General features: G+C 45.0%; 2 protein-coding genes across 10 annotated transcripts in view; both read left to right on the top strand.

Moving 5' to 3' along the window:
- Positions 1 to 3,781, top strand: part of LOC144892323 (uncharacterized) — a 104,856-nt gene extending 101,075 nt beyond the window's left edge. For all 8 annotated transcript variants that reach the window (XM_078778276.1, XM_078778284.1, XM_078778285.1 and 5 more), the window contains one exon: positions 1,253 to 3,781. In XM_078778276.1, coding sequence (XP_078634402.1) covers positions 1,253 to 3,393 — 2,141 coding nt within the window. In that variant the 3' untranslated portion in view covers positions 3,394 to 3,781. The remainder of the gene's footprint in view (positions 1 to 1,252) is intronic.
- Positions 3,782 to 26,419: 22,638 nt separating this feature from the next.
- Positions 26,420 to 59,630, top strand: LOC137427389 (uncharacterized). Of its 2 annotated transcripts, XM_078778307.1 has the most exons (5): positions 26,420 to 26,513; positions 32,747 to 32,938; positions 51,825 to 51,935; positions 57,105 to 57,171; positions 57,545 to 59,630. In XM_078778307.1, the coding sequence occupies exons 3-5, from the start codon at positions 51,867 to 51,869 to the stop codon at positions 58,996 to 58,998; spliced, it is 1,590 nt and encodes a 529-aa protein (XP_078634433.1). In that variant the 5' UTR covers positions 26,420 to 26,513; positions 32,747 to 32,938; positions 51,825 to 51,866; the 3' UTR covers positions 58,999 to 59,630. The 2 variants fall into 2 exon arrangements, with proteins under 2 accessions (XP_078634433.1, XP_067972951.2); XM_068116850.2 differs by lacking the exon at positions 57,105 to 57,171 and having other exon boundaries at positions 26,439 to 26,513.
- Positions 59,631 to 72,089: the final 12,459 nt, after the last annotated feature.

The raw sequence follows: 72,089 nt of genomic DNA, 5'->3' as shown, positions 1-72,089 counted from the left end.
TAAAATAAAACATTTAACATGCCATTATCAAACTTACAAAACCCACCCTTTACACACCATCTTTGCGCAATGGTTTACAAATCATCTTTCATTTGACAAAAGGAAAATTCCATATGTAGCCTTGCCATGACAAGAGCCTTAAAAACAATGCCTCCATCACATAAAATATCAGCATTTGCAAGGAGCTTTGCTTTTCTTGTCTTATCGGATTCCAATTTTCCAATGGAAATAAAGAAATTAACATGAGCAGTCTCAGAGCCACAAAGAGGCTTTTTGCCACAAAGTGGTATCCCAAAAATAATAAAAGCGTTACGCCGAGGTCCCCCGTCGGTGAAGTGATCTGAGTTGACAAAGTGGAAGACGCAAGGTGGCCATCTTGGATTTTGACGTGGCGACACAATTTTCAATAGCGTTATTCCTTATGCGTAGATACACCCACACACCAGATTACAAATAAGTAGTTCGTTTATTTTTCAAGATATTCCGCTCACAAGGTTGACATATATATGGTGGCGGCCATCTTGGATGTTGACGTGGCGACAATTTTCAATAGGGTTCTTCCTTATGCCGAGATGCACCCACACACCAAATTAGAAGTTGGTACTTCGCTTATTTTTCAAGATATTCTGCTCACAAAGTTCAGAAATACATGGCGTCAGACATACATGGCGGCGGCCATCTTGGATTTTGACGTGGGTTGCACCCACACACCAAATTAGAATTCGTTCCTTCGCTTACGCACGCACGCCCGCACGGACGGACGGACGGACACACACACGGACGGAGGGGAAAACCATAGTCCCCCTTTCGCTCCGCGGTGCGACCGGGGACAATAAACGTGTGCAAAAAGAAAAGTTCATACGATGAAATAACGGTGATTTTAAAAAAAAGAAAAAAAAAAAAAAGAAGGGATTGTTTTCCACAATCAACATAAGCGTGGAAAAGCTCTTCAGAAAGCGTACAAGAAGGACATTCCACTGAATTACCCTCATTAAAACAATGTAATAAAACATTGGAGGGCAACGCAAAGGGAGAAAGTGACGGAGAGAGCGATGGAGAGAGTGACGGATGGAGAGAGACGGATGGAGAGAGACAGATGTGTTTTTTTGCCTTTTATAGGTGTAGATTTACATCAATAATTTCTTTTTTCCTGCTGTGGAACAAATTCGTGTTCATGCACATGTTTGGGTGCATTTGTCAGGGCATGTGAATCTGATTTCTTTCTACAGGTCATGTGATGTTGTATTTACAGGTGAATCCACTGAATCTACAAGGGAGACTGCACCTACTTTTACGAACAGCGCAGACACACACCCGCAGGACTCACCAACTGAAACAAAGAAGAGGACGTTTTACAAACAAGACAAACCGAATGAGGAAATGTTTTCACAGAATAATTTTCACACAAAGAAAGATGAAAAACGCCCAAACAAATGCCCAGTTTGTGGAAAATCCTTCAGTCGTTCAGCCACCTTTACAACACATGTGCGAAAACACAATTGTGAGCGTTCATACGAATGTACAAGTTGTGGGAAATCTTTTAATCGGTCATCCAACCTTAAAACACACATGATAATGCACAGTGGAGAGCGCCCATACAAATGCATCAGTTGTGGGAAATCTTTTCATTGGTCATCCAACCTTAAAGCACACATGATAATTCACAATGATGAACGCCCATACAAATGCACAAGTTGTGGAAAAACATTTAATCGGCCATCCACCCTTAAAACACACATGAGAATTCACAATGATGAACGCCCATACAAATGCACAAGTTGTGGAAAATCTTTTAATCGGTCATCTCACCTTACAAGACACAGGGTAATTCACAGTGGAGAACGCCCATATGAATGCACAAGTTGTGGAAAATCCTTCAGTCAGTCATCCACCCTTAAAACACACATGATAATTCACAATAATGGTGAACGCCCATACAAATGCACAAGTTGTGGAAAATCATTTAATCAGTCATGCAACCTTAAATCGCACATGATAATTCACAACAATGGCGAACGCCCATACAAATGCACAAGTTGTGGAAAAACATTTAATCGGCCATCCACCCTTAAAACACACATGATAATTCACAATAATGGTGAACGCCCATACAAATGCACAAGTTGTGGAAAAACATTTAATCGGCCATCCCACCTTAAAATACACATGCTAATTCACAATGATGAACGCTCGTACAAATGCATAAGTTGTGGAAAATCTTTTACTCAGTCATCCCACCTTAAAACACACATGATAATTCACAATAATGGTGAACGCTCAAGCAAATGCACAATTTGTGGAAAAACGTTCAATCGGCCATCCACCCTTAAAAAACACATGAGAATTCACAACAATGAACGCCCATACAAATGCACAAGTTGTGGAAAATCTTTTAATCAGTCATCCACCCTTAAAACACATTTGAGAATTCATAATGATGAACGCCCATGCAAATGCACAATTTGTGGAAAAACATTTAATTGGCCATCCACCCTTAAAACACACATGATAATTCACAATGATGGTGAACGCCTATACAAATGCACAATTTGCGGAAAAACGTTTAATTGGCCATCCACCCTTAAAACACACATCAGAATACATAATGATGAACACTCATACAAATGCACATGTTGTAGTAAAGCTTTTAATCGGTCATCCACCCTTAAATCACACATGATAATTCACAGTGGAGAACGCCCATACAAGTGCACAATTTGTGGAAAAACATTTAATCGGCCATCCACTCTTAAAACACACTTGGTAATTCACAGTGGAGAGCGCCCATACAAATGCACAATTTGTGGAAAAACATTTAATCGGCCATCCACCCTTAAAATACACATGGGAATTCACAGTGGAGAGCGCCTGTACAAATGCGCAAGTTGTGGAAAATCGTTTATTCAGTCATCCACCCTTAAATCACACATGAGAATTCACAATGGTGAACGTCCATACAAATGCACAAGTTGTGGAAAATCTTTTAATGACTCATCCTCCCTTAAAAAACACATGGTAATTCACAGTGGAGAACGCCCGCACAAATGCACAAGTTGTGGAAAAAATTTTAATCGGTCGTCTTACCTAAAATTACACATGATAATTCACAGTGGTGAACGCCCATACAAATGCACAAGTTGTGGAAAATCTTTTAATCAGTCATCCATCCTTAAAAGACATGTGAGAATTCACAGTGGTGAACGCCCATACAAATGCACAAGTTGTGGAAAATCTTTTAATCAGTCATCCTCCGTTAAATCACACATGAGAATTCACAATGGTGAACGCCCGTACAAATGCACAAGTTGTGGAAAATCTTTTAAACAATCATCCAACCTGAAAACACACATGACAATTCACAATGGAAAACGCCTGGAGAAATGCACAATTTGAGGAAAGTCTTTCATTAATCCATTCGCCCTCAAAATATACATGGGAATACGCAATGGAGAACATTCATACAAACGCACAGTTTGAGGAAATCATTCAATCATTCATGCAACCTCAAAATCCATTTAACAAGACCGAGAGCCCAACAGCGTGTAGCCAGGCTTGGATCTGCCAAGTGGAAGACCAGACGTGATCAGATCCTTAGCTTTGATTGGTGAACGTTTGTGAATGACATACACTGGACGGCCAGCCAAACGCTGTTCCAGATGGCATTGCCCTGTGGGCTATGCTGTAAAATGGCCGTCGAACAACTTCACCAATGATGATGATGATGATTTTTGTCGACCAATTTATCCCGAGATCATGCTCAATAAATTTCATACTGATCGGATCCAGCATTCTACTTGTCGATTTATGATGTCATAATGAAGGAACATATGTCACTCCCCATGGGGAGTACTTTACAATGAGCCACCTTTCAATTTTTTTCCATGGAGTGGTTTCAGAGATATATAAGTGCAAAGTTTATCGTTTTTTTTAGACTGCACCCGTACCACATGACCTATGATGTCATAATTATCATTTTAAAAAATCTACAGGAGGTACTCCTATGGTCAAAGTTTTGTGTCAATCGGACCAACGTTTGCAGAGAAAAGGAATTTTGAGGGGGGGAGGGGGTAGAGGGGAAATCACAATGGAAAACACCCACACAAATGTACATTGTGTGAAACTAAATTTGGTTCCACTCTCTTAGGACAGACAGAAAACAACCACTGTCCAACCTCAAGAATGAACTGTCAAACTTGTCTTCTTTCTTTAAAACCTGATGGCGCTTTGTCCGTCTGTCTCAGGATTATGGTCCCCCTCCATCCCTCTCTTCAAATGACCCCACAGCCGATTCCGCTCATGAGAAGACTGAATGCCTCAATTTTGTGTTTGTTTTCAAATGTTGTATCCGCAACCCATCACTCCCGGTTGGAGGGCGACCAAACCCATCCTTCCCTGTCATATCAAACTGCTCCTGGGCTTTTTGTCTTTTGTACCTGTGAAGGTGGAGAAGGTTCTTGCAACCCTCGGCTCTGAATCTGCTGTTGGACCGGACGGCATCAGCTCATGTGTCCTAAAAACATGCTCTGCTGCTCTTGCGCATCTTCTCTCTGCCCTTTTCACCTTGTCATTTACAGTCGGTCAGGGTCATTTCCCCAAAATAATCATTTATTCATTTCATTTGATGAAATCCTCAGTTTCATCTCTGTACATGCATATATGCATACATTCTGTCAAGTCCGTTTCCGATGAACACCAGCCTGGGACTGAGAGCCGGTCGGTCGTACTCTGAGGCAATCAAAGCGAAAATTGGCGGTCAGTTTGTCGTGCACGAGTGAAGGAACCAGGGTGCTTACCTGCACGGAGGTCATGGGATTTATATACGAACCCACAAACACAGAAATGATACAAGGTTCTTGTCGTTCTTCGTTATTTGTTCTTTCTTTCTTCGACCACGTTGTTCGAGATCACGTGATCAAGTTGTTAATACATGTTTCATCTGTCCCCTGAAGAACTTTATTATTATGTCATATTCTATAACACTTTTTTCTCCTTCTTCTATAAAAGGATGCTTTCGACTTGCTCACCAATTCTATTCATTCAAAAAAAAAATTCCATCTCTTACAGTGCATCTTTCATTCATTCCCTAAACTCTCCAGAACTCCACCCATCCTTCAGCGTCCTCAAACGTATTTTTGACTCGAATGTCTCAAGAAACTCATTTTGCAATAAATGTTCGTTTCCCATAAATCGTACACGTTTCAAAATCCAATCTCACCCCTCCCCTCCAAATCTTCCCCATCACCCATCTCTGTCAAATCTTCCCCCTTGCCCCTCCCCCCCAAATCTTCCCAAACACCCATCCCTTTCAAATCTCCCCCCCTGCCCCTTCCCTCCTAAACTCCCCCCACACCCCTCCCCTCCGAGACTCTCCCCTCACTCCTCCCCTCCTAGACTCCCCTCTCACCCCTCCTCCTCAAAGGCGTCCTCCCCGCTTCTTCCCCCTTCCAACTTTCACCTTCATCTTCCTCAACCTTCTGCCTCACTCTTCCCCCTCCTCAAATAACACCTCACTGCGCCTCACCCAAACACCATCAAACCTTTTGTCCGCCCCATTCTTCCCTTTCTCCAAGCTATTCTGTAATCTCTGACACACCTGCAACAGCTCTCCCTACCTCTTCCTCCTCTTCCACATCCTGCCCTACCGCCCCCCCCCCCCCCCCCCTGTTCTGTATCCGATGCTCCCCCTTCCTCTTCCTTAACAGTATGGACCTCAAACATCCGGGGCCTTCGCTCAAACTTAACTGATCTCTCCATACAGGTTGCTTCTGACAAACCAGACGTGATCTGCTTAACAGAAACCTTCCTCCTTCATGATGTCTCTGATTCCTTGGTATCTCTCCCAGGTTACTCCCTCCTCCGGTATGATAGACCTGAGCCTCGTTCTGGAGGTGGGGTTGCTATCTTTATAAAAAAACTCTCTTCCTCACTCGCCCTGCACTGCCTTCTCTCCACCTCACCCCCAGGAATACCTTTGGCTACGGCTTCCCCTTCGCTCCCACCTTTTGTTCATATGCGTGTTGTACCGTCCACCAAACAGTGATGACTCCATCTACATCTCGCTGTCTGATAATATGGACCAACTTCTATCTACCCATCCCAACTCTCTCTTTCTCATATGTGGTGATTTCAACTGTCACCATGCCAGTTGGCTGGGGGTGGGTACCTCTCTCACCAGCCATGGCTCTTCAGCAAAGGACTTCTGTGACTCACTGGGACTGACACAATCTGTCAATTTCCCAACCCGGATCTCAGTCAACGGAGAATCTTCTCTTCTGGACTTGGTTATGACTAACTTCCCTGAAAATGTCTGCTGCTCTTCTTCTGCTCCAATCGGCTCTTCTGATCATGTGCTTGTTAAAGTGGACATCTCTCTGACCATTTTCAGAGAGCCTCCTCAGCGTCGACGAGTCTGGCATTTCACTCAGGCCAACTGGCACGGTCTTCAAGCAGCCATCAATCATCTGGACTGGTCTCCCATCTCTACTGCCTCTGACATCAACTCATCCTGGGAATTCTTCCAAAGTAAATTGCTCTCTCTCATGCACAGTTTTATCCCTTCTCGTCTTCAGTTGTCATACCCTTCCTCCCATCCATGGTACACGGAATCTTGTGGTGAGGCTATTGCCCAGAAACAACTTGCTTTCGTCTCCTGGAAAGCAAATCCAACGGAAGGAAATCTCATTTCCTTTCACAAAGCCCGAAACAAGTATGTGTCCACCCTCAGGAGAGCCAGGAAACAATATCTCTCCGTCCTCAGGACCGAACTCTCTTATCTGTCTCCCTCTTCCAAATCCTGGTGGCGTCTGGTAAAATCTGTTTCTGGTGTTTGTTCCCCCTCCATCCCCTCCCTCACCTTAAATGGCCACACGGCTGACTCCGCACATGAAAAAGCCGAATGCCTCAACTCTGTGTTTGCCTCTAAATCTTGTGTCCCAAACCCATCCCTCTCTGTACCCACCGTACCCAGTCGTACCCAGCTGCTCCTGGACTCTGTGTCCTTTCCTCCTGACAAGGTGGAAAAGTGTCTGTCAACCCTCGACTCTGATTCTGCAACTGGACCTGACGGCATCAGCCCACGGGTCCTAAAATCATGTTCTTCCGCTCTTTCACTCCCTCTCTCTGTTCTCTTCACCCTCTCTTTTGCTCAAGGTCATCTTCCATCTGCTTGGAAATCTGCCAACATCACCGCTTTGCACAAAAAAGGTGCAAAAACAGATCCCAGCAACTACAGACCAATCAGCCTTCTCCCAATTATCAGCAAGGTCATGGAATCCATCATTGCTTCAGATATGAAATCTTTCGTCTTCTCCAATGGCTTGATCTCTGATCATCAATTTGGTTTCAGACCTGGACACTCCACTCTGGACATGCTGCTTCTGCTTTCTCAACAATGGATGGAGGTCCTCAATGCCAAACAGGAAATTAGAGCAGTCTCCCTTGACATATCACGTGCCTTCGATACAGACTGGCACGTCTGCTCACCAAACTCTCCTCTTTTGGTATCCATGGAAATCTCCACGCATGGTTGGCGGACTTCCTCTCTAGTCGTAGTCAACGTGTGGCCCTGAATGGGTTTCTCTCATCTCCTCTTCCTGTTCAGGCTGGAGTTCCCCAAGGCAGTGTTCTGGGCCCTGTGCTTTTTCTGGTCTTCATCAATGATCTCTCTGACTCTCTTGAAAATCCTCTCTATCTCTTTGCTGACGACTCTACTCTCTGTCGCTCCATTCTTCATCCCTCAGATCGGCAGTCTGCAGCCTCCTCACTCTCTGCAGACCTTGACAAAATCACAGACTGGGCAAACAAGTGGAACATGTCTTTCAATCCTGACAAATCTCACACTCTTACGATGTCTCTCCGAAAAGACCGACTGGACAACCCTCCCATCCACTTTCTGAATAATCCTCTCCAAGAAGTTCTGTCACTCAAGCTTTTGGGTCTCACTATCTGCCATGATCTTTCCTGGAAAAACCACATTTCAAATCTGGCCTCCAAAGCCAGTCGCCGACTGGGCATCCTCCGTCGTGCGAAGTCCTTCCTTGGCACACCTGAGCTCCTCACCACATCCACAGCTCAATGGAATACTGCTCTCCCCTCTGGGCTGGTGCTCCTGCCTCACACCTAGCTCGCCTTCGCGCTGTTGAAACCAAAGCATTCAGAATCATTGGAATCTCCCGCGATGAAGCTAACTCCAAGGGCCTCTCACTCACTCACCGCAGGCAGGTTGGTGGTCTTTCCGTCTTCTACCGACTCCTCTCTGGCCTTGCCCCCCCCAGCTCTCTCTGGGCTCTGTCCCGCAAATATTCCTACAGGTCGCACAAGATCTGCCTGCAACCCTCTTTTGGTTAAACTGCCAAAATCAAGACTCTCTGTTCACCTTCACTCCTTCATTCCTCTTTTCTCCCGCCTCTGGAACAAACTCCCTCACTCTCTTCAATCCCACTCCACCCTCCAAGTCTTTAAAACAGCTGTTCACCACCATCTCTTATCTTCCCCCATCCAAAACCTTGATCTTTTCTACCCCCGCTAATTTCACCCCAATTCCCCTTTTTGAAATACCAACTTCTGTCCTGGAAGTCCTTGGTGTCCTTGTGCTTTATCCTTCTTCCTCCCCCCCCCCCCCCCTTCCCATGCCTCCTCCCCCTGGGCCCTCTCCCTTCCACACATCTCCCTGCTCTCGGATGTTGTGTTTGTGTGCTTCCCCTTTTCTCCCCATATTGTCTTCCGCTCCCTCTTTTTGTGTATTTTGTTTGTCTGGTCGATTTGTTTGTGAAGTAAATGTTAGCTCTTTCACGAGCCTCGATTCAGTATACAAAAAAAAAAAAAAAAAAAAAAAAAGGAAAATCAACAATTCAACAAATGAAATAAATCTAAGCAAAGTAAAGGCTGAGGTTAAATAAATATTTGCTACTTTGAGGGACCCTCCATGCTGACACAAAAACGCACAAGCGGAATGATAGAAGAAGACAGAAAATAACCACCTTCAGAGGCCATTTTTCCCTGCAGAGCCAGGGGTTGGCCTTTTGCGGGCAGCGTGGTCCCCTTTTTGAAGCAATGTTTTATGGCCGGATGCCCTTCCTGCCACCAACCCTGTTAGTCGTGTTGTAGCTATTTTCTCTACTCAATAAGATGACTGAGAGATAAAGATTTTTGCTGTCTTGTGGACAATTTATTTAATACTTGCTAAAACAGATTACAGTCACACACACTTCATTAACAACAACATATTGAGGACGCCCACACAGGTTCTCTCTTAACTCGGAGTTTTTTTTTTTTTTTTTTTTTTTTTTGGAATACAAGATCGAGGCTCGTGAAAGAGCGAACATTTATCACACAGAAAGACAAACCGACAAACCGACAAACCAACACATAAAACAAATAACATCGGGAGCGGTAGACAAGATGGGGAGAGAGGGGGAAGGACACAAACACAACATTTGAGAGCAAGAACCGAGAGACATGGAGACATCGAGAGAACTGTGGGAGGGAGAGGGCTTTGGGGGGGGAGGCATGGGAAGGGGGGTGGTGGGAGAGGTATAAAACGTATGGATACTGCCAGGACTTCCAGGAAAGAAGTTGGAATTTCAAACAAGGTGGATCTGGGGTGAATTAGTGGGGGTAGAAAAGATCAAGGTTTTGGATGGGGGAAGATAAGAGATGGTGGTGAACAGCTGTTTTAAAGACCTGGAGGGAGGAGTGGGATTGAAGGGAGTGTGGGAGTTTGTTCCATAGGCGGGAGAAAAGAGGAATGAAGGAGTGAAGGTGAGCAGAGAGCCGAGATTTCGGCAGTTTAACCATCAGAGGCTTGTTGGCAGATCTTTTGCGACCTGTAGGAATATTTGGGGGACAGAGCACAGAGAGAGCTGGGGGAGCAAGGCCGGAGAGGAGTCGGTAGAAGACAGAAAGACCACCTACCTGCCTGCGGTGAGTGAGTGAAAGGCCCTCAGAGATAGCTTCATCGCGGGAGATTCCAATGATTCTGAAAGCTTTGGTTTCAACAGCGTGAAGCCGAGCTAGGTGTGAGGCAGGAGCACCAGCCCATAGGGGAGAACAGTATTCCATTGAGCTGCGGATGAAAGCCTTGTATGTGGTGAGGAGCTCAGGTGTGCCTCGGAAGAACTTCGCACGACGGAAGATGCCCAGTCGGCGACTGGCTTTGCAGGCCAGCTTGGAAAAGTGGTTTTCCCAAGAAAGAACGTGGCAGATAGTGAGACCCAAAAGCTTGAGCGACAGAACTTCTTGGAGAGGATTGTTGAGAAAGTAGATGGGAGGGTTGTCCAGTCGATCTTTTCGGAGAGACATAGTAAGAGTGTGAGATTTGTCAGGATTGAAAGACATGTTCCACTTGTTTGACCAGTCTGTGATTTTGTCCAGGTCTTCAGAGAGTGAGGAGGCTGCAGACTGCCGATCTGAGGGAAGAGGAATGGAGCGACAGAGAGTAGAGTCATCAGCAAAGAGATAGAGAGGATTTTCCAGAGAGTCGGAGAGATCATTGATAAAAACCAGAAAAAGCACAGGGCCCAGCACACTGCCTTGGGGAACTCCAGCCTGAACAGGAAGGGGAGATGAGAGAAATCCATTCAGGGCCACACGTTCACTACGACCAGAGCGGAAGTCCGCAAGCCATGCATGGAGATTTCCATGGATACCATAGGAGTAGAGTTTGGTGAGCAGAGCTGGGTGCCAGACCGTATCGAAGGCACGTGATATGTCAAGGGAGACAGCTCTGATTTCCTGTTTGGCATTGAGGACCTCCATCCATTGTTGAGACAGGAGAAGCAGCATGTCCAGAGTAGTGACCTGGTCTGAATCCAAATTGATGATCAGAGATCAAGCCATTGGAGAAGAGGAAAGATTTCATATCCGAAGCAATGATGGATTCCATGACTTTGCTGATAATTGGGAGCAGGCTGATTGGTCTGTAGTTAAAAGGATCTGTTTTTGCACCTTTTTTGTGTAAAGCGGTAATGTTTGCTGATTTCCAGGATGCTGGCAGATGACCTTGAGCAAAAGATAGGGTGAAAAGAACAGAGAGAGGGTGAGATAGAGCGGCAGAGCAGGATTTTAGGACCCGTGGGCTGATGCCGTCTGGTCCAGTTGCAGAATCAGAGTCGAGGTTAGACAAAAACTCCTCCACCTTGTCAGGAGAGAAGGACACAGAGTCCAGGAGCAGTTGGGTTCGACTGGGAAAGGTGGGAACAGAGAGAGATGGGTTTGGGACTAAAGATTTTGAGGCAAACACAGAGTTGAGGCATTCGGCTTTGTCACGTGCGATGTCAACTGTGTGGCCATTTGAGGTAAGGGAGGGGATGGAGGGGGAACAAACACCAGAAACGGATTTGACCAGATGCCACCAGGATTTGGAGGAAGGAGACAGGTTTGAGAGTTTGTTCTTGAGTGAGGAGAGATAGTGCTTCCTGGCACTCCTGAGGGTAGACACACACTTGTTCCGAGCTTGGTGGAAGGAACTGAGATTGCCTTCAGTTGGATTAGCCTTCCAAGAGGCAAAGGCAAGTTGTTTCAGGGCAACTGCCTCACCACAAGATTCAGTGTACCATGGACGGGAGGAAGGGTAAGACAACTGAAGACGAGATGGGATAAATCTGTGCATGAGAGAGATCAGTTTGCTTTGGAAGAATTCCCAGGAAGAATTGATGTCAGAGGCAGTGGAGATGGGAGACCAATCCAGACGATTGATGGCTGCTTGAAGCCCGTCCCCGTCGGCCTGAGTGAAATGGCAGACTTCGACGCTGAGGAGGCTCTCTGAGGATGGCCAGAGAGATGTCCACTTTGACAAGCACATGATCAGAAGAACCGATTGGAGCAGAAGAAGAGCAGCAGACATTAGCAGGGAAGTTTGTCATAACCAAGTCTAGAAGAGAAGAAACTCCATTGGCTGAGATCCGGGTCGGGAAATTGACAGATTGTGTCAATCCCAGTGAGTCACAGAAGTCCTTTGCTGAGGTGCCATGACTGGTGAGAGAGGAACCCACACCCAACCAGGTGGCATGATGACAGTTGAAGTCACCACATATGAGGAAGAGAGAGTTGGGATGAGTGGATAGAAGTTGGTCCATGTTGTGAGAGAGTGAAATGTAAATTGATTCATCACTGTTTGGGGGACGGTACAGAACACATATGAACAAAAGGTGGGAGCGGAGAGGAAGCCGTAGCCAGAGGTACTCCTGGGGGTGAGGAGGAGAGAGGGCAGTGCAAGGAGAGTGAGGAAGAGAGTTTTTGATAAAGATAGCCACCCCACCACCAGGACAAGGCTCGGGTCTATCATACCGGAAGAGGGAGTAACCAGGAAGAGATATTGAGGAATCAGAGACATCTTGAAGGAGGAAAGTCTCTGTTAAGCAGATCAAGTCTGGATTGTCAGAAGCAACCTGTATGGAGAGATCAGTCAGGTTTGAGCGAAGGCCCCGGATGTTTGAGGTCCATACCGTTAAAGAAGAGAGAGGGGGAGCATCGGGTACAGGACAGGAGAGGGGAGGAGTAGGGTAGGATGAAGGATGAGAGGGGGAGGTAGGGAGAGCAGTTGATAGTGTGTCAGAGATTACAGAAGAGTTCCAAGAAAGGGAAGGATGAGGAGGATGAAAGGTTTGGTGGTGAAGGGATGAGGCAGAGTGAGGGGTTGTTTGAGGGGGGGCATGGGACAGTAGAAGGTTGGGGGGGGGGTGGAGGCATGAGATAGCAGGGAGTCGAGGTGGGGAGGAGGCAACTTTGAGGAGGGGGGAGGAGGGAGAATTTGAGAGGAATGGTATGGGGGGAGATTTGAATGGGAGGAGTTGGGGGGGAGTTTTGAAGGGGAGGAGTGAGGCGGGAGTTTAGGAGGGGAGGGGCAATAGGGGAGTTTAGGAGGGGAGGGGCAAGGGGGGAGTCTAGTAGTGGAGGGGCAAGGGGGGAGTTTAGGAGTGTAGGGGCAAGGGGGGGGATTTGGAGGGGAGGGGCAAGGGAGGAGTTTATGAGGGGAAGGGCAAGGGGGGAGTTCAGGAGTGGAGGGGCAAGGGGGGGGATTTGGAGGGGAGGGGCAAGGGGGGACTTTAGGAGGGGAAGGGCAGGGGGGAGTTCAGGAGTGGAGGGGAAAGGGGGGAGTTTAGGAGTGTAGGTGCAAGGGGGGGGATTTGGAGGGGAGGGGCAAGAGGGGAGTTTAGAAAGTGGATGATTAATGAAAGACGAACATTGATAACAAATTGGGTTTGTTGTGATTTTCAAGTTAGCAATCCGATTCAGAACGATGGAGGAGGGATGGAATGAATGTGAATTTAGACCATGTGGTGAGGGAGACGTATAAGATATTGAATTTCTTTTTTTTGACGTGGAATGAGTTGGAGAGGAAATTGAGAAAAGCCTTTTAAATAGGAAGAAAAACAGCGTGTTCTAATATACCACTGAATAAACCACTGAAGGGGAAAGGTTAAACATATTTAAAATAATATTTAAACAGAACCGTGAACAATCTTATATGCACAAAATACCAATGGGGGGAGGGCCGAGAGGGACCACCACGAGTCACGTGAACAGGGCAAAAGGTGCAAGGCGATAATGATGGCAAGGAGATAATGGGGGTGGGGCGAAAAGCACCGCGATACACCTGGACAGAAAGTACAGGATGAGACAACGGCACACGTGGAGAAAGGAAAAATAAATGGTTTTTTTTGTTGTTGTTGTTTTTTGGGGGGGTGGGGTGGGGTGGGGATTTAAAACGTTAGACAGAGAGTATTACGTTCGGTGTGGAAGGGAAAAACTGAGAGCCAAGCAAAACACGATGTAGGGGACTTAAGTAAACAAACACCGACAGGGGTACAAGGCCGCACACGAGGCACAGAACAGGATTAATGAATTACGAGTTCCAGGAAATTCAAACCAAAACTAACTATAAACAAACAATAAAGCATGGACGATAAAGTAACGAGTTGAAATTTGACAAACACACGAATGAAAAAATAACCACTTTGGATGCCCGGAGAGAAACCAAGCCTCCAGGTCGGAAGCTTCAACAACTAGGCCGCGTGGCCGCGCGCGGCACGAGATACTCGACTATTTTTTACAGGTATGAAAGATTAACCCCCATAAAACTTCCGAGGGTCACTTAAAAGGTACACACACGTAAGATAAACAGTTTAGACAAGAATACAAACGTGACAATGACTTAGCTTCGAGCGTGCGTGAAGATCGTGGAACAGCTTCGAAAATCCGTGACCGCCCCAATCAAGATCTCGCGAGATCAAATATAGTTCTGTCAACTATATAGTTGTGTGCGTTCTTTGAGTGCGAAGGAGAACGAGCAGATAGGTCTTAAAAGGTCATCATAGTTTATTAAGTTCCTAGACAAGGTGACCCCAGGTCCAGATGTATTCCATCATTTCACAAGTTGTAGACATAAAGAATGTGCGAGTTTGAGATAAGAGAACTTCAGCCAGCAAACTGTTTATAGCAGGTCAAAAGGTCACTGCAAGCTTCTCTCCCAGGCCAACCAGATCAGTTAACATGAGCTCCACTCTCCATATTGCTCAAAGAATACCCATGTTCCATAATTTCAAATACAGTTTCTTTGGCATCCATATTTAAAGATTATGTAATATTGTTATGTCTCCAATTAATCCTGCAAACCAATATCCATATTTAAAGATTTGCTGCCATGTCAAAAGTTCAGAACAGAGCAATCCAGCTGAATTATCAATTTTCATTCTGAAGTCCAAACGGACTTCTACAATTGCCTCTTGCGACACACAGGGAATTACCAGTGAACTGGTACTCGATTTGCCAACCTTGGAAGGATGACAGGCTGAGTCAACCCCCCTGGCGTTAATTCAGCAATCGACCGGGATTACGAACGCAGGATCTAGGATCCAAAGCCAGCTCCCTAACCACTAAGCCAACACCAGGCTCGATAAATGTTAAATGATATCTCGATAAATGATAAAAGAAAATAAATGTTTTCTTGTAAACGGCCTGCTTTATCTGTCTCCAAAGGGGTCCTCAGTGAGTGGTGGTGATGGTCATGTTCCGCCCTTCCCTTGCCTGAGCGAACAAGTCGGATCCCCCAAGTTAAGCTCGGCCCCAGCAGAATCCCCACACGGAGCGAGATGACGCACCGACACCGTGGAATCGCGTCCGTCCGGCAGCTGAACCCGAGCGTGTTCAGGATTACTTTGGAGAATGCGGACCTTGTCAACGAGTGGATCGTATTTACTTGGGCGGACCGCTCGTTTGAGAAAGTCCGGGCCGGGTTCAGCGAGCCATCCAGGCAGAGGTCGAGCAGCACTGGAACGATGCGAGTAGCGAAACAAACGATCATTAGGAATTTCGTTTGTGGCGGTGCACAGCAGGGAACGGATCGAGTTTAGAGCACCCTGCACCATCCAGGTACATTTGTCCGGTCCGACTCCCTGGGTCTTAAGGCCCAGAGTAATGGCCTTCCATATGATGCCATTAAATCTCTCCACCTGCCCGTTCGCCTGCGGGCTGTACGGAATAGTGTAGCTAGAGGCAATGTTGCGCTGTAGCAGAAATGCCCGCACATCCTGGGACAAGAATACCGCACCTCTATCAGTGTGCACGTAACCCGGATTCCCGAACATGGCGAACAAGAGCTGCAAACAACGTATAACCGAAGCAGCGGTCATGTCCCTACACAGAAAGGCGAACGGGAATCTCGAGAACTCATCCATAATCGTGAGGAGGTAACGATCGGGGCCGCCCGGTAGATGTCCTTTAAAGTCCATAGCCAATCTCTCCCACGGCCTGGTAGCCTGAATCAGAGTACCCATGTTCGGTTTATAGAAGCGCGGCTTGAGTTCCGCGCAAACGGTACAAGCACAGCACAGTCGACGGATGTCCTCGACAGAGTAAGGCAAATTGCGGCAACGCACATAATGAGCCAGGCGAGTCATGCCGGGGTGACATAATGTCTCGTGAAGAACGCAGAGATCCTCCTCGTGGGAGGTGAGACTTGTGCATACCCCCGGGCGGGACAGAGCATCCGCAGCTAGATTTCCCCGTCCCGGGCGGTACGTGATCTTGTAGCTGTAATCAGCTAACTCTATGCGCCACCGAGTGATTTTCTCGTTCTTAATACGCTGCGCATGGCACGTATCGTACATGAAAGCGACACTCTGCTGATCAGTGATGACTTCAAACTGTTTGCCAAGCAAGTAGGGTCGCCATCGCCTAATCGACTCGACTATTGCGTACGCTTCTTTTTCAAAAGAAGAATGACGCTTCTCCGAGGAGGAGAGAGTCCTTGAGAAGAAGGCCACAGGTTTCCCCGCTTGAGAGAGAGTCGCAGCAATGGCGTGATGTCACGCGTCGCTTTCCAAAACAAAAGGGATGTTTTCATCAATGCACGCCACAGCAGCGCCAGCGATGTCTGACTTCAGCCGGTGAAAGGCAACCTTGACGGCACGAGACATGTGGAATATGTTGCACTCAATGAGGGGACGAAGCTTCGTGGAGTAATTTTGGACCCACTTTGAATAATGTGCGAACAAGCCGAGTGCCCTCTTCAAAGATGCACGATCATGCGGCGGTGCCATGTCAAGCAAGGAGTGCAGACGTTCCTTGTCAGGGATTATCGTACCCTTGGTCACTGTGTACCCTAATAGGTCTATTGTCCTGGCAGAGTAATGGCATTTGGCCTCGTTGAGAGTCAGGCTGTATTTTCGCGCAACTTGGAGGAAGTGTCGCAAGTTAGCGTCGTGATGGGCTAGATCATACCCACAAACAGTCAAATTGACGAGGTAAACGAAGACATCGGTTAAACCTTCCCTGGTGATTATGTCATCAATGGCTCTTTGAAAACATGCGACGCCATTTGTGACGGCGAATGGCAGATGCGTGAATTGATACAGAAGTTGTCCAGATTCGAACCCTGTGTAGATTCGGTCTGCTGCACATATCGGGATCTGATAAGCCCTGCGCAAATCGAGAGTGCTATACACCGCATACTGAACGACCTGCTGGACCAAAGCATCCAAACCCGGAAGTGGGTATGCGTCCAATTGCGTAAATCTATTTATGGTCTGAGTAATCGATTACCATGCGCTTGCGATGATTTTCTGTCCGGACGACCAGAACCTGCGCATGCCAAGGCGATCGGCTGGGCTCGATTATGCCCTCTTTGAGGAGTCGGCTCGTTTCCTCCGCAATGAATTGCGCATCAGCCCGGGAATAGCGTCGCAATTTAATTGCGACCGGGGCGCAATTCGGAGTTAGATTCGGAAATAGGGACAACGGTTCAATTACCATTCCTGCCAAGGTACGGACCGAGAGTGTCGCATCTCCCCTGAACATCAGCTCTACCTGGCCATGACGATGGAGAAAGTCATGCCCCAGCAGAACTTCAGCGTATAATGTAGGCAAGATCATTAGGCGAACATCCGGACACAATGTGCCATTAATCACTAGCTTTACATGGCATTCGCCCTTAGTGCGCATCCAAAGTGCTTGCGAAGCCATGAAAATCCGGCGCGAAGGTCCGAGGATCGGCCAGCCGTGTCGGCGGACGAGGTCCATGTCAACGTAGCTCTCCGTCGATCCCGTGTCAACGAGGGCGTTCGATGGTTGTCCTTCAATCAGTACTGGGACGACAGCATTGGACAAGCCGTGCGGTCCGGCCGGGTCGGGACCTCCGGGGTGCCGGGCGAGGTGGCGGGCGAGCCTCGCATGTGGAGGAAATGCTCGCCAGAGTAGTGGGGGAACGTCGCCTTCGCGAGGCGTGACATACTTTTGCAAAATGGCCTTTCCGTGCACAGGAGTGACATGTCGCTTCGCGTGCCGGGCACGCCGATCGGGGTGGATCCGGTTCCCGCAGAAGAAGCACTTAGTGTTACTCCCAACCGAGACCGTTGCAGCGAGGCTCGTACCTTCGGCTCCAAGAGTCTCTGTCGACTCCGGTGGATTTTCAGCATCAGGATGCTCCTCAGTAGCATCGTTTTCGAGGCGTCTCTCCCCAGCGAGACAGGCCGTGACATAAGGAGTGGCATAAGGGTGTCCGTACGCTTCGGATTGCGTCTAAGCTCGTTGAAGTATGAGAGCTTTATCGTAAGCCTGCGTGAAAGTCAGAGTTGTTTCTTCCAGCAATCATTGCCGAATTGATGGGGAATGAACGCCAGAAACGAACGTGTCTCGCAAGAGGTCATCGCACACCTGTTCGTGCGTTCGAACCTCGGACGAGCATTCCTTGCCTAGGCGACGTGGCTCATGAGCAAAGTGCTCGAGGGATTCTGAAGCATCCTGTCGTCATGTGGCGAGCTGGTACCAAGCGTAGATAATGCTCCGAGGTTTGATGTAGATGGCGCATAGCTCCGTTTTGGCCGCGTCATATGCCTCACAATGAGAAATGTAATCATGAACAGTGTAAGTCACATGGGAATGGAGAACGGCTTGTTTCATCTCATCCTTGATGTCGGCGTGAGTACTCAGATAGCTCATGAGCAGGCTCAACCAGTGCTTGAGCTGGCTCGGCGCGTCCGCGGATTGTGGGTCCCCTCCAAAGGTGGGAAGCTGCAGGAGTTTGTGAGACATCTCGATCTTGAATGATGACAGAAGAGGATTTTGATTACGTGTTGTAGAATGAGACTACAACAATGTCTCAATCGGTGAGTTTAATCAAAATCGATCTCCAGTAGGATCTAGGAGGAAATAAGCAAGCATGATATCAGTACAATACAATTGTACAAGCAGGAATAGATGTGCCCTCCAAGCAAACAAGCAAACAATACATCATGCGATTCTCCTTACCATTCTAAGCATGAGCATGAATAACACACACAATGAATATCACAGGACTGCCCTACGAAGCTCCGCGTCCAGAATCTTATAGATGCCATGCAGTGGACAAAGGATGCAATTACTCCTGGGTCGTTACTTGAGTACAATTTCACTGTCCTCACATGTGGCGATGACCTGCTTATCTCCTGAATTCATTCTCCTGATGATGACCTCCATGGTGACACTCTGCTCAGCCAACAGCTTAAAAATTCACTCTTGTTTTCATCAAGGAGACATTTGTGCCAATTTCCAGGAAATGGGGTGTTGGATTCCACTTTTCCTCTCACTCCTTTTCCACTCCTCTCCCATGTGGCTGACTTCAATGAATCTCTCTGGTAGACATCCCAGACTACATCTGTTCTCTTTTCAACATGTTGCAGTTGCCTCTGGACATATGATAATGTCGTGCGACTCCGGTTAACACCAGTAAACGGTTTTATTGGAGGCGACGACCAAACACGGATTCGGCTATAAAACGCGGGAGGAAGAAGGAAAATGGAAGGCTGCGGTAAAAGCACTTACCTTGGTGAAACGACGGCAGCTGCAGGGAAATTAATGCACGTGACACTGAGTTAAAATGTACAAAAATAAAGATTTATTCACGGACCCGATAACAAGAAACGCGACTATAATCAAATAATGTAACTAAATCGGGATCCCACGCACCAGACACAGAAATGAACAAAGGAGGATGAATTACAAAAATAATTGTCTCGTGGTGGTGTGTAAAATGGTGCGTGCGGCCTTATCTGTCCCTCGTCTTGTCTTGTCCGCCGTCCAACACGGCTCCATTCGGCCCCGATGCACCCACGAGGTCCCTCGCTCCAGCACCACAGCACCGAGCACTGCTCCAAGCACAAGCACCGCTCCAAGCACCATGAGGTCCCACAGCAGGAAAAGCACCACGCATCCAACGCAGGCTAGCGGCTCCACGCGAGGTCGATCTTCACACACGATCGGCCTGCCATGTCCCAGTCAGCTCTCCCAAAGCAAACATGCAAGAAGCAAGCAAACTCCACTTGGGCTATGACTCAACTCAACTCGGGCTGCGCAAGACGAAGCGCCAGATGTCCAAAAATGGCTAGCTGCGCAAACAAGAGCACGAGCCGCAAGAGACTGCCAGAGAGCTGCAAGACGGAGCTGCAAGAGGGAGCTGCAAGAGAGAAAATGTCCTTCGGCGCGCCCTTAAATAACCTTTCCGTGGTGGTGACGTCAGCCCTGGCGCGCCACCCAATCAGTGCCCTCCACCGACTCGCCGGCTGGAGGTCCGTGCCTACCGCGCTGCCCCTTCACTCATTCCCTGTTCCATGGTCATAGCGTGTGGCACTCGATGTGGCTCGGCCTGTCGGAGGTGTAATTGGTGGCGGCCATCATCGGCGGTGCCCCGGCCTGGTTTCCTTGCCTGTTCGTCTTTCAAAGTCATGTCAGGGAAGGGAATTATTTAGTGTTGTAATAAAGACCCTAAGTAAGTGTCTAAATGGGTGCAGTGCCAAAAGGGACAACAGTTTGACTACCAGGTGTGACACACAGGGGCGCTACTCTTTAATCCCTACGCTATTTATCACTCGAACATCCTGGTATGCTCACAGATATACTCTTAACCGACAAAACGCCTACATATGAAACTTATTACAGGTCAGATTCCTTACCGCAACAGAAGAATACCTACCTACACAGATCTATCTGGCTCTACATATTGCTACCCCACCGACATAACAAGAACACGAAATATGGTTTTGAGGGTGGAAGAATGACTGCAAGATGTGGAAGATTGACTACAATGACTGATTCCAAGGTTTTCCACAAATTCAGCATTTGCAGTAGTGTTCACCATTGTGAATTACCATGTGTGATTTAAGGTGGGATGGGGGATTATAAGATTTTCCACAAGTTTCATCTTTCTTTCCTTTGTGAGCCTGTTGAAATTTATTCTGTGCAAACATTTCATTATTCGTTTTGTTGTGTTTGTAAAAAGTCCTCTTGTTTTGTTTCAGTTGGCGAATCCTGCGGGCCTGTGTCTGCTCTGTTCATAAAAGTAGGTGCAGTCTCACTTGAAGATTCGGTGGATCCAACAATAAATAGAACATGACATGTGCAAAAAAAAAAAATCAGATTTTTTTCTTTTTTTGGATACAAAGTCGAGGCTCGTGTAAGAGCTAACACATTAAACACAAAAAACACAAGTGCACATACATTCAAAGTACACCGCCCCCATGCCAAATAATTAAATATCCTACAGCACGGCATTGCCGGGGCGTCTCCGGCAGCCGACAATACCGCAGTGCAGGTCATAGAGGCTGCATTGGGAGGGAGAGGTGTACACTAATTGATTAATTGTATAATTAAAATCAATAAAAGATTATCACAAAATATTTTCTTAATCAATTGGCTAATAGCATAACTAAACCACTAGTGCTTCATCCGAAGATGTATCTTTTAGAAATTTTATTAAATAAGTCATTAATAAAATTTTTTATAATTAATTGTTAATAAATGATGAATCAATAAATCAAAAATATCCTTGATGGCCACATCACATGATCACTCATGTCCAAATATTAGCTTCCGAGCTCAAAAGGTGCCTGAGATATTGGCCAAATGAGAAAGAAAATAAATAAATGATTAATAATGAAAATAAATAAATAATAATCATTAAAAAATTAAATTATTAAGCAATTCTGTCATAGAACACATAAACCACCACCATTTCATCAGAATCTGTAACTTAAAAAAAAAAAAAATCGTCATTAATCAAATAATTAAATAATTATTCGATTAAATGATTAATTGATTAATAAATCCAAAATAGCCTTTGCAGCCAAATCACCTGGTCATTGGCATGTCCAAATATCAGCTTCCTAACTCAAAAGGTGCCTGAGTTAATGGTCAGAAGAGAAAGGAAATTTGATTAATTAAATAAGTACTTAATTAATCGCTAATAATTAAATAACTCCACAATTAATTGATGAATCAAAAAACAAAAAATACTGTTTTTGACAAAGGACTTGCTCACTATTGTGCCGAAATTTCAGCTTCCTAGCTCAAAGGATGGCTGAGATATCGCCCGGACAAACAAACAAGCAAAACAAACAAACAAACAACCAGAGTGAAAACTGAGTACTCCCTTTCAGCGTGCGTCATTGCCGAGCCCCCTTCGGTGCCCGGCAATGACGTTTTGCAATGCCTGGAGATGGCATTGGAAAGGAGCGGTGTACAATAAACGGACACATAATATATCATCAAGGGAGCGGGAGACAAGAGGGGGAGAAAGAGGAAAGCACACAAGCACAACAATAGTAGAGAACAAAGACATCGAGAGATCTGTGGAAGGGAGAGGGCTGGGGTGAGGGACGGGAGGGCACGTTACACGTGGTCAATGGAATACTGTTCCCCCCTCTGGGCTGGTGCTCCTGCCTCACACCTAGCTCGGCTTCACGCTGTTGAAACCAAAGCTTTCAGAATCATTGGAATCTCCTGCGATGAAGTTAACTCCGAGGGCCTTTCACTCACTCACCGCAGGCAGGTTGGTGGTCTTTCTGTCTTCTACCAACTCCTCTCCGGCCTTGCTCCCCCAGCTCTCTGTGCTCTGTCCCCCCAATATTCCTCCAGGTCGCACAAGATCTGCCTGCAACCCTCTTATGGTTAAACTGCCAAAATCTAGGCTCTCTGCTCACCTTCACTTTTTCATTCCCCTTTACTCCCGCCTCTGGAACAAACTCCCCCACTCCCTTCAATCCCACTCCTCCCTCCAGGTCTTTAAAACAGCTGTTCACCACCATCTCTTATCTTCCCCCATCCAAAACCTTGATCTTTTCTACCCCCGCCAATTCACCCCAGATACTCTTTTTTTGGGGGGGGGGGGGAAATTCCAACTTCTTTCCTGGAAGTCCTTGCAGTGTTCATATGTTTTATACCTCTCCCACCTCCCCCAAAGCCCTCCCCCTCCCTCATTTCTCCTGTTGTCCCTGCTCTCAAATGTGTTTGTGTCCTTCCCCCTCTCTCCCCATCTTGTCTGCCACTCCCCTTATTTTTTGTGTTTTGTGTGTCGGTTTGACTTTTTGTGTGATTAATGTTAGCTTTCATGAGCCTCGATCTTGTATACAGAAAAAAAAAAAAAAAAAAGCTCAGGTGTGCCAAGGAAGGACCTCAGGAAGAAGAAGAAGCCGTATGACCAACTCCGTACACTTCCGGAATTGTTTGATTTATTTGTATTCAAATGTCTGGTGATTGTTTTGTATTTATGTATGCGATTGTAGTCATTAATTTAAAAAAGGCTTTGGCACTATCGAGCGATTTAAAAAAAATAAATTTATTACTCCAGTTTTTTTCAATTTTTTTGGCCTAAAACACTCCCAGGCACTCACCGATGAACCTCTGAAAGTTTGACGGAGATCCATTCAGCCATCTCTGAGAAAAATGGCGACACACAGACAGACACACACACATGGCATACTCGACAAGCCCCAACATCACATGACCATTGTGTGGCCATTGGCAACTCAAAGGTGGAGCCGTTATGATGTTTGTTTCTTCCCTTCCACTGCCAAACTCTGGAACTCTTTACCTTCTCAGTTCTCATGTCTTTCCAAACACTTATGACCTTCCCCTTTTCAAAAAGCAGATTTTCTGCTTTCTCAAAAATCTTGGACTATTCTCTCTTTCTTCCTTTTCTTTAAATGCAGCGCTTTTGTTTAGGCCTGGCCTCGATGAGGAATATAATCTATTTGGTCCGTGCTTGGAGCCTTAAACATTAAAAAAAAATAATTAAAAAGTGGCTTAAGCAAAGCGCTAACTAGCTGCTTTGAAACACTGATCTCTATACTAACTGGACAGGAAGGGAAGCTCATTTTTGAAGCCATTCGTCCGCCATCTTTGTTCCCCAACGATTCCCCAAAACAATGTCATTTACCGATGTAATGTGATTCCTCTTCTTCATTCAAAGCGACTGCTGCGGTTTTTATAACCGGAAGCAGCATGCGATGGCATTTCATCAATCCTGTAATAATGCTTTTTCAACCCTGGAACGGATTAAAATCAATTCGGAATGGAATAAAATTAAGTGGGAAGGTGGAATTTTCGGAGGAAATATACTGATAATTAAATATTAAATTCTTTAAATTCCCTCTAATTAAATATTAAATAAATTAAATATTCTAATAATAAATAATAATATTAAATAATTAAATAAATTAAATAATATTAATATTAAATATTAATAGTAATTAAATATTCTTTTAAAATTTTAAGAATAGGAAATAGGACTGCGTTTACTTTTTCATGGCTGATAATATAACGTGGATCTGCAAAATAAATTGGTATGTGAATACTTGTACACGTACCATATTTGTGGTCAAGTGAAGTCCATATGAACATTATTGCTCATAACAACCATGGATACTGCAGCATAAATTCCGGATCCTTGAGGAAGATTCCCATTTGTCGTCTTCAGTCGTCGTCGAAAACATTTCTCTGTTTCCAAGCATGTGGCAATGACGCTGGATGATGCTTTCTGGAGGACCCTGTGGTCTTTCATCCTCAAGAAATTATGGCAACTACCATCTGAAGTAGTAAGTGCTATCGCACAAGACATGCAGTCGATTCTCTTCTTCATCATGCGAACTACATAGCCAGCGATGTAGCTAACAGCTGCCTCTTTGTGTTATGAAACTGTTTCGAAGTTTGACGTGTCAGCGTAGTCATGGTCATCTTGTGATGGTTGTCTGTCGATGATGTCATATTTGCGTGCAATGTTGATTGTCGATTGTGTGATGTTCTGAAATGGAAGAATGTCAGTGTGATGATCGAAGAGGGAACAGTTTCCAGTACCATTTATAGCCGCGTCGCAAGACGCTGGTCATAGAGTGCCCTCTGCTGTTGTTGTTGTTATTCTTCTTGTTCTTCTTCTTGTTCTTGCAGGGAAGACAAAACCTCAAAACTCCACCCATTCTGGGAACCTTAGCTCCACCCATTGTGGGAGAGGCTTCATATAAACAAATATCCACCATTTTATTAACTCGCATAGCTTTGAGGCCTGTTTTGTAGGCCCGTAGTGTCTTCCTCTCTCACACAGTTTTATTTCAAATCAAATTCGATATATCATTTCATTTTTCACAGTCGCTAACATAGTTTTAGACTCGGTTGAAAAAAAACGGGAAGAAAATCCGATGAAAGTTGCCCTTGATAGAACGAAATGAATTCTCAAAGGCCTGTAACTTCAAGTCCATTGAGATAAATATTTTTTAAATCGCCGGCATGGTCAGTCATACACCGCCCGAAATAACAGACGGGAAAATGCCGAGATATATATATATTTTGTTTAAATCGCGGTATGCTCAGTCATACACCGCCCGAAATAACAGACGGGAAAATGCCGAGATATATTAAAAATTCGTCCATTTGATGACAATCGTCACGATGAAATATTTAATTTATACGTCGTCACAATAATGTGGAGAGAGGAGCATAGCTTCGTTCACGTGTCGCCACATACGGGAAATTGCCGAGATATATATTTTTTAAATCGCGGCATGCTCAGTCATACACCGCCCGAAATAACAGACGGGAAAATGCCGAGATATATTAAAAATTCGTCCATTTGATGACAATCGTCACGATGAAATATTTAATTTATACGTCGTCACAATAATGTGGAGAGAGGAGCATAGCTTCGTTCACGTGTCGCCACACACGGGAAATTGCCGAGATATATATATTTTAAATCGCGGCATGGTCAGTCATACACCGCCTGAAATAACAGACGGGAAAATGCCGAGATATATTAAAAATTCGTCGCCACACACGGGAAATTGCCGAGATATATTTTCACTTTGCACAAAAATAACATTCAAGTAATCGAATCAATAGGAATGTCCTGTGCCTATAACATCGACGTTAGAGGCACAGCTGCATCTAGGCATTGTGTAACATCGACGCGGCTTTTGTTTTAATTAAAACTTTTGTACTTGTTTTATATGATGTCGACTGAAATTGACGAGCCGTAGGATTGTTGTTAAATCCTCCACATGAACGGACCGCTGCGAAGAAAAGTTCCAGATGGTCTTGACTGAATTTGTACGTCGTACATTTGTGCAGGACGGCATCTTTCCTCACAGCAACTTGCTGTCTAAAGTCAATTTTAATCGAATGTTTTGTTGAAATTTCGATTAAATTATTTTTAAAAATATCGCAGGCATTGGCTTTTGAAAAAGACAATGAACGAACGCAGATTTTGTGGGGGAACCAATATGGCGACGAATGTACTTCCGGTGACTTCACAGCGAATGGACCGATGAGCGTTGATCTGGCGTGGAGCCTCCAATCCAGTTAGTATAGAGATCAGTGCTTTGAAACTGAACACACCCCTGGAATGAGGGATAGTCAAGAGAAATGTATCTGCTCATGAAACAACCGGGCCACAAATAAACAACAACAACCTCTAAGTGACGTCGAACTCTCAGAATCACAATGGGGGTGTATATACCAGCTTGGCTTGTCGAACCTTCATTTTCCTCGTTTTTTAACGATACATTCGATGCATAACAACGTTGCATAATAAATATTTAGCAAGATTATAGGCTGTAAACAATGATCTGGTAATACACGTTGGTGGGGGTGAGATTACCACAGAGGGGGTTTCGAGAGGTCTAACATGAAGGGATAGAGAAGAAGAAGAGTCGTGCATGATTCAAGCATGGATCTGGACGCATGCAATGAAAGAAATTTTTTACACAAAGAGACTTGTGAGTAGAGGAAGAGTTGTGGAGATTTCGTGTTTTAAACATCTTCGTGAGGAGAGGACGAGTTGTGCTTGTGGAGATTTCGTGTTTTAATCATCTTTGTGAGTAGAGGAGCAGTTGTGGAGATTTCGGGTTTTAAACATCTTCGGGAGTAGAGGAAGAGTTGTGGAGATTTCGGGTTTTAAACATCTTCGTGAGTGGAGGAAGAGTTGTGGAGATTTCGGGTTTTAAACATCTTCGGGAGTAGAGGAAGAGTTGTGGATATTTCGGGTTTTAAACATCTTCGGGAGTAGAGGAAGAGTTGTGGAGATTTCGGGTTTTAAACATCTTTGTGAGTAGAGGAAGAGTTGTGGAGATTTCGTGTTTCAAATATCTTTGTGAGTAGAGGAAGAGTTGTGGAGATTTCGGGTTTTAAACATCTTTGTGAGTAGAGGAAGAGTTGTGGAGATTTCGGGTTTTAAACATCTTTGTGAGTTGAGGAAGAGTTGTGAAGATTTCGTGTTTCAAATACCTTTGTGAGTAGAGGAAGAGTTGTGGAGATTTCAGGTTTTAAACATCTTTGTGAGTAGAGGAAGAGTTGTGGAGATTTCGTGTTTCAAATATCTTTGTGAGTAGAGGAAGAGTTGTGGAGATTTCGTGTTTCAAATATCTTTGTGAGTAGAGGAAGAGTTGTGGCGATTTCGGGTTTTAAACATCTTTGTGAGTAGAGGAAGAGTTGTGGAGATTTCGTGTTTCAAATATCTTTGTGAGTTGAGAAAGAGTTGTGGAGATTTCGTGTTTTAAACATCTTTGTGAGTAGAGGAAGAGTTGTGGAGATTTCGGGTTTTAAACATCTTTGTGAGTAGAGGAAGAGTTGTGGAGATTTCGGGTTTTAAACGTCTTTGTGAGTCGAGGAAGAGTTGTGGAGATTTCGTGTTTCAAATATCTTTGTGAGTCGAGGAAGAGTTGTGGAGATTTCGGGTTTTAAACATCTTTGTGAGTCGAGGAAGAGTTGTGGAGATTTCGGGTTTTAAACATCTTTGTGAGTAGAGGAAGAGTTGTGGAGATTTCGGGTTTTAAACATCTTTGTGAGTAGAGGAAGAGTTGTGGAGATTTCGGGTTTCAATTATCTTTGTGAGTAGAGGAAGAGTTGTGGAGATTTCGGGTTTTAAACATGTTTGTGAGTCGAGGAAGAGTTGTGGAGATTTCGGGTTTTAAATATCTTTGTGAGTAGAGGAAGAGTTGTGGAGATTTGGGGATTTAAACATCTTTGTGAGTAGAGGAAGAGTTGTGGAGATTTGGGGATTTAAATATCTTTGTGAGTCGAGGAAGAGTTGTGGAGATTTCGGGTTTTAAACATCTTTGTGAGTCGAGGAAGAGTTGTGGAGATTTGGGGTTTTAAACATCTTTGTGAGTAGAGGAAGAGTTGTGGAGATTTGGGGTTTTAAACATCTTTGTGAGTAGAGGAAGAGTTGTAGAGATTTGGGGATTTAAATATCTTTGTGAGTAGAGGAAGAGTTGTGGAGATTTGGGGATTTAAACATCTTTGTGAGTAGAGGAAGTGTTGTGGAGATTTGGGGATTTAAACATCTTTGTGAGTAGAGGAAGAGTTGTGGAGATTTGGGGATTTATACATCTTTGTGAGTAGAGGAAGAGTTGTGGAGATTTCGTGTTTTAAACATCTTTGTGAGTAGAGGAAGAGTTGTGGAGATTTGGGGATTTAAACATCTTTGTGAGTCGAGGAAGAGTTGTGGAGATTTGGGGATTTAAATATCTTTGTGAGTAGAGGAAGAGTTGTAGAGATTTGGGGATTTAAATATCTTTGTGAGTCGAGGAAGAGTTGTGGAGATTTGGGGATTTAAACATCTTTGTGAGTAGAGGAAGAGTTGTGGAGATTTGGGGATTTAAACATCTTTGTGAGTCGAGGAAGAGTTGTGGAGATTTCGTGTTTCAAATATCTTTGTGAGTCGAGGAAGAGTTGTGGAGATTTCGGGTTTTAAACATCTTTGTGAGTAGAGGAAGAGTTGTGGAGATTTCGGGTTTTAAACATCTTTGTGAGTAGAGGAAGAGTTGTGGAGATTTCGGGTTTCAATTATCTTTGTGAGTAGAGGAAGAGTTGTGGAGATTTCGGGTTTTAAACATGTTTGTGAGTCGAGGAAGCGTTGTGGAGATTTCGGGTTTTAAACATCTTTGTGAGTAGAGGAAGAGTTGTGGAGATTTGGGGATTTAAATATCTTTGTGAGTAGAGGAAGAGTTGTGGAGATTTGGGGATTTAAACATCTTTGTGAGTAGAGGAAGAGTTGTGGAGATTTGGGGATTTAAATATCTTTGTGAGTAGAGGAAGAGTTGTGGAGATTTGGGGATTTAAACATCTTTGTGCGTAGAGGAAGAGTTGTGGAGATTTGGGGATTTAAATATGTTTGTGAGTAGAGGAAGAGTTGTGGAGTTGTGGAGATTTGGGGTTTTAAACATCTTTGTGAGTAGAGGAAGAGTTGTGGAGATTTCGGGTTTTAAACATCTTTGTGAGTAGAGGAAGAGTTGTGGAGATTTCGGGTTTCAATTATCTTTGTGAGTAGAGGAAGAGTTGTGGAGATTTCGGGTTTTAAACATGTTTGTGAGTCGAGGAAGCGTTGTGGAGATTTCGGGTTTTAAACATCTTTGTGAGTAGAGGAAGAGTTGTGGAGATTTGGGGATTTAAATATCTTTGTGAGTAGAGGAAGAGTTGTGGAGATTTGGGGATTTAAACATCTTTGTGAGTAGAGGAAGAGTTGTGGAGATTTGGGGATTTAAATATCTTTGTGAGTAGAGGAAGAGTTGTGGAGATTTGGGGATTTAAACATCTTTGTGCGTAGAGGAAGAGTTGTGGAGATTTGGGGATTTAAATATGTTTGTGAGTAGAGGAAGAGTTGTGGAGTTGTGGAGATTTGGGGTTTTAAACATCTTTGTGAGTAGAGGAAGAGTTGTGGAGATTTGGGGTTTTAAACATCTTTGTGAGTAGAGGAAGAGTTGTAGAGATTTGGGGATTTAAATATCTTTGTGAGTAGAGGAAGAGTTGTGGAGATTTGGGGATTTAAACATCTTTGTGAGTAGAGGAAGAGTTGTGGAGATTTGGGGATTTATACATCTTTGTGAGTAGAGGAAGAGTTGTGGAGATTTTGTGTTTTAAACATCTTTGTGAGTAGAGGAAGAGTTGTGGAGATTTGGGGATTTAAACATCTTTGTGAGTCGAGGAAGAGTTGTGGAGATTTGGGGATTTAAATATCTTTGTGAGTAGAGGAAGAGTTGTAGAGATTTGGGGATTTAAATATCTTTGTGAGTAGAGGAAGAGTTGTGGAGATTTGGGGATTTAAACATCTTTGTGAGTAGAGGAAGAGTTGTGGAGATTTGGGGATTTAAATATGTTTGTGAGTAGAGGAAGAGTTGTGGAGATTTGGGGTTTTAAACATCTTTGTGAGTAGAGGAAGAGTTGTGGAGATTTGGGGTTTTAAACATCTTTGTGAGTAGGGGAAGAGTTGTGGATATTTGGGGATTTAAATATCTTTGTGAGTCGAGGAAGAGTTGTGGAGATTTGGGGATTTAAATATCTTTGTGAGTAGAGGAAGAGTTGTGGAGATTTGGGGTTTTAAACATCTTTGTGAGTAGAGGAAGAGTTGTGGATATTTGGGGATTTAAATATCTTTGTGAGTAGAGGAAGAGTTGTGGAGATTTGGGGATTTAAATATCTTTGTGAGTAGAGGAAGAGTTGTGGAGATTTGGGGTTTTAAACATCTTTGTGAGTAGATGAAGAGTTGTGGAGATTTCAGGTTTTAAACATCTTTGTGAGAAGAGGAAGAGTTGTGGAGATTTGGGGATTTAAACATCTTTGTGAGAAGAGGAAGAGTTGTGGAGATTTCAGGTTTTAAACATCTTCGTGAGAAGAGGAAGAGTTGTGGAGATTTGGGGATTTAAACATCTTTGTGAGAAGAGGAAGAGTTGTGGAGATTTCAGGTTTTAAACATCGTTGTGAGTAGATGAAGAGTTGTGGAGATTTCAGGTTTTAAACATCTTTGTGAGAAGAGGAAGAGTTGTGGAGATTTCAGGTTTTAAACATCTTCGTGAGTAGATGAAGAGTTGTGGAGATTTCAGGTTTTAAACATCTTCGTGAGAAGAGGAAGAGTTGTGGAGATTTGGGGATTTAAACATCTTCGTGAGTAGAGGAAGAGTTGTGGAGATTTCAGGTTTTAAACATCTTTGTGAGTAGATGAAGAGTTGTGGAGATTTCAGGTTTTAAACATCTTTGTGAGAAGAGGAAGAGTTGTGGAGATTTCAGGTTTTAAACATCTTCGTGAGTAGAGGAAGAGTTGTGGAGATTTCAGGTTTTAAACATCTTTGTGAGTAGAGGAAGAGTTGTGGAGATTTCAGGTTTTAAACATCTTTGTGAGAAGAGGAAGAGTTGTGGAGATTTCAGGTTTTAAACATCTTTGTGAGAAGAGGAAGAGTTGTGGAGATTTCAGGTTTTAAACATCTTTGTGAGAAGAGGAAGAGTTGTGGAGATTTCAGGTTTTAAACATCTTTGTGAGTAGAGGAAGAGTTGTGGAGATTTCAGGTTTTAAACATCTTTGTGAGAAGAGGAAGAGTTGTGGAGATTTCAGGTTTTAAACATCTTTGTGAGAAGAGGAAGAGTTGTGGAGATTTCAGGTTTTAAACATCTTTGTGAGAAGAGGAAGAGTTGTGGAGATTTCAGGTTTTAAACATCTTTGTGAGTAGAGGAAGAGTTGTGGAGATTTCAGGTTTTAAACATCTTTGTGAGTAGAGGAAGAGTTGTGGAGATTTCAGGTTTTAAACATCTTTGTGAGTTGAGGAAGAGTTGTGGAGATTTCGTGTTTTAAACATCTTTGTGAGAAGAGGAAGAGTTGTGGAGATTTCGTGTTTTAAACATCTTTGTGAGAAGAGGAAGAGTTGTGGAGATTTCAGGTTTTAAACATCTTTGTGAGAAGAGGAAGAGTTGTGGAGATTTCAGGTTTTAAACATCTTTGTGAGAAGAGGAAGAGTTGTGGAGATTTCAGGTTTTAAACATCTTTGTGAGTAGAGGAAGAGTTGTGGAGATTTCGGGTTTTAAACATCTTTGTGAGTAGAGGAAGAGTTGTGGAGATTTCGGGTTTTAAACATCTTTGTGAGTAGAGGAAGAGTTGTGGAGATTTGGGGATTTAAATATCTTTGTGAGTAGAGGAAGAGTTGTGGAGATTTCGTGTTTTAAACATCTTTGTGAGAAGAGGAAGAGTTGTGGAGATTTGGGGATTTAAACATCTTTGTGAGAAGAGGAAGAGTTGTGGAGATTTCAGGTTTTAAACATCTTTGTGAGTAGAGGAAGAGTTGTGGAGATTTCAGGTTTTAAACATCTTTGTGAGTAGAGGAAGAGTTGTGGAGATTTCGGGTTTTAAACATCTTTGTGAGTAGAGGAAGAGTTGTGGAGATTTGGGGATTTAAATATCTTTGTGAGTAGAGGAAGAGTTGTGGAGATTTCGTGTTTTAAACATCTTTGTGAGAAGAGGAAGAGTTGTGGAGATTTCAGGTTTTAAACATCTTTGTGAGAAGAGGAAGAGTTGTGGTTTGTTCATGTTGGTTTATAAGATGTTTCTGAACGAGATATTAACGATCGACTTGGCCCGTGATATCCATGTTTTTCAGACCACCACGTGACCAGTGGGTGCTTCAGTCATTTGTTCGTCCCTTGCAACAACTTCAACTGTTTTGATGGCGTATTCCGTCGGGCAATGGTGTCTGGAACAGCGTTTGTTTGTCTGTCTGTCTGTCCGTCCGGTGTCCCTTCTTGCCGGTATTTTGCGGTTTTATTCCCTTTAAAATTTGTTTTCTCCACAACTGTTGCTCTGATTGACATTAAATTTTCACCGCAGGAGTGCCTCTTCTTTTATCATTTTAAATGATGTGTGACATCATCGGTTACATGGTTCGGGTGCCATCTTGGAAAAACCCAAAAACATTTGCATTTATATATCTCCGAAACCTCTCTATGGAAAAAATTGAAAGGTGGCTCATTGTAAAGTACTCCACAATTACTGCAACATGTACAATTTATTTTTTGGGTGTCACAAGGTGTGCCATATGTTTGGTGAAAGTTTAAGGTACTGTCACTGATTTAGGGAGAGGATAAGGTCTCAGGTACACAGGTACTTCACATGTCAGTGCTGTGTGGGATCAAGGTACTCAGAGTGGAGCAAACATAAGGAAGAGAGTGGTATGTCTTTTTGCCTCTATAGGTTCACCCACGATGTATGCTCAAGTTGGCTGTTGGAAGGATTCCTGTGGTGTGCAGCCAGAATTGGAACAGCCAACTGTGCTCGTTTGTGGAATAAAGGTTGAGGAGCTGGAAGGATCTGAGATTCTGCAGATAAAAATAGAGGATGTGAACTCCTTTAGTCTGGAAGAGGAGCAAAGCGACCAGCTGAATGGTGAGTTGTGTGATCGACATCACTTCTGATGGGATCTGTGTTTGTTTGGTGGCCAGTTTTTTTTTTCTCTACTTAAAAGAGGCTCTTGGAAGACCAAGAGCAGAATACAATGTTGTCATTAAATGTTGGAGCAGAATGAAGGGAATGAAAATGGAAAAGAGGAAACAACAACAGCAGAGTCGATGTGAGGCTGAGATGAAGGGCAGGGGAGAAGGACACATGGAGGTGAAGAAGCTGCAATCAAATTGAATGAAACACAAGAAGAAATGGAAGGAGAAAGAGGAGATGAAACATAAAAGTAACAAACCAACAAACAATCAAAAAGAGGTGAGGGGAGGGGGAAAAATCACAATGACCTGTGAAAAGGGATTTCTTTGTAATGGAGTAATTTGGGATGGAAAAGTTCGTGGGTGGATGGGGGATCATCTGAGATGATGGTGAACAGCTGTTTTGAAGTCTTGGAGGGAAGAATGAGATTGAAGAGAATGTGGAAGTTGTTTTCACTGGTGGTTATAAAAGAGGAATAAAAGAGTGGAGGTGAGCAGTAATTCTGGATTTTGAGATTTTCACCAGGATGGGGTTGCCGCTGGACCACGTGCGTCCTGCAGACACCTGAGTAGCACTCCATCAAGCTGCCGATGGCGGCTTTGTTGGTGGATAACAGTTCAAGTATGCGAAGGAAGTACTTTCCACAATGGAGGGTGCCCAATCTTGCTTTGCAGGCCAACACAAAAATGTGGTTTCCCCCAATAAAGGTCGTAGCTGATGGTGAGACCCAAAAGTTTGAGTCACTGAACATCTTCATGAGGATTGTTAAGAAAGGAGATGGGAGGGTTTTCCAGAATGTCCTGGAGAGAAAGATTGACAGTGTGAGATTTGGCAGAATGGAAAGACATATACCAAGTGTTTGAACTGCTTGTGATTCTATGAAGGTCTGAAGAGAGGGAAGAGGCTGCTACCTGTCTCTCTGAAGGATGAGGGATGTCACTGCAGAGGGACGCGTCTTCAACAAAGAGCTGAAGAGGATTTCCAAACATTCAGAGAGATTGTTGATGAAGAATAGGACTGGGCCCAGCACACTGCCTTGGGGCAATCCAGCCTTGACAGGGAGAGGAGACTAAAGGATTGCTTTGAGAGGTACGCAGTTGCTACAACAATAGAATTCAAAAAACGATATGTGGAGGTTGCTTTGGATGCATTTGGCGAGACCAAGGTGGTCTCCAGAGTTCCAGACTGGATTGAAACCTCAGCATGTGCCGAGAGTGACAGCCTTGATCTCATGTGGGACTTCAAAGGTCTCCCTCGGTAGTTGAGAGAGCAGAAGCAGAATGTTCCTGTTGGAGTGAATGGGTCTGAATATGAACATTTAAATGAGTTGCTGTGTAGTTTGAGCCGAGGCTCCATCCTCCAGCCAAGAAATTCGACGTGTTATGCCAACTGAACACAACGAAATGGCCACGCCGTGAATTATTTGTGCGTACGCCTTTGCCCCGCTCAGTGTTTTGACAGATGATTATTACAATTTGGATTTGAGATCAAAAGATGAATATGAGTCAAGAGCTGTTATTTCCGAAGAGCGTAACAGCTGCTCTTGGTATTTCTATGCATCTATCGTGATCATTCTCTTTATTTCTGCTCCTCACCCGTCACCGGCTTCCCACTCCTCAAATCTTGTCCTCCCATCTTCACCATACCAATAACCCGTCTAATCCTTCCCCTCTCCTGCCCTCTCCCTCTTCCCCCATGGCCTTGCCTTCTCTCTTTGTCTCCCCTCCCTCTCAAAACTTCCCTCTCACCCCTCCCTCTCAAATCGGCCGCCTCTTCCCCATTCAAAGCAAACTTCACTCTCTTCCCCCTCCAAGCTTCCACTCACCCTCTCATAAGCTCCCCCACACCTTTCTCCCTCGAGTCTCCCTCCCACCCCTCCCTACCCCAACCCTTCTCCCTCACACTCCCCCCCCCCCTCACCCTTCTCCCTCAAATCACTCCTCACTCTCTTTTTAAAGTTGGCCATCATCCACATAGTTCCCTCCTTCCTCCACCCTCTCTCTCCCAACTCATTCAGCCACCTCCTCCAATCTTCCACTTTCTCTGCTCTAATAACTGCTAATAATCAGAATCATAAGAACATGCTAATAATCTAATAATCTCCATGCTCTAATAACTTTATCGCTCGATATGAGCCACAGTCCAGAGGGTCACCTTTCCCCTTGTTTAGAGGGATGAGGGTACTCAGTTCCAAAGCCACTGGAATGTGGCCTACTTTCACCACCAGATTACAGATCTCTGTCATTCTCTTCAAACCCCAACTTCCTGCTGCCTTCAACATATCTCCCACAACTCCCGTCGGCCATCCCGCTTTTCTACTCTTCATTGCTTTTATCGCTTCCTCAACTTCCTTCTCAGTTATCTTCTCTGCCGGTCCTAAAACTGGGTTACTCTCTATGTTGCCATCCAATTCATTCTCTGCATTAAACAGCATTTGCATATATCTCTTTCATCTTCCTTTAATTCCATCTGGGTCCACAACGATTTGTCCCACTTCATCTTTCAAGCAAGTCACCCCCATCACATCACACCTCTCTTTCGCGATCTGCTTTGCAATCCTGAATACCCCTCTCTGACCCCCTTCCGAATCCAAGCGTTCTCTGAACATTTTCCTCCATGCCTCCTGCGCCTTTGCAACCTCTTTCGTTGCAGCCTTCTTGGCTGCCTTATAACTTTCATGCTTCTGCCCCCGTACTCTTTGCTTTCTGCCACTCCTTGAACTTCTTCCTCTTCTTGTCAATCCTCTTTCCAACTTCATCATCCCACCACCATCTTTCCGAGTGCCTCGGTGGTCCTTTTGTCCATCCACATAGCTCACCAACAGCTCCCAACAGACTATCTTTCATTGACATCCAACCACTTTCAAGCTCAACCACAACATTCTCTCCCTTACTCAGCCTCTCTTCTAATGCCTCCCTCACCGTCACCTCTTTCAACCTCCACACCTTCATTCTCAGTTGGTACTTCACCCGTCGAGCTCTTCTCGCACCTTTCACCCTTATGTCGTAGACAACCAAGTGGTGCTGTGAAACAGCCTCCTCCCCCGGGATCACCTTTGTGTCCCGGAGGTGCCCCCTATCTCACCTGCGCACCATCAGGTAGTCAACGGCTGTCGTCGCCTCACCTGACGTGTTTGTAACAAGCTTATTATCCTCCTTCTGGAACTGAGTGTTACAAATCAACAAATCAGCTCCATCAGCAAACTCCAAAATCCTTTCACCTTCTCCATTCCTCACACCATATCCGTAACCCCCATGAACTCCCTCATAACCGTCTATACTCCTTCCCACATGTCCATTTAGGTCTCCTCCTACCACAACAACTTCCTCATCTTTCACGTTTTCCATCAGCTTCTCTATCGCACACCAGAACTTGTCCTTCTCTTCATCGCTCAGACTGACCTGCGGAGCATATATGACGTTCACCAAGAGCTTTCCAATCATCATTTTCACCATCATCAACCTTTCACTCACTCCAGTCACACTCACTTCACTGTCTGCAAACTCCTCAGAAAACAGGACACCAACACCATGCACGCCTTCCAGGCACCCTTGCCACACAAACGTGTATTTCTGTCCCTGTCTACCCTTCACCATTCTCACACCACTTCCCTTCCATCTTGTCTCCTGCACACAACATATGTACACTCTTCTTCTGTCCAATACTTCCACTACTTCTCCCGATCTCCCTGTCATTGTCACTACATTCCATGTCGCAAACCTCAGAAACCGATCTCCACTTCGGGCATCAGACGTTTCGTCATTATCAATGGAGTGATTTCTACCCTTGCTTTGATCGGGTTCCCCACATTCATTTGTGATGACGGGGGGTGAGGACACCCACGGGGTACTTCGGGCTGTACCCTGCCCATATGTAATTGTAATTGTCATGGTTCCCTTTTTGAGGCAATGTTTTATGGCCGGATGCCGTTCCCGACGCCAACCATTTTCATCGCCTCTTGCGACACGCAGGCGTACGGTGTACCTATTCTAAACCAGGTTACACAGCGGATACACCCCGGAACTACATGAGGTAAAAATATGCAAAAACGGATCCCTTCAACTCCAAACCAATCAGCCTGTTCCCAATAGTCAGCAAGGTCATGGAATCCATCTTCGCTTCCAACATTAAATCCTTACTCTTCTCAAATGGCTTGATCTCTGCTCATCAATTTCGATTCAGACCAGGCCACTCCACCTTGGATATGCTGCTTCTGCTGTCTCAATATTAGACGGAGTTTCTCGATGCCAGACATGAGATAAGAGCCATCTCCCTTGACATATCTCACGCCTTCGATTCAGTCTGACATCCTCCAATGCTTACCACCTCTCTTCATGTGGTATCCAAGGCAATGTCCACTCATGGCTCGTGGACTTCCTCTCCTGTCATAGTCAACTTGTGCCTCTCGATGGAATTCTGTCATCTCCTCATCCTGTTCAGGCTGGAGTTCCTCAAGGCAGTGTTTGGGCCTTTTGCTTTTTCTAATCTTCATCATTGATCACTTCTGCTTTCTGGAAACCCCTCTTTATCTTTTTGTTGATAACTCCACCCTCTGCCGGTCCATATCTCATCCCTCACATCGACTGGCAGCAGCCTCTTCCCTCTCTGAAGACCTGGATAAAATCACAAACTTGTCCAACACGTGGAACATGTCTCTCAATCCTGACAAATCTGACATTCTCACTCTCTCTCTAAAAACACCGTCTGGAAACCCTTCCCTCCCCCCCCCCCCCCCCCCTTCCCCCTTTGCCCATTTACTTTCTCAACAATCCTCATGAAGAAGTTCTGTCACTCAAGCTTTTGGGTCTCACTTTCTGCCATGATCTTTCCTGGGAAAACCACATTTCCAACCTGGCCTCCAAAGCCAGTTGCCGACTGGGCATCCTCCTTCATGAAAAGTCCTTCCTTGACGCTACTGAGCTTCTCACCACTGGGAAAGCTTTCATACGCTTTCAAAAATTTTTTTTTTTTGAAATCTGCAGCTTGATGAAGTACTGCTCTCCGCTCAGGTCTGGTGCTCCTGCCTCACACCGAGCTCGGCTTCATGTAAGTTTTGACACTATTTTGGTGTCTAAATCTCTTTTTTCCCCATTAAAAAACTTATTCTCATCCATATTTCAGTGTTTATAACTATAAATATAAATTGCAAGCATACATGAGAAATGCACTTTGTAAGAATTTTTATGCAAATGTTGAAGAGGAAAATGTGTCGAGATGTTTAAGGTTCAAAGCCATCGACTTCACTTTGTTTAAGAGATTTATTCAGCTACTAGCCGAAACCCGTGGAACATCCACGTAAGAGAGGATGTGGTGTATGGATAGAGTGTACCATTATGGATGGCATAGGGGATTTGCTTGTCCGAGTAAGAGTTAGGAAGAAAGATGAGAATGAAGAGTGCGTATATGAACAACGATCGCCGACACCGGCACAAATGCACGCTCTGGATTGTCCACTCAGTGAACGGCTTGCTTTCGCCTTCGCCTGTCCAATCAGCGGACGGCTTGCTTTGCCTTCGCCCAGCAGACGCCAATACGATGGCGTCGTAAGATGGCGTCGTATCAGCAGTTAATCGGATGCTTTTGGGCCCCAACGTCGGTTAATTCAGATTTTTTGAGTATGGCTGTACGTGATAAACAAAGAGCGCGGTTCGTAGATCGTAAATCCATTAGTGCCGTGGGCATCGGGTCACTGGGTGCGGCATAAAAGGGATAACAAAGTCGAGTCCTTACGCTATTGTTACATAGATTGCGGAGAAAACCTGACTCGACACAGAACTAATTTGCATTACACAAATACACAGCATTACAATAGTTGCGTAGAGTTCTCTGTGAATTCTCTCACAGAATTCCCTTACAAAACATCAAAATTATTTGATGTTCCCAGTGAGGAGTCTAAGGTCATGGAAAGGTTGCTTGGAGTTGAGACTCACTGGCATCTCATGAAGCTGTTTCTTATCTCGAAGCCACCAGAATGTTTGTCGGAGCCGCATTAATTACTGAAGGTAAAGAAGGGTCATTCTTTTGAGGCCGGAGGCAAACGTCTTCTGAAGCATTTACATCTGGTTTCAATCTCAGATAAAATCTCCAAAAAGGCTGATATTCGCACCAGCTCATCGATCATTGTAGGCTCCTTGTGGTCTTAATTTCCAACACAGCACAACACAGATTACATGCTCCATAATCCGAATGCAACCACGTTCAAAGTACCATCCTCATTTCATTGCACAAAATTATTATAAAAAGGCTCTAAGTAATAATTACACAAACACCATCCATGTTTCTGTGATATTCTGCTGTGACAAGTTTAGAACAAAGCAATTTGGGTGTAAATGAAAACTCACTTACATGGACATTTCCAAATACTCAATCATGTAGAAGTCCTGAAGGATTTCCACACAAACCACAAGGAAAGACACACCTTTCATCTGTGGAGGAGGCGGGCTACTGTTACCAAGACATGGCCCTTCAGCTGCTGCTGCATGATCAACAGTTATTCACCCATGGAGTGGTGTATTAATGTCATGAAGAGCCAATCACAGCTCTCGATCACTCAAGAGCTTGTCTCGACTCCATCCAGTTAGAGGCACAACAAACCAGACATGCTGAGACCTGGGAGACTTTAATTGCGCATTATCTGTGCCTCTGGAAGTTTCTGCGATCACCCTGTCATCGCTGGTCGACATAAAAGGAGATGTATTATAGTTGTTTGATCATACTTTTTCCTTCAAACTGTTTTTGTGGATCGCTGAAAATCCCTCCACAGACCCTCTGGGGTCCATGGACCCTACTTTGGGAACCACTAACTGAGATGTAATGCTGTTCTGTGGTGGTACCCAGGTCTTTAATCTTCATTACCTCTGCCACCAAAGATGGATGGAGGTTCTGTTTTCACCCCTGGCTGTTTGTTTCTCTGTCTGTTTGTTTGTCTGTGAACAAGATATCTCAAAAGGTTATGGACAGATTCGGACGAAATTTGGCAGAGAGGTCGTGTTTGTGACAAGGACGAAATGATTCGATTTTGGTAAGATCCCGATTCGGATCCGGCTATCAGAATTTTTTCAGTGATTCTTCACCTTTGGGAGATGGGGGTGAAACCAATACATAGCACGATATCTCAAAAAGCTAAGGACGGATTTGTACGAAACTTGGTGGAGAGGTTGCGTGTGTGACGAGGATGAATCGATTAGATTTTGGTGAAGATTTGAATCTGGATTCGGACACGAGAATTATTTAATTTTTAAGTGATTCTTCACCATTGAGAGATCGGGTGAAAAGCGATTATATAATACGATATTTAAAAAAGTTATCGACAAGTAATGACTTAACTTGGTGGACGATTTGGTTAGGTGACAAGAACAAGCCGATTAGATTTTGGTTCAGATCCGAATCCAGATCCGGCCTATCAGTGGGATACAAAACATAAAATTATCAGAGCCTGGCAGAGGTATGAGCTCCACCGAGGGTCATTCTAGTTTTTTGTGTAACGCTTGGCTCTTGGCTTGTAGCATTGTTGGAAGTCTGGCTTTGCTGCTGATGCAGGATAGAGGAGGAATTTTTTAAAATTTGTTCAGTGTGCCAAGATGAACTTGCCTACTCTTCTTGAAAGAAGACAACATGGGATCCACAATGTCCACTAATTAATGCTAGCAGATGGGACATTCAGGTTAATATTCATTGATTAATTCACTCCATGTGAAAAACCACTGAAACTGAATTACACTGAATCTTGTGGTGAGGCAGTTGCCCTGAAACAACTTGCCTTTGCCTCTTGGAAGGCTAATCCAACTGAAGGCAATCTCAGTTCCTTCCACCAAGCTCGGAACAAGTGTGTGTCTACCCTCAGGAGTGCCAGGCAGCACTATCTCTCCTCACTCAAGAATGAACTCTCAAACCTGTCTCCTTCCTCCAAATCCTGGTTGCGTCTGGTCAAATCCGTTTCTGGTGTTTGTTCCCCCTCCATCCCCTCCCTTACCTCAAATGGCCACACAGTTGACATCGCACGTGACAAAGCCGAATGCCTCAACTCTGTGTTTGCCTCAAAATCCTTAGTCTCAAACCCATCTCTCTCTGTTCCCACCTTTCCCAGTCGAACCCTACTGCTCCTGGACTCTGTGGCCTTCTCTCCTGACAAGGTGGAGGAGTTTTTGTCTAACCTCGACTCTGATTCTGCAACTGGACCAGACGGCATCAGCCCACGGGTCCTCAAATCCTGCTCTGCCGCTCTATCTCACCCTCTCTCTGTTCTTTTCACCCTATCTTTTGCTCAAGGTCATCTGCCAGCATCCTGGAAATCAGCAAACATTACCGCTTTACACAAAAAGGTGCAAAAACAGATCCTTGCAACTACAGACCAATCAGCCTGCTCCCAATTATCAGCAAAGTCATGGAATCCATCATTGCTTCGGATATGAAATCTTTCCTCTTCTCCAATGGCTTGATCTCTGATCATTAATTTGGTTTCAGACCAGGTCACTCTACTCTGGACATGCTGCTTCTGCTGTCTCAACAATGGATGGAGGTCCTCAATGCCATACAGGAAATCAGAGCTGTCTCCCTTGACATATCACGTGCCTTTGATGCGGTCGGGCACCCAGCTCTGCTCACCAAACTCTCCTCCTATGGTATCCATGGAAATCTGCATGCATGGCTTGCGGACTTCCTCTCTGGTCGTAGTCAACGTGTGGCCCTGAATGGATTTCTCTCATCTCCCCTTCCTGTTCAGGCTGGAGTTCCCCAAGGCAGTGTGCTGGGCCCTGTGCTTTTTCTGGTCTTTATCAATGATCTCTCCGACTCTCTGGAAAATCCTCTCTATCTCTTTGCTGATGACTCCACTCTCTGCTGCTCCATTCCTCTTCCCTCAGATCGGCAGTCTGCAGCCTCCTCACTCTCTGAAGACCTGCACAAAATCACAGACTGGTCAAACAAGTGGAACATGTCTTTCAATCCTGACAAATCTCACACTCTTACTATGTCTCTCCGAAAAGATCGACTGGACAACCCTCCCATCTACTTTCTCAACAATCCTCTCCAAGAAGTTCTGTCGCTCAAGCTTTTGGGTCTCACTATCTGCCATGATCTTTCTTGGGAAAACCACATTTCCAAGCTGGCCTCCAAAGCCAGTCGCCGACTGGGCATCCTCCGTCGTGCGAAGTCCTTCCTAGGCATACCTGAGCTCCTCACCACATACAAGGCTTTCATCCACAGCTCAATGGAATACTGTTCTCCCCTATGGGCTGGTGCTCCTGCCTCACACCTAGCTTGGCTTCACGCTGTTGAAACGAAAGCTTTCAGAATCATTGGAATCTCCCGCGATGAAGCTATCTCTGAGGGCCTTTCACGCACTCACCGCAGGCAGGTAGGTGGTCTTTCTGTCTTCTACCGACTCCTCTCCGGCCTTGCTCCCCCAGCTCTCTCTGTGCTCTGTCCCCCAAATATTCCTACATGTCGCACAAGATCTGCCAGCAACCCTCTGATGGTTAAACTGCCGAAATCTCGGCTCTCTGTTCACCTTCATTCTTTCATTCCTCTTTTCTCCTGCCTCTGGAACAAACTCCCACACTCCCTGCAATCCCACTCCTCCCTCCAGGTCTTTGAAACAGCTGTTCACCACCATCTCTTATCTTCCCCCATCCAAAACCTTGATCTTTTCTACCCCCACTAATTCACCCCAGATCCACCTTGTTTGAAATTCCAACTTCTTTCCTGGAAGTCCTGGCAGTGTCCATATGTTTTATACCTCTCCCACCGCCCCCCTTCCCATGCCTCCCCCCCCAAAGCCCTCTCCCTCCCACAGATCTCTTGATGTCTCCATGTCTCTCGGTCCCTGCTCTCAAATGTTGTGTTTTTGTCCTTCCCCCTCTCTCCCCATCTTGTCTACCGCTCCTGATGTTATTTGTTTTGTGTGTCGGTTTGTCTTTCTGTGTGATTAATGTTCGCTCTTTCACGAGCCTCGATCTTGTATACAAAAAAATAAAACCCCCCCAAAAAAACCAGAATGGCGGTTAAAAGTGCGTCGAGGTTTGAACTCAGACAATGAAGCTCAAAGACGTGTGTGTGTATACTTCGAATGTATCTTGCAAGTCAAGTCCTTCAACACAATTAGTCATCAACACGTGATTTTTCCAAACCACTCCTGAGATTTCTTCACTTTCTGACTATTTTGATCCTTTCCACTCCACTCTTCATATGGTCACACGTCTTAGCTTTGGTCTGTTCATTTCAACCTCTGCATTTGGCCATCTGTTAACCTGCCGCACTCTGTCATTTAGTTTTCAATCCGGGTTGACTTTCGGGACTAAAACATCAACTCGTTGCACGTTGGATCGCAATTGTCTGTGTTTTGCCAAAAAAAACCATCCAGGTTGGAGAGAAAATCTTCTCTATTTTCCTTTGTCGACATTTTTCTTGCCTTGTTTGTTTTGTTGGTTGTGATTTTGTGTTATGTTGAAATTCCCACTGAGGTTGTGGCTGGTTAGGAAGCATTTCGTAACATTGGGGCAGTTTGTACAGAACGTTTGTTTTGATATTGTAACGTTTTGAAATCACGCTAATCACGTTGGGAAATATTTTATTTTCTCTCTTCAAGGAAGACCTCAGATCAACGATTTTGAAAAAAAATATTCATTGAGCTATTTTAGGTCGTCATATCTCGATTATTGAGGAGATGAATTTATAAAATGTGTCGTGATGTCCGGATGTGTGTCCGTCCATTTACTTTTTGCTATTTTTGCTCCTTCTCCCTTATCACCAAGCTGATTGTTCTGAAACTTGACATGTTTTGATTGTCTGCAGGATCACTCGGTCTTACATTTTTGGATTTTTTTTTGTCCCCCATCGCACCGCGGAGCGAAAGGGGGACTATGGTTTTCCCCTCCGTCCGTGTGTCTGTCCGTCCGTCCGTGCGTGCGTGCGGGCATGCGTGCGTGCGTATGTGCGTGCGTAAGCGAAGGACCGCATTCGAATTTGGTGTGTGGGTACAACCCACGTCAAAATCCAAGATGGCCGCCGCCACGTATGTCTGATGCCATGTATGTCTGAACCTTGTGAGCGGAATATCTTGAAAAATAAGCGAAGTACCAACTTCTAATCTGGTGTGTGGGCGTATCTAGGCAGAAGGAAGAACCCTATTGAAAATTGGGTCGCTACGTCAAAATCCAAGATGGCCGCCACCATAGATATGTCTGAACCTTGTGAGCGAAATATCTTGAAAAATAAACGAACTACTAACTTCTAATCTGGTGTGTGTGTGTCTTCGCATAAAGAAGAACGCTATTGAAAATTGGGTTGCCACGTCAAAATCCAAGATGGCCGCCGCCATGTACGTCTGAACCTTGTGAGCGGAATATCTTGAAAAATAAGCGAAGTACCAACTTCTAATCTGGTGTGTGGGTGTATCTAGGCATAAGGAAGAACGCTATTGAAAATTGGGTTGCCACGTCAAAATCCAAGATGGCCGCCTCCATGCATGTCTGAACCTTGTGAGCGAAATATCATGTCATAGCATGTTTTCTGCGTCTTCCACTTTGTCAACTCACATCACTTCCCCGATGGGGGACCTAGGCGTAACGCTTGTTTTTTCCAAATTTGGATTGGTGGGGGTTATCCCCTGCAACTTAGGATCTCTACCCGTCCCTTATTTATCAACCTATTGTTCTGAAACCCAATGCAGCCCTATTACTCGATGGTCCACAGGATCGCTCCCTCTTACATTTTCTGATTTTGTATTTTTCAATTTCGGATCAGGGGGCTCCCAAAGGGGTCCTCTCAAAGTAGCAGTGGTCTGAACTACAACCTCAATAAATGACTGTCAGCCCACTCGGGGCTATTTATTAGAGTACTTGTAAAAAGCCGATCAAATATGATGGGTTGGAACCGTTTATTTGACGATGCAGCCTCGTGAGCATGCCAAAATCTGAAGGCGAAGCCTCCTGTCAGGTGTGCCTTTATCTTCTTTATTTATTCGACATCATTCGTATGTTAATGAACACTCCTTTTACTCTGCGCGCGTTTCGCATCACATACAGTGAATTTCACCTCCTCTGCCTTGTAGTTTTTTTTTTTAGTTTTTTTTTTTTTTTTTGTATACAAGATCGAGGCTCGTGAAAGAGCGAACATTAATCACACAGAAAGACAAACCGACACATAAAACATATAACATAGGGAGCGGTAGACAAGATGGGGAGAGAGGGGGAAGGACACAAACACAACATTTGAGAGCAGGGACCGAGAGACATGGAGACATCGAGAGATCTGAGAGAGGGCGAGGGCTTTGGGGGGGTGGGGGTGTGGGAAGGGGGCGGTGGGAGAGGTATAAAACATATGGACACTGCCAAGACTTCCAGGAAAGAAGTTGGAATTTCAAACAAGGTGGATCTGGGGTGAATTAGCGGGGGTAGAAAAGATCAAGGTTTTGGATGGGGGAAGATAAGAGATGGTGGTGAACAGCTGTTTTAAAGACCTGGAGGGAGGAGTGGGATTGAAGGGAGTGAGGGAGTTTGTTCCAGAGGTGGGAGAAAAGAGGAATGAAAGAGTGAAGGTGAGCAGAGAGCCGAGATTTCGGCAGTTTAACCATCAGAGGGTTGCTGGCAGATCTTGTGCGACCTGTAGGAATATTTGGGGGACAGAGCACAGAGAGAGCTGGGGGTGCAAGGCCGGAGAGGAGTCGGTAGAAGACAGAAAGACCACCTACCTGCCTGCGGTGAGTGAGTGAAAGGCCCTCAGAGATAGCTTCATCGCGGGAGATTCCAATAATTCTGAAAGCTTTGGTTTCAACAGCGTGAAGCCGAGCTAGGTGTGAGGCAGGAGCACCGGCCCATAGGGGAGAACAGTATTCCATTGAGCTGCGGATGAAAGCCTTGTATGTGGTGAGGAGCTCAGGTGTGCCGAGGAAGGACTTCGCACGACGGAGGATGCCCAGTCGGCGACTGGCTTTGGAGGCCAGCTTGGAAATGTGGTTTTCCCAAGAAAGATCATGGCAGATAGTGAGACCCAAAATCTTGAGCGACAGAACTTCTTGGAGAGGATTGTTGAGAAAGTAGATGGGAGGGTTGTCCAGTCGATCTTTTCGGAGAGACATAGTAAGAGTGTGAGATTTGTCAGGATTGAAAGACATGTTCCACTTGTTTGACCAGTCTGTGATTTTGTCCAGGTCTTCAGAGAGTGAGGAGGCAGCAGACTGCCGATCTGAGGGAAGAGGAATGGAGCGGCAGAGAGTGGAGTCATCAGCAAAGAGATAGAGAGGATTTTCGAGAGAGTCAGAGAGATCATTGATGAAGACCAGAAAAAGCACGGGGCCCAGAACACTGCCTTGGGGAACTCCAGCCTGAACAGGAATGGGAGATGAGAGAAATCCATTCAGGGCCACACGTTGACTACGACCTGAGAGGAAATCCGCAAGCCATGCGTGGAGATTTCCATGGATGCCATAGGTGGAGAGTTTGGAGAGCAGAGCGGGATGACAGACCGTACCGAAGGCACGTGATATGTCAAGGGAGACGCCTCTGATCTCCTGTTTGGCATTAAGGACCTCCATCCATTGTTGAGATAGCAGAAGCAGTATGTCCAGAGTCGAGTGACCTGGTCTGAATCCAAATTGATGATCTGAGATCGAGCCATTGGAGAAGAGGAAGGAGTTGATGTCAGAAGAGATAATTGATTCCATGACCTTGCTGATTATTGGGAGAATGCTGATTGGTCTGTCATTGCAAGGATCTGTTTTTGCACCTTTTTTGTGTAAAGCGGTGTTTGCTGATTTCCAAGATGCTGGCAGATGACCTTGAGGAAAAGAGAGGGTGAAGAGAACAGACAGAGGGTGAGATAGAGCGGCAGAGAGAGGGTGAGATAGAGCGGCAGAGAGAGGGTGAGATAGAGCGGCAGAGAGAGGGTGAGAGAGAGCGGCAGAGAGAGGGTGAGATAGAGCGGCAGAGAGAGGGTGAGATAGAGCGGCGGAGAGAGGGTGAGATAGAGCGGCGGAGAGAGGGTGAGATAGAGCGGCAGAGAGAGGGTGAGATGGAGCGGCAGAGAGAGGGTGAGATGGAGCGGCAGAGAGAGGGTGAGATGGAGCGGCAGAGAGAGGGTGAGATGGAGCGGCAGAGAGAGGGTGAGATGGAGCGGCAGAGAGAGGGTGAGATGGAGCGGCAGAGAGAGGGTGAGATGGAGCGGCAGAGAGAGGGTGAGATGGAGTGGCAGAGCAGGATTTTAGGACCTGTGGGCTGTTGCCGTTTGGCCCAGTTGCAGAATCAGATTCGAGGTTTGACAGAAACTGCTCCACCTTGTCAGGAGAGAAGGACACAGTGTCCTGGAGCAGCTGGGTTTGACTGGGAAATGTGGGTTCAGAGAGAGAGATGGGTTAAGGAATCAGAGACATCATGAAGGAGGAAAGTTTCTGTTGAGCAGATCAAGTCTGGTTTGTCAGAAGCAACCTGTATGGAGAGATCAGTCAGGTTTGAGCGAAGGCCCTGGATGTTTGAGGTCCATACCATCAAGGAAGAGGGAGAGGGAGCATCGGGTACATGACAGGGGAGGGGAGGGGTGGGGTAAAATGAGGGGTGAGAAGGGGAGGTGGGGAGAGCTGTTGATTTTGTGTCCGATTGCAGAAGAGTTAGGAGAAAGGGAAGTATGTGGAGGACAAAAGGTTTGATGGTGATGGGAAGAGGCACAGTGAGGTGTTGTTTGAGGGGGGGGGGGGGGGGCAGAGCAAAGTCGAAGGTTGGAGGAGGTGGAGGTATGTGATGGAAGGGAGAGGAGGTTGAGAGGAGGCAGCTTTGAGGAGGAGGTGGTAGGGGAGAGTTGGAGAGAGATTGTAGGGGGGGGAGATTTGAAGGGGAGGGGTGGGTGGGAGTTTTAAAGGGGAGGGGTGATAGGGGAGTTTTGAAGGGGAGGGGTGACGGGGGAGTTTTTAAAGGGGATGGGGGATGGGTGAGGGGGGAGTTTTGAAGGGGATGGGTGAGTGGGGAGTTTTGAAGGGGATGGGTGAGGGGGAGTTTTGAAGATGATGGGTGAGGAAGGAGTTTTGGAGTTGATGGGTGAGGAAGGAGTTTTTAAGGGGAGGGGTCAGGGGGGAGTTTAGGAGGGGAGGGGTTGATGAAAAACAAACATTTATTAAAACCTGGGTTTATTGTTATTTTCAAGTCAGAGATCCGTTTGAGAATGATGGAGGAGGGGCAGAATGAAGGTGAGTTTAGAGAATGTAGGGAAGAATGACTGTAAGAGATTGAATTTTTTTTTTTTTTGGAAGTGGAATGATTTGAAGAGGAAATTAAAAATACTGAATAAAACACTGAAATAATAATAAAGTGTGTTGTAATAAACCACTGAATAAAACATTGCAGGGGAAAGTTTGAACATATTTAAACAAAACCATGAAAAACAATCTGGTAACAGCCCCTGAAGTGAGGGCGTGGATAAGAGAAAGGAGAAAGGGTTAAATGAGATTGAGGAAACTAGGATTTGAAAGGCAAGTTATGGCTGAAAGGCGAGTTGTGAAAGGGAGTGGGGCGAGGGGAGAAGGAAATAAGATTTTTTTTTTCTTTGTATTTAAAACGTCAGACAAAGGGTAGATGTTCGGGGAAGTTAGGGGGAGAAGAGAAAATCTAATAAATAAGCAATACAGCGAAGGAAAGAACTTAAATTGCAAAGGACTTCTGTGACTCACTGGGACTGACGCAATCTGTCAATTTCCCGACCCGGATCTCAATCAACGGAGCATCTTCTCTTCTGGACTTGGTTATGACTAACTTCCTTGAAAATGTCTGCTGCTCTTCTTCTGCTCCAATCGGCTCATCTGACCATGTGCTTGTTAAAGTGGACATCTCTCTGACCATTCTCAGAGAGCCTCCTCAGCGTCGACGAGTCTAGCATTTCACTCAGGCCAACTGGCACGGTCTTCAAGCAGCCATCAATCATCTGGACTGGTCTCCCATCTCGACCGCCTCTGACATAAATTCTTCCTGGGAATTCTTCCAAAGCAAACTGCTCTCTCTCATGCACAGATTTATCCCATCTCGTCTTCTGTTGTCATACCCTTCCTCCCGTCCATGGTACACGGAATCTTGTGGTGAGGCTATTGCCCAGAAACAACTTGCTTTCGTCTCCTGGAAAGCAAATCCAATGGAAGGAAATCTCATTTCCTTTCACAAAGCCCGAAACAAGTGTGTGTCCACCCTCAGGAGAGCCAGGAAACAATATCTCTCCGTTCTCAGGACAGAACTCTCTTATCTGTCTCTCTCTTCCAAATCCTGGTGGCGTCTGGTCAAATGTTTCTGGCGTTTGTTCCCCCTCCATCCCCTCCCTCACCTCAAACGGCCACACGGCTGACTCCGCGCGTGAAAAAGCTGAATGCCTCAACTCTGTGTTTGCCTCTAAATCTTGTGTCCCAAACCCATCCCTCTCTCTACCCACCGTACCCAGTCGTACCCAGCTGCTCCTGGACTCTGTGTCCTTTCCTCCTGACAAGGTGGAAAAGTTTCTGTCAACCCTCGACTCTGATTCTGCAACTGGACCTGACGGCATCAGCCCACGGGTCCTAAAATCCTGTTCCTCCGCTCTTTCACTCCCTCTCTCTGTTCTCTTCACACTCTCTTTTGCTCAAGGTCATCTGCCATCTGCTTGGAAATCTGCCAACATCACCGCTTTGCACAAAAAAGGTGCAAAAACAGATCCCAGCAACTACAGACCAATCGGCCTTCTCTCAATTATCAGTAAAGTCATGGAATCCATCATTGCTTCAGATATGAAATCTTTCCTCTTCTCCAATGGCTTGATCTCTGATCATCAATTTGGTTTCAGACCTGGTCACTCTACTCTGGACATGCTGCTACTGCTTTCTCAGCAATGGATGGAGGTCCTCAATGCCAAACAGGAAATTAGAGCTGTCTCCCTTGACATATCACGTGCCTTCGATACGGTCTGGCACCCCGCTCTGCTCACCAAACTCTCCTCTGTTGGTATCCATGGAAAGCTCCACGCATGGCTGGCGGACTTCCTCTCTAGTCGTAGTCAACGTGTGGCCCTGAATGGGTTTCTCTCATCTCCTCTTCCTGTTCAGGCTGGAGTTCCCCAAGGCAGTGTTCTGTGCCCTTTGCTTTTTCTGGTCTTTATCAATGATCTCTCCGACTCTCTTGAAAATCCTCTCTATCTCTTTGCTGATGACTCTACTCTCTGTCGCTCCATTCTTCATCCCTCAGATCGGCAGTCTGCAGCCTCCTCACTCTCTGCAGACCTGGACAAAATCACAGACTGGGCAAACAAGTGGAACATGTCTTTCAATCCTGACAAATCTCACACTCTTACGATGTCTCTTCGAAAAGACCGACTGGACAACCCTCCCATCTACTTTCTGAATAATCCTCTCCAAGAAGTTCTGTCACTCAAACTTTTGGGTCTCACTATCTGCCATGATCTTTCCTGGGAAAACCACATTTCAAATCTGGCCTCCAAAGCCAGTCGCCGACTGGGCATCCTCCGTCGTGCGAAGTCCTTCCTTGGCACACCTGAGCTCCTCACCACGTACAAGGAAGGCTTTCATCCACAGCTCAATGGAATACTGCTCTCCCCTCTAGGCTGGTGCTCCTGCCTCACACCTAGCTCGTCTTCATGCTGTTGAAAGTAAAGCATTCAGAATCATTGGAATCTCCCGCGATGAAGCTAACTCCAAGGGCCTCTCACTCACTCACCGCAGGCAGGTTGGTGGTCTTTCCGTCTTCTACCGACTCCTTTCTGGCCTTGCCCCCCCAGCTATCTCTGGGCTCTGTCCCGCAAATATTCCTACAGGTCGCACAAGATCTGCCTGCAACCCTCTTATGGTTAAACTGCCAAAATCAAGACTCTGCTCACCTTCACTCCTTCATTCCTCTTTTCTCTCGCCTCTGGAACAAACTCCCTCACTCTCTTCAATCCCACTCCACCCTCCAGGTCTTTAAAACAGCTGTTCACCACCATCTCTTATCTTTCCCCATCCAAAACCTTGATCTTTTCTATCCCCGATAATTTCACCCCAATTCGACTTTTTGAAATACAAACTTCTGTCCTGGAAGTCCTTGGTGTCCTTGTGTTTTATACTCCTCCCACCCCCCCCCCCCTTCCCACGCCTCCTCCCCTCAAGCCCTCTCCCTCCCCCACATCTCCCTGCTATTAAATGTTGTGTGCTCTCAAGTGTTTGTGTGCTTCCCATTCTCTTGTCTTCTGCTCCCTCTTTTTATATATTTTGTTTGTCTGGTTGATTTGTTTGTGAAGTAAATGTCAGCTCTTTCACGAGCCTCGATTCAGTATACAAAAAAAAAAAATGCACAAAACACCGAACAGGGGGAGGGAAGCCTCAAGTTAACAGGCCGCGCACGCCATGGGAACAGAAAACGATTTAATTATACACAAGTTTGCACGAATTGCAAACCAAGATTAACTTGAAACACACAGTAACATATACACAATAGAATAACGAGTGGAAATTTGACAAAGACACAAATGGGAAAAATACTTAAACCTTGATGCCGTGCAGAGGTCGAAGTCGCTTCCTTGCTCAAGGGACCGGAAGCGGAAGTCCCAACAACAACATTGAGGCTTGGTTTGCAAGCCAGCGTCCACAATTCCAATAGAAGACATAATTACTCGTTTATGGAAAATGTTTTTCGAGTTTGTTTTATCCTCAAAATAGACAGGAGTGAACACACATTCGTGTTAAAGATTGTCCTTTAAAACCTACCTTTATGAAGGAGGACCTGTACAAACACACAAACTGACATTGTGCTTCATATGGTAGATAGCTCCAGCTAGGCATGTGACACAAGAGTGCTTATGCATGTGACACAAGAGTGCCTGCATTTAATAAAAGTTACTTTTTCAGACTTATTTGTGAAAGTGGAAGTGAAAACTGAGCACGACATTGATGTTCACCTGGATCGACCTGAACCAAATGATGCTGAACCTTCTTTCTTCAATAACCATCCCCATCAAGGTTTCTGTCAATGTTTATACATTTTGATTTGATCAGTTTGATGATGAACTCTGGTGTTAAGAAGAAAAAAAAACCCGACATTATGATTTCATTGCTTTAAGAAAATAACCATGATGGTCGTAGATCAATTTCTCAAACATCAATTATCTCCTTCATTATTACATAAAATATTTTAAACAATATATCTTGTTGTATCCTCTTCTACTCGATTTGTCTTATCGTCAATTCTGATTGAGCTTTAATTTCACAGTTTTTATTGATTAATTTTACATGTTTATGTATAATCTTGGCTCGTGTAAAAATAAGGCGACAGAGAGAAAACCACAACGACACTCTTCGACGTCACGTCGTCACCCATACGCGTCCACCCACATTATTACATCATTGCATGAACTGGAACCAAGTTTGATTTAAAACTTCAGCCGTTTTCAAGTATCACATTTTTACTTGATATGACCTCTGACCTTTGATGCATTCATCTAATCAGGTTATCTTTGCCTCATACTATATACTTCATCCAAGGTTGGTTGAAATTCCATCACTGGTTCACAAATTAGCTCATTGGACCGACCAAACGGAACGGGAAAGATGGTGTCATGTGTTTCATTTATTTATTTGCTTATCCCATTTTAGTCACAACATGGGATTGCTTGGCATTTATTATTTGCCAAGTTCCACATCAAAGATGTCCGTTGAAATGCCTGAAGATAGTCATGTATAACTTTCTTCACCAATGTCCCATTTAGCAAACAGCTTGCTCAGTGTGTTCCGTTAGCATGGAGCTTGCTCAGTGTGTTCCGTTGGCATGCAGCTTGCTTGGTGTGTTCTGTTCGCAAGCAGCTTGCTTGGTGTATTCTGTTCGCAAGCAGCTTTCTCGGTGTGTTCCATTAGCATGCAGCTTGCTCAGTGTGTTCCGTTATCAAGCAGCTTGCTCAGTGTGTTCCGTTATCAAGCAGCTTGCTCAGTGTGTTCCTTTAGCATGCAGCTTGCTTGGTGTGTTCCATTGTCAAGCAGCTTGCTTGTTGTGTTCTGTTCGCAAGCAGCTTGCTCGGTGTGTTCCGTTAGCAAGCAGCTTGCTCGGTGTGTTCCGTTAGCAAGCAGCTTGCTCGGTGTGTTCCGTTAGCATGTCGCTTGCTCTGTATGTTCCGTTAGCAAGCAGCTTGCTCGGTGTGTTCCGTTAGCATGCAGCTTGCTTGGTGTGTTCCATTGTCAAGCAGCTTGCTTGTTGTGTTCTGTTAGCAAGCAGCTTGCTCGGTGTGTTCCGTTAGCATGTCTCTTGCTCTGTATGTTCCGTTAGCAAGCAGCTTGCTTGGAGTGTTCCGTTAGCTTATAGCTTGCTCGGCATGTTCCGTTAGCAAGCAGATTGCTCTGTGTGTTCCATTGGCAAGCAGCTTGCTCGGTGTGTTCCGTTAGCATGTCGCTTGCTCTATATGTTCCGTTAGCAAGCAGCTTGCTCGGTGTGTTCCATTGGCATGCAGCTTGCTCGGTGTATTCCGTTAGCATGAAGCTTGCTCGGGGTGTTCTATGAGCATGCAGCTTGCTCTGTGTGTTCTATGAGCATGCAGCTTGCTCTGTGTGTTCTATGAGCATGCAGCTTGCTCTGTGTGTTCTATAAGCATGCAGCTTGCTCGATGTGTTCCATCAGCAAGCAGCTTGCTCGGTGTGTTATATGAGCATGCAGCTTGCTCAGTGTTTCAGTGTATTCTTTGAGCATGAAGCTTGCTCGGTGTGTTCTTTGAACATGCAGCTTGCTCGGTGTGTTCTATGAACATGCAGCTTGCTCAGTGTGTTCTATGAGCATGCAGCTTGCTCTGTGTGTTCTATGATCATGCAGCTTGCTCTGTGTGTTCTATAAGCATGCAGCTTGCTCGGTGTGTTATATGAGCATGCAGCTTGCTCAGTGTGTTCTATGAACCTGCAGCTTGCTCGGTGTACATGCAGCTTGCTCGGTGTGTTCTATGAACATGCAGCTTGCTCAGTGTGTTCTATGAGCATGCAGCTTGCTCGGTGTGTCATGCAGCTTGCTCTGTGTGTTCCGTTGGCATGTGGCTTGCTCGGTGTGTTATATGAGCATGCAGCTTTCTCAGTGTGTTCCGTTGGCATGCAGCTTACTTGTTGTGTTCCGTTAGCAAGCAGCTTGCTCGGTGTGTTTTGCAACAAAATTATGAAATAAAGAGTACAAACACACTTAACTCTAAGACTATTCAGGTTGTTCTTTTGTGGATTGCTATTGTATGGTACATGGTGCTCAAGGCGCTTATTACAATATTTATTTTGTCATGATTGCTATAATCGTGATAAGGTCCATTATCGTAATTGTTATTATCCATTCTCGCCCAGACCTATATATTTTCAAGTCCATAACCAATGAATACCAGCCTTGGACGGATATCTGGACGGTCTTTAATTCCCGAGGCAAGCGGCCGAATAATGGCGGTTGTTTTTATGGTGCACACGGGACAGAAGGCGGTGAGGTGCTCTGATGTCACCCTGACATCACGCCGACCAACGACCGAGCTATCGCAAAACACCCCACGTCCTCTCGAACAATGATGAAACTCGGGGTGTCGCCTAATGTGACGATTCCTTTGGAGGCAGGGTTTCCGTAAATATTAACTGATTAGATTTCGGGGGCAAAGGTCAAAGGTCAAGGTCAAAGCCTGTAATAGGTCTATAACTTGAGAACGGCTGAAGTGATCTAATTCCCACTTGGTAGCGGTATGTATAATGATGTTAAGGTTGGCTGATTAGAATTTGGGTTCAAGAGGTCAAAGGTCAAAGTCTGTTATAAGTCTATAACCTGAGAATGGCTAAATGGATCAAATTCAAACTTTGTACAGATATGTATGATGATGTAAAGATTAACTGATTATATTTTGGGGTCCCAAGGTCAAAAGCCAAAGGTCAGATGTCGTGTTATGTAAAAATGTGATAACTTGAGAACAGCTGAATGGATTTAAATCAAACTTTGTACAAGGATTATTTTGATGTTATGATGTGGGCGGAGACATATTGGTCGACGTTGTGACATCAAAGAGTGTCGTTGTAGTTTTTATTACATTATTATCGTGAGCAATGCAATGAAGGGTAGAAAAGTGGGAGGGCCGACGGGAGTTGTGGGAGATATGTTGAAGGCAGCAGGAAGTTGGGGTGTGAAGAGAATGACAGAGATCTGTAATCTGGTGGTGAAAGAAGGCCGCATTCCAGTGGATTGGGAACTGAGTACCCTCGTCCCTCTATACAAGGGGAAAGGTGACCCTCTGGAGTGTGGCTCGTACCGAGCGATAAAGTTATTGGAGCATGGAATGAAGGTATTGGAAAGGGTGTTGGAGAGGAGGATAAGGAAGAAAGTGAAGACCAACGAAATGCAGTTTGGATTCATGCCAGGAAGAGGAACGACAGACGCACTTTTCATTGTGAGGCAGTTGCACGAGAAGTACATGGAGAAGAGGAAGAAGTTGTTTCTTGGGTTTGTTGATCTGGAGAAAGCATTCGATAGGGTACCACGCAAAGTATTGACATGGGCATTGAGGAAGTTAGGAGTGGAGGATGGTTGATCAGAGTAGTGATGGCAATGTACAAAAGAGCGCGCACAGCTGTAAGGATGAAGGACGGGAACAGTGGTGAGTTTGAGGTGAAGGTGGGAGTGCATCAGGGGTTGGTACTAAGTCCACTACTATTTGTAGCTGTGATGGAGGTGCTGGCTCAGAACGTAAAGGAGGGTTTACCGTGGGAGTTGTTGTATGCAGATGATCTGGTGTTGATTGCGGAAAGTATGGATGGACTGAAGGAAAAGATGAACACGTGGAAGGAATGTATGGAGACAAAAGGTCTGAAGGTGAATATCGGAAAGACGAAGGTGATGGCAAGTGGTAAAGCATGTGGTGAGGTGGAAAGAACTGGGAAGTGGCCCTGTGCTGTGTGTAGGAAGGGTGTCGGAGTGAACTCCATTCAATGTACAATGTGCGCTGAGTGGGTTCATCAAAAATGTAGTGGTCTGAGAGGGTCATTAACCAGTGTGGCAGCTACATTCAAATGTAAGGTGTGCACAGAGGGAGCTGCAGATGGAGGAAATGTTGAGTTGGATCTTGGAGACGGCGTGAAGCTGGAAGGTGTGAAAACATTTTGCTACCTCGGAGACATGCTGAATGGAGAAGGTGGATCAGACTCGGCAACGGTTGCTCGAGTGAGATGTGCATGGAAGAAGTTTCGGGAACTGAGTGGCGTGCTGATGATGAGGGGAGTGTCGTTGAAGCTGAAGGGAAAGGTGTATGCTGCATGTGTGAGAAGTGTTATGATTTATGGGAGCGAGACGTGGGTAATGAACGTAGAGCAGCAACGAAGGTTGGAAAGGGTGGAAATGCGAATGGTTCGACGGATGTGCGGAGTATCGTTGAGAGAGAGGAAGACAAATGATGAATTGCGAAAGATGATGGGAATAGAGCCTGTGATTGATGCTGTGAAGAGGAACAGGTTGAGATGGTTTGGTCATGTGTTGAGGAAGGATGAAAGTGACTGGTTGAGAAGAGTGATGGAAATGAATGTAGAAGGAAGCAGAGGACAGGGAAGACCAAGAAAGACTTGGCTAAAGATGGTGGAAGAAGAAATGCGGGCAAGGGGGTTAACGAGGAGAGATGCAGAAAATAGGGCAAAATGGAGAAGATTGTCATGGGGACCGCAAGGCTAACCCCCGCTCTAGCAGGGAAAATGGCCTTTAAAATGCATGTTGTTGTTGTTGTTGTTGTATTATCGTGCATTTCCTTTATTTGTCGTGTTTGCATGGTGTTGGTTTCGGAATAAACAGTGAGACAGAGAGAAAGAGAGATTGAGAGAGAGAGAGACTTTGACTTTTGAAGCTGGTTTATTATAAAGGTAAGAAAAACACACGTCATACAAATAATAATAAAATCATGACAATTCCAAACATGTGCAGCCCAACAACAACAAAAAACCCTTTTGACACAAAAATAAATAAATGTAACACGCCGTTATCAAATTTACAACAGCCACCCGTTACACACCATCTTTGCACAAAGGTTTACAAATCACCTTTCATTTGACAAAATAAAAAATTCCATACATAACCTTGCCATGACAAGAGCCTTAAAAACAATTACATCACGTAAAATATCAGCATTTGCAAGGAGCTTTGCTTTTCTTGTCTTTCAGATTGCCAATTTTCCAATGGAAATCAAGAGAGTAACACGAGCAGTCTCAGAGCTCTTTTTGCCACGAGGTGATATCCCAAAAAAAACAAAAAACGTGTGGAGAAAGAAAAGTTAATACGGTGATAAAAAAAAAACAAAGAATGGAGTGTCTTGCACAATCTACAGATGTGTTAAAAAGGTCTTCAGAAAGCGTACAAAAAGGACATGTCACTGAATTAGCCTCATTAAAACAATGTAATACAACATTGGAGGGCAACACAAAGGGAGAGAGAGAGACAGAGATAGAGATTTTTTTTTTTTTTTTTGCCTTTTGTAGGTGAAGATTTACCTCCCAAATCTTTTTTATTTCTTTCTGCAGTGGAACAAAAACATGTTCGTGCATTTGTCAGGGCATGTGAAATTTTATTTCTTTCTACAGGTCATTTGATGTTGTATTTACAGGTGAATCCACTGAATCTGCAAGGGAGACTGCACCTACTTTTATGAACAGCGCAGACACACACCTGCAGAACTCGCCAACTGAAACAAAGAAGAGGACGTTTTACAAACAAGACAAACCGAATGAGGAAATGTTTTCACAGAATAATTTTCTCAAAAAGAAAGATGAAAAACGCCCATACAAATGCCCAGTTTGTGGAAAATCCTTCAGTCATTCATCCAGCTTTGCAACACATCTGCGAAAACACAATTGTGAGCGTCCATACGAATGTATAAGTTGTGGGAAATCTTTTAATCGGTCATCCAGCCTTAAAAGACACGTGAGAATTCACAGTGGAGAGCGCCCATACAAATGCATCAGTTGTGGGAAATCTTTTAATCGGCCATCCAACCTAAAATCACATGTGAGTATTCACAATGATGAACGCCTGCACAAATGCACAAGTTGTGGAAAATCTTTTAATCGGCCATCCAACCTTAAAACACACATGATAATTCACAATGATGAATGCCCGTACAAATGCACAAGTTGTAGAAAAACATTTAATCGGCCGTCCCACCTGAAAACACACATGATGATTCACAATAATGGTGAACGCCCATACAAATGCACAAGTTGTGGAAAATCTTTTAATCAGTTATCCAGCCTTAAAATACACATGATCATTCACAATAATTGTGAACGCCCGTACAAATGCACAATTTGTGGAAAAACATTTTATCGGCGATCCACCTTTAAAACACACATGGGAATTCACAATAATGGTGAACGCCCATACAAATGCACAAGTTGTGGAAAATCTTTCAATCAGTCATCCAACCTTAAAAGACACATGATCATTCACAATAATGGTGAACGCCCATACAAATGCACAAGTTGTGGAAAATCTTTTAATCAGTCATCCAGCCTTAAAAGACACATGATCATTCACAATAATTGTGAACGCTCATACAAATGCACAATTTGTGGAAAAACATTTTATCGGCCATCCACCTTTAAAACACACATGGGAATTCACAGTGGAGAGCGCCCGTACAAATGCACAAATTGTGGAAAATCTTTTATTCAGTCATCCACCCTTAACTCACACATGATAATTCACAATGATGAACGCCCATACAAATGCACATGTTGTGGAAAATCTTTTAATCACTCAGCCTACCTTAAAAAACACATGGTAATTCACAGTGGAGAACGCCCGTACAAATGCGCAAGTTGTGGGAAAAATTTTAATCGGTCATCTTACCTAAAATCACACATGAGAATTCACAATGGTGAACGCCCATACAAATGCACAAGTTGTGGAAAATCTTTTAATCAGTCATCCAGCCTTAAAAGACACATGAAAATTCATAATGGTGAATGCCCATACAAATGCATAAGTTGTGGAAAATCTTTTAAACAATCATCCCTCCTTGAAACACACATGACGATTCACAATGGAAAACGCCTGTAGAAATGCACAATTTGTGGAAAGTCTTTCATTAATCCCTCCGCCCTTAAAATATACATGGGAATACACAATGGAGAACATTCATACAAACACACAGTTTGAGGAACTAATGCAATCATTTGTGGAACCTCAAAATCCATTTAACAAGACCGATAGCCCAACAACAGTGTAGCCGGGCTTGGATCGCCAAATGGAACACGAGACATGTGACCAGACCCTCAGCTTTGATTGGTGGACGTTTGTGAATGACATACACCGGATGGCCGGCCAAACGCTGTTCCAGGTGGCATTTCCCTGCGTGCTGCGCTGTAAAATGACCGCCAAACAACTTCACCGATGACATCATCAAAAAATTTTGTCAACCAATTTATCCTAAGATTGCGCTCAATAAATTTCATACTGATCAGATCAAACATTCTACTTGTCGATTTATGATGTCATAACGAAGGAACATCATCATTAACATATGTAATTCCCCATGGGGAGTACTTTACAATGAGCCACCCTTCAATTTACTTCCATGGAGTGGTTTAGGATGTATAGAGGTGCAACATTTATCGTTTTTTTCAGAGAATGCACCCGTACCACATGACTTATTATGTCACAATGATCATTAAAAAATTCTACAGGAGGTACTTCTATGCTGACAGTTTTGTGTCAATCGGACCAACGTTTGCAGAGAAAACGAATTTTAAGTGGGGGAAAAAAAACCTGCAAAATGCGGGTGGAAGGAACATACATACATACATACATACATACAATCATACATACATACATACATACATATATACATACAATCATACATACATACATACATACATACACTGGACGGACTGACAAACGCTGTTCCAGATGGCATTGCCCAACAGACTACTCGGTAAAAAAAATCACAATGGAAAACACCCATAGAAATGTACATTGTGTGAAACTGAATTCGGTTCCACTCTTCGGACAGCCAAAGAACAATATATGTCCAACCTCAGGAATGAACTGTGTTGCTTTAAAACCTGATGGTGCCTTGTTAGTCTGCCTCAGGAGTATGGTCCACTTCCATCCCTCTCTTCAAATGACGCCATAGCCGATTCCGCTCATGAGAAGGCTGAATGCCTCAATTTTGTGTTTGCTTTCAAATCTTGTATACACAACCCATCACTCCCGGTTGGAAGAAGACCAAACTCATCCTGTCCTGTCATATCAAACTGCTCCTGGGCTCGATGTCTTTTGTATCTGTGAATGTGGAGAAGGTTCTTTCAACCCTCGGCTCTGAATCTGCTGTTAGACCGGATGGCGTCAGCTCACGTGTCCTAAGAACATGCTCTGCTGCTCTCGCACATCCTCTCTGCCCTTTTCACCTTGTCATTTGCAGTAGGTCAGGGTCGTTTCCCAAAAATAATCATTTATTCATTTTATTTGATAAAATCCCAAGAGTTTAATCGATGTTCATACACACATTCTGTCAAGTCCGTGGCCGAAAAACACCAGCCCGAGGCTGATAGCCAGTCGGCCTTATACCGAGGCGATCAAACCGAAAATTGGCGGTCAGGTTGTCGTGCGCGAATGAAGGAACCAGGGTGCTTACCTGGACGGAGCTCACGGGATTTATACTCAAACCCACAAACATAGAAATGAGAGAAGGAAAATCGACAATACCACAAATGAAGTGCCAAAAATAATGGTTTCATGAAATTAATCTTGGCAAAATAAAGCCTGAGGTAAAATAAATATTTGCTACTTTGAGGGACCCTCCATGCTGACACAATAACATACAAGCGGAATGATAAAAGAAAATAAATGTTTTCTTGTAAGTTAAACGGCCGGCCTTACCTGTCTCCAATGGGGTCCTCATCGAGTGGTGACGATGGTCAGGTTCCTCCCTTCCCTTGCATGGGCAAACAAGATGGCACGGCTGATGAAGACGTGAGGCATCGACGACCCATCCATCTCCTCGGTTCCTCCAAGCTCCCGAGTGAGTCCAAATGTTGCCCGCCTCTGTCACGATGCTGCCGGCACAGCAAAAGCTCCACTTCGCTCCTTCAAAAGCTCTCCCAAATCCCAGCCGCCGCTGACAGCCAGAGACAAATGGTGACCGCCTCCACCAAAAGCCAGCACAAGAGACAGCCTGCCTGATTCTTCCTCTTTTCCTGCCCGAACCTTCTCCCTCTGTCGTCACCCTGATGTCATCCCACCCAATCGCCGAGTTCCACCGAAACGCCCCATGGTTGGGCCCGACCAATGACGAACTTCGGGGCATGGCCTTTCTCCTTGCTCGATTGGTGGGCGGGGTTAATTGCCTATCGAGAACGTTTGGCTCTGCTCGGGAATGTTTGGGTTTCTGTCGGCAGTTGTTGGTGTTGGTGGAACGAGGGTTTTTATTTCCGGCCTTGTCATAAACAGGTTGGGAAAAGCCACCGGGGGCAATCATATACTGGGGAAAACTTATCTTAACCCTTATCTCCTTAACACAGCTTCACCCCCCGTGTGAATACACATAAACAATCTTAAGCTCCAGTTTCCCCACTTAAATACATCAAGATTGGCTTCCTACATGGTCCATGCTATACCTATATGATCCTGCCTTTCCTATGGTATTACATCATCTACCCCCGTGGTTCTTAACCTTGGGTTCAGTGAGCTCGGCTCAGGGGTTCGGCGGAGCCCTCCGAAACGCATTGCAATTTTTTAAAATAATTTTTTTAGTTTTTTAGTTTTGTATCAATTTTGAATCGATGTGTAATTACGCTTATTATTAATATTATTATTATTTTGCTATGTATGCTATGAACAAATGGAAATGTTATTTGTAATTGTATTCCCATCCCATTCATGGTTTATCTGGTCTGTGTTTAAGATAAGTTGCTTCACACTGACTGGTAAGTTGAATCAATGAGCAACTTGCTAATTATTCTGTTGATGGTGCTTACTTACTTACTTACTTACTGGATTTTGGACTTTGCAGGTGTTCAGAAATTCCAGTGAATAGCCTCGATTAGCTTGCCGTGTGCCGTGCGTCATTGGTCGCGCCTTACTTTGGAGTTACTGAATAATTGAAAAGTAAGTTAGAAATGTTTGTGGATATGCAGGGCGGGCTCAGCGTTATATTAAAGTCAAAAGTGGATGGTGATTATAAAATATGATTGAATTACTCAGAAAATTAGGTGGAGGTGATATAACTCCTTTGGTCGCAATTCAAAACTAACAATAAGAAGTTTTCAATGCAATATTATAATGGGATTTGAGGTGACATAGAGTTGAGTAGATAATAAATTCCATCATCGTAATAAATCCCGTCAACTGTTGATATCACGATTTGAAACACGATGGAATAATATTTACCGATATGAACAGTGATGTGGCTTTTATTGAAATTCTAAAGATACTGTTTCGATTTTGATGATTTGCGTGTGACATGATTTAACAGATGTTTATATAAATCGTTTTAAAAATTTTAAAACCTTGAATTTCTGATATTTTACCTTTTCATTTGGGCCTCCCAATTGAAGCCCTACCCGCAGGGTGGGTACTGTTGCTAGTATATGTAAAAGAAAGTTTTTGTTTGTTACTTGCTGGAAAAGATTCTGGAAAGTATGTTGGTTGGTTGGTTGGTTGGTTTGTCTGTCTGTCTGTTTGTGCGCAGAACTACGTCTACATCGTTGCACATAGAACCGCCATACTTTACACACATGTCTTTCCCTGGAATAGACTGTGCCGAATTTTTAACTCCCTAGGCCCAAGACCTCCATTATGACGTCATAATTCGACACGTACAAAACTTCATCCAATCAAGATGCAATTTCTTGAGCGCCATGTCGGCATAAACTGGTGGACAAAAAAATAATGATGATGACGTCATCGGTCACGTGGTTCGGCCGCCATTTTGGAAAAACCGAAAAACTTTGCACCTCTATATCTCCGAAAGTGCTGAATAGAAAAAATTGAGACATGGCTCATTGTAAAGAACTCTCCATGGGGAATAAAATATATTAATAATGATGTCATAGGTGCCTCTATTATGATGTCATAATTCAACAAGTACAAAACTTCATCCGATCAAGATGAAATTTCTTGAGCATAATCTCGGAATAAATTAGTTTAGAAAACAAATAATAATGACGTCATCGGTCACGTGGTTTGGTCCCCATCTTGGAAAAACCGAAAAACTTGATCCAAAAGGGCCGATTTAAAAAAAAAGAACATTCCGGCAAGTCCTCGGTCTCTGACCGATTTCTTCATTTGTTTGTTTGTCTTCATGCGCTAATCTCCTGAACGGTGAAAGATAGGAGGAAACCTCTGAAACAAAAAATGTCGGGACGAGCCCCGGGAAGGTTATAGGCTAGGTGTCGAGGCCGCCTCGGCCGGGCTGGGCCCATTTCGCAATAAATCTTCTTCTTTCAAAATTCTCTTGAAGTACAACTTATGCACTTAATAGGAATATCTGACTGATTGCAACACATGCTGTCAAAATTCTCTCTCGCTGGGCCCGGCAGAAGAAAGAACAAGGAATCGTTGAGCACTAACTGATACTGGGCTCGTGTCAGACCGATGTACAGAAGATTAAATTCATTCAGCTAGTTAAATAATAAAAATCTTTAATATCACAGAACATCCTCCATGGAATTCTATTAACATTTCAGATCTCCAACGAAGACGTCTGGTCCGATGAAGATGTGCTCCACAAGAGGGTGTCCAACTCCCCTGCGGAACCGGCTCCCTCCATCTCACACAAACGCGGTCCTTGCAGATCTTCGACGTTAATCGATCTCAATGCTCATTAGGGCCTGCACATGTTTTTGCTCTGGGGAATACATAAGAACGTCAATCTCCTGTATCATCTGTTCCTGCTTAGAGTACAGGGCATGGTAATTCAAAGGAAAAGATAGAGAGACTTCCTTTGTGTCTAAGTCATCCATGGACGTGGGCTCTTGGGGATCCGGAATAACAGGTGGATCGGGCGGTTCCTCGTTGTTGTTTTCGTTCTTTCTCGTTTATTTGCAGTTGGGCCAACAGAGACTTAGAGGAGCTAGGAAAAAATCTCTCAAGACACAGGCGAAGAAGATGTTTCATTATGAACACAGCAAAGACAAGCCCAACGATTACCGTAAAGCCCCAAAGAATCCAGGACAATATGGTTTACCCAAGGCTGCCAAACCATCCAGAAAGCCAATATGTTATTGTTACGTGCTCCTCCCCGACCCCCTGGTCACGGTGTACCTCCGAGCCCCGAGAGGAGTCACGGCAGAAAAATGTGTTATTCTGTATGTCAAAGATCAATGGAGAAGCCACCCCAATTGTTTCTCACAAACAAATATTGTATTAAGATCACACAAGAATAACAGTACAACAATAATAGTAATTTATTGTATTAAGATCACACAAGAATAACAGCACCTGATTTACCATAACTCCCCTGACTAACTCTAGGCGGGAAGTTAGGTTTGTGGAACCCCATCCTGTGTGTCAAGGCATTGTCATCTGCCACGGTTGCTGCCTCATACAACTCTGGTACTTTCCTTTCATCCAGATGTACTTTAATGTCCGCGTGGACACACTGTTTGAATTCCTCCACCAAGATCAATTGTCTCAACAGTTTGAAGTCTTTCCCAATCCCTTTCAAATCACACCACCGATCAAACATGGTTTCCTTCATTCTGGCAAACTCCACATGGGTCTCACTCTCCCTCTTCCTGGCATTCCGGAATTTTTGCCGGTAAGCTTCAGGGACCAATTCATAGGCTTTGAGAATGGCTTTCTTCACTTCCTCATAATCTGTTCATTAGTCAATCGGTAAAGCCGAAAATATATCTTGCGCTTTACCCACCAGAACACTTTGCACTAACATAGTCCAGGACCCCACAGGCCATTTTAGCATTTGACCCACTTTCGCAAAGTGTAAAAAAAACTTGGCTACCTCCTTTTCATTGAAGGGTGGAACCAGCCTCACATGCCTACCAACATCCCAGGTGTTTTTTTTTTTTTTTTTTTTTTTTTTTTTGTATACAAGATCGAGGCTCGTGAAAGAGCGAACATTAATCACACAGAAAGACAAACAGACACACAAAACAAATAACATCGGGAGCGGTAGACAAGATGGGGAGAGAGGGGGAAGGACACAAACACAGCATTTGAGAGCAGGGACCGAGAGACATGGAGACATCGAGAGAACTGTGGGAGGGAGAGGGCTTTGGGGGAGAGGCATGGGAAGGGGGGGGGGGGGGGAAGAGGTATAAAACATATGGACACTGCCAAGACTTCCAGGAAAGAAGTTGGAATTTCAAACAAGGTGGATCTGGGGTGAATTAGTGGGGGTAGAAAAGATCAAGGTTTTGGATGGGGGAAGATAAGAGATGGTGGTGAACAGCTGTTTTGAAGACCTGGAGGGAGGAGTGTGATTGAAGTGAGTGTGGGAGTTTGTTCCAGAGGCGGGAGAAAAGAGGAATGAAAGAGTGAAGGTGAGCAGAGAGCCGAGATTTCGGCAGTTTAACCATCAGAGGGTGGCTGGCAGATCTTGTGCGACCTGTAGGAATATTTGGGGGACAGAGCACAGAGAGAGCTGGGGGAGCAAGGCCGGAGAGGAGTCGGTAGAAGACAGAAAGACCACCTACCTGCCTGCGGTGAGTGAATGACAGGCCCTCAGAGATAGCTTCATCGCGGGAGATTCCAATGATTCTGAAAGCTTTGGATTCAACAGCGTGAAGCCGAGCCAGGTGTGAGGCAGGAGCACCAGCCCATAGGGGAGAACAGTATTCCATTGAGCTGCGGATGAAAGCCTTGTATGTGGTGAGGAGCTCAGGTGTGCCTAGGAAGGACTTCGCACGACGGAGGATGCCCAGTCGGCGACTGGCTTTGGAGGCCAGCTTGGAAATGTGGTTTTCCCAAGAAAGATCATGGCAGATGGTGAGACCCAAAAGGTTGAGCTACAGAACTTCTTGGAGAGGATTGTTGAGAAAGTAGATGGGAGGGTTGTCCAGTCGATCTTTTCGGAGAGACATAGTAAGAGTGTGACATTTGTCAGGATTGAAAGACATGTTCCACATGTTTGACCAGTCTGTGATTTTGTCCAGGTCTTCAGAGTGTTCTGACTAGTTGTCGAACCAGCCGGCATGGATGCTACTTCTCCCCATTCTCCCATTAATTCCAGCTCCTTGAGTTTAACTTCCTTCTGATACTCCATGTCACGTTCCTTTAAGTCCCTTTCAGCTCTCCTCTCCTCTGCTCTTTCCTTTTCTCTTTTTTCTTTGAGTTCCCTTTCAGTTCTCCTTTCCTCTGCTCTTCTCTCCTCGAGTTCTCTTGCAGCTCTCCTTTCGTCTGCTTTTAACCTTTCCTGGCTGTGCAGTTGCATCTCCATTTTCCGGAGCTCCACATTTTCTTTTTCCTCGGGTAACCAATCCAAGGCTACCTCTGTCCATGTTCCTTGTCCCACCAGAGATTCTACCACCAATGTCTGCATCTCTGCTTTCTTCATATTAACTCGGATCTCCAAGTTAAAATGTCTGGCCAATATCAAGAGTTCCGATTTTTTTAACGCTTGGAACTGTGCCTCATTAGGGGATGCCGCAAACTGTTCTGCGTCAAACACCATGGTGACTATCAGTAAACACCTGTTAACCTTCACACAAAAAAATTTCCAAATTTTTTTTTGAAAAATTTTGGAATGTTAGAAAAAAATTCCAAATTTGGGAATGTTAGGGAATTCTATCCCAGACGAATTATCAGGGAATTTAATCCCGGACGAGTATCCCAATTTCGAGCCCCCGAGCCAATTGGACGAGCCCCCAATTTCTGTTACGTGCGCCTCCCCGACCCCCTGGTCACGGTGTCCCTCCGAGCCCCGAGAGGAGTCACGGCAGAAAAATGTGTTATTCTGTATGTCAAAGATCAATGGAGAAGCCATCCCAATTGTTACTCACAAACAAATATTGTATTAAGATCACACAAGAATAACAACAACAACAACATGCATTTTAAGGCCATTTTCCCTGCTAGAGCGGGGGTTAGCCTTGCGGTCCCCATGACAATCTTCTCCATTTTGCCCTATTTTCTGCATCTCTCCTTGTTAACCCCCTTGCCCGCATTTCTTCTTCCACCATCTTTAGCCAAGTCTTCTCCGTCCTCTACTTCCTTCTACATTAATTTCCATCACTCTTCTCAACCAGTCACTTTCATCCTTCCTCAACACATGACCAAACCATCTCAACCTGTTCCTCTTCACAGCATCAATCACAGGCAATATTCCCATCATCTTTCGCAATTCATCATTTGTCTTCCTCTCTCAACGATACTCCGCACATCCATCGAACCATTCGCATTTCCACCCTTTCCAGCCTTCGTTGCTGCTCTACGTTCATTACCCATGTCTCGCTCCCATAAATCATAACACTTCTCACACATGCAGCATACACCTTTCCCTTCAGCTTCAGCGACACTCTCCTCCTCATCAGCACGCCACTCAGTTCCCGAAACTTCTTCCATGCACATCTCACTCGAGCAACCGTTGCCGAGTCTGATCCACCTTCTCCATTCAGCATGTCTCCGAGGTAGGAAAATGTTTTCACACCTTCCAGCTTCACGCTGTCTCCAAGATCCAACTCAACATTTCCTCCATCTGCAGCTCCCTCTGTGCACACCTTACATTTGAATGTAGCTGCCACACTGGTAAATGACCCTCTCAGACCACTACATTTTTGATGAACCCACTCAGCGCACATTGTACATTGAATGGAGTTCACTCCGACACCCTTCCTGCACACAGCACACGGCCACTTCCCAGTTATTTCCACCTCACCACTTGCTTTACCACTTGCCATCACCTTCGTCTTTCCGATATTCACCTTCAGACCTTTTGTCTCCATACATTCCTTCCACTTGTTCATCTTTTCCTTCAGTCCATCCATACTTTCCGCAATCAACACCAGATCATATGCATACAACAACTCCCACGGTAAACCCTCCTTTACTTTCTGAGCCAGCACCTCCATCACAGCTACAAATAGTTGTGGACTTAGTACCGACCCCTGATGCACTCCCACCTTCACCTCAAACTCACCACTGTTCCCATCCTTCGTCCTTACAGCTGTGCGCGCTCTTTTGTACATTGCCCTCACTACTCTGATCAACCATTCCTCCACTCCTAACTTCCTCAATGCTCATGTCAATACTTTGCGTAGAACCTTATCGAATGCTCTCTCCAGATCAACAAACCCAAAAAACAACTTCTTCCTCTTCTCCATGTACTTCTCCTGCAACTGCCTCACAATGAAAAGCGCATCTGTCGTTCCTCTTCCTGGCATAAATCCAAACTGCATTTCGTCGATCTTCACTTTCCTCCTTATCCTCCTCTCCAACGCCCTTTCCAATACCTTCATTCCATGCTCCAATAACTTTATCGCTCGGTACGAGCCACACGCCAGAGGGTCACCTTTCCCCTTGTATAGAGGGACGAGTGTACTCAGTTCCCAATCCACTGGAATGCGGCCTTCTTTCACCACCAGATTACAGATCTCTGTCATTCTCTTCACACCCCAACTTCCTGCTGCCTTCAACATATCTCCCACAACTCCCGTCGGCCCTCCCGCTTTTCCACTCTTCATTGCTTTTATCGCTTCCTCAACTTCCTTCTCAGTTATCTTCTCTGCCGGTCCTAAAACTGGGTTACTCTCTATGTTGCCATCCCATTCATTCTCTGTATTCAAAAGCATTTCCATATATCTTTTCCATCTTCCTTTAATTCCATCTGGGTCGACAACGATTTGTCCCACTTCATCCTTCAAGCAACTCACCCCCCATCACATCACACCTCTCTTTCGCTATGTGCTTTGCAATCCTGAATACTGCTCTCTGACCCTCTTCCGAATCCAAGCGTTCTCCGAACATTTTCCTACATGCCTCCTGCGCCTTTGCTACCTCTTTCTTTGCAGCCTTCCTGGCTGCCTTATAACTTTCATGCTCTGCTGTTTCTGCTCCCGTACCCTTTGCCTTCTGCCACTCCTTGAACTTCTTCCTCTTCTCATCAATCTTATTTCCAACTTCATCATCCCACCACCATGTTTCCGAGTGCCTCGGTGGGCCTTTTGTCCATCCACATACCTCACCAACGGCTCCCAACAGACTAGCTTTCATTGACATCCAAACACTTTCAAGCTCAACCACATCATCCTCTACCTTACTCAGCCTCTCTTTTAATGCCTCCCTTACTGTCACCTCTTTCAACCTCCACACCTTCATTCTTGGTTGGTACTTCACCCACCGAGCTCTCCTCGCACCTTTCACCCTTATGTCGCAGACAACCAAGTGGTGCTGTGAAACAGCCTCCTCCCCCGGGATCACCTTTGTGTCCCAGAGGTGCCCCCTATCTCGCCTACGCACCATCAGGTTGTCAACGGTTGTCGTCGACCCACCTGACGTGTATGTAACAAGCTTATTATCCTCTTTCTGGAACTGAGTATTACAAATCAACAAATCAGCTCCATCAGCAAACTCCAAAATCCTTTCACCTTCTCCATTTCTCACACCATATCCGTAACCCCCATGAACTCCCTCAAAACCATCCATACTCCTTCCCACATGTCCATTCAGGTCTCCTCCAACCACAACAACTTCCTCATCTTTCACGTTTTCCATCAGCTTCTCTATCACACACCAGAACTTGTCCTTCTCTTCATCGCTTCGACCAACCTGTGGAGCATATCCCGAGATGACGTTCACCAAGAGCTTTGCAATCATCATTTTCACCATCATCAACCTATCACTCACTCTAGTCACACTCACCACACTGTCTACAAACTCCTCAGAAAACAGGACACCAACACCATTCACGCCCTCCGGGCACCCTTGCCACACAAACTTGTATTTCTGTCCCTGCCTACCCTTCACCATTCTCACACCACTTCCCTTCCATCTCGTCTCTTGCACACAACATATGTCCACTCTTCTTCTGACCAATACTTCCACCACTTCTCCTGATCTCCCTGTCATTGTCCCTACATTCCATGTCCCAAACCTCAGAAACCGATCTCCACTTCGGGCTGCACCCTGCCCATATGTACTTGTAATTGTCATGGTTCTCTTTTTGAGGCAATGTTTTTATGGCCGGATGCCCTTCCTGACGCCAACCCTCTTAGTCGTCTCTTACGACACGCAGGGATACGGTGTACCTATTCTGACCAGGGTGCACACTGGGAAACGTTTAAAACATGGAAATTCGGGGGGGGGGGGGGGCGGCGTCAGCATCACGGCTGCGGTTTAAACATATTCCAACAATATCCAAACAGAACCATGAAAACCATGAAAAACAATCTGGGAAAAGTCTCCAAGTGAGAACGTGGATTTGAGAAACAAGGAGCAGAGGCGGAAGAAAAACGAGATACAGGGGGCGGGGCACAAGTCGAGACGAGGAGGAGAGCGTACAAGCACGTGTCCGGGAGGAGAGAAAGAATCAATATAGAATTCTTTGTCTAGGGAGGTGAGGTGAGGGGGAGAAAATAAAATAAAAGAAACAAGCAACACAGTGAAGGAAAGAACCCAAATCGACAAAACACCAACGGGGGGAGGGAAGCCCAAAGTTACCAGGCCGCGCACGAGGTACGACACAGAAAACGATTAACTACACACAAGTTTGTACGAATTACAAACCAATACCAACCCAAAACACACAATAACACGTACACAGCAAAATAACCAGTGGAAATTTGACAAAGACAAGAATGGGAAAACACTTAAACTTCGATGCCGTGGAGAGCTCGAAGTATGCTTCGCTCGCCTGAGGAACCGGAAGTCCCACAAGAATAACAGTACAACAATAATAGTAATCAAGAGTACAATCAATATGTCCTATGATGGTACCATCAGTTTTGTAATATATAACTCACTGTGCTCCAAGTGAGTGAAACAAGAACATCCCCCATGTCTCTTATTCCCGGCTTCAAGCCCAAAGTTGATTCGCTCCAGCGATCGCCAGAACGATGTCCAATCGAGACCAGAATCCTGTGCGGATGGCAAGTACAGTCACACAGCCCAAAGCTGCACAAAGGCGCCCTCAAGGCGACTGGGAAATCACACCCTCGGGTATGGACTTTCACGGCTCACAGTCGGCGAACTGCAAATTAATCTTCAAAAGCCACGGTGCACACACACACACCAGATACGTCTGAAAGCGGTGAAAACGGCTGACGAAGCAAAGAAACCTTGCTCGACGCGTGAAGCGCGTGAGTCAAAATGGCCGACGACCCGTTCTTGAGACGTAACGGCCCGACGATAATTCTCCTCGGAATCCACTGCCAAAAACCTGACACGCAGGTTGATCGGTCACAGCGATGACAACTCTGTCGCAGGGACCCCTTTCCCGGGAAACCCGAAAGTTCGCTAGTGACTCCCGTTCGCCAACGTTTGCTCCAGACCGCAAGTAGCTCGGCTCCTTGTCCGACTCACTCGCTCCGCCCTCTTTTCTCCTTTTCCTCTTTGTCGCCGTCCGGTTCCTGTTTCATTTAAAACATTAACTTTTAACTTTTGAAAATAGAAATATATATTCCCTTTAAATGACAACAATAATAATACATGGAATCAGAAATGTTTACAGTGGATGAAAACCACCACAACGGAAGTGACGAATCCATAACAGTTATACCCAGATCCTCACGGGAGGTTCTTTCCACCTGAAGTCTCCTGCTCCTCTCTCTCAGTCAGGTAATGGCTTTGTTTACTCCCTCTGTCGGGTCCGTTATCCAAGTGCAACATTTTCCCTCGATCACCCCGCATACTCCTCCCCGTTCCGCCAAGAGGATGTCGAGCGCTACCCAGTTCTGCATCACCATGGTCCTCATTTCTACCACGGTATTTAACAATTCCTTCCAAAGTCCCCATTCCTCTCCCTGTTGCATTCTGGCATCCACACAGGTGTGATAGCCCTGTCGGTCCTCATTTACTTTGTCAATTCTTTTATTTGTTGACCCATTTGTTTCCTCCAACTTTTCTCCCCTTTGGGTGACGACAACCTTGCAAAATCGCCTGGGTTTTACCCTCTTCTATTTTCAATGTCATTTCCTCCTGTTTTGGTTCAAATTATAATGCCATTTTTCTCCATTTCCCCAAATTGAGTCTCCAAT

Source organism: Myxine glutinosa, chromosome 5 (genome assembly GCF_964187855.1).
Source record: "Myxine glutinosa chromosome 5, kmMyxGlut1.1, whole genome shotgun sequence".
Lineage (NCBI taxonomy): Eukaryota > Metazoa > Chordata > Myxini > Myxiniformes > Myxinidae > Myxine > Myxine glutinosa.
Note: the sequence above shows the minus strand (reverse complement) of the source record. Positions and strands in the feature narration are given on the sequence as shown.

Excerpts from the sequence above, each read along its gene's own strand:
- LOC137427389 (XM_068116850.2), top strand. The coding sequence starts at position 26,465 with ATGGATCTGGACGCATGCAATGAAAGAAATTTTTTACACAAAGAGACT. Across the intron at positions 26,514-32,746 it reads TTTTTTACACAAAGAGACTT|GTTCACCCACGATGTATGCT; the intron begins GTGAGTAGAGGA and ends TTGCCTCTATAG. Across the intron at positions 32,939-51,824 it reads GCAAAGCGACCAGCTGAATG|ACTTATTTGTGAAAGTGGAA; the intron begins GTGAGTTGTGTG and ends TTACTTTTTCAG.